Source organism: Megalops cyprinoides, chromosome 1, assembly GCF_013368585.1.
Source record: "Megalops cyprinoides isolate fMegCyp1 chromosome 1, fMegCyp1.pri, whole genome shotgun sequence".
In the NCBI taxonomy this organism is placed as follows: Eukaryota; Metazoa; Chordata; class Actinopteri; order Elopiformes; family Megalopidae; genus Megalops; species Megalops cyprinoides.
In genome coordinates this window covers 40,157,635-40,229,723 of record NC_050583.1, presented here as the reverse complement: position 1 = coordinate 40,229,723, position 72,089 = coordinate 40,157,635, and the positions used below count along the sequence as shown (strand labels likewise).

Here is a 72,089-nt window from a genome sequence, read left to right as displayed (position 1 = left end):
GCGAAAGCTTACATGATGGTGACATGAAAGAGATTGACATGAAAATAATTTTTCAAACAAGGAAATAGAATACACATTTAGCTTGCTATCCACCCTTAATTATCGTGTGTCATGGAATTAGCAACATTGTTGCAAGCTATGGTTAGCTATTTGTGTGAATAAATTTTGTTAAAATAGCTAGCTAGCTACAATACCTCTCATGCTGCCTACATAGCAAATCACCAAGATGAGAAGATGAGCGATGTTAGTGTCTATGAAAAAAAAAAAAAAACTAAAGAGTGGCTCTTGTTATAGCTAGCTAGGTAATATAATGGAATGTCACACCGCTGGTTATCTTTCTTATTCTTGCTGTTTTATTGTAATATGAGCAACTAAAAATGGCTTCCAAATGCATTTTTACCCTAAAGAATTATTGAATTTAACTACCAAAAATGGAAACATGGATAGTATTCTTTCCTCTCTTCAGTGTTTGTTTATTGATTTGGAATTCTGATGAAATAAAATTCAGTTGTATGTCTAGCCATAGTTAATTATTGGCGCTGTTGAAATCATGACTAACCAGTATTGAATTACAGTGACCTGTGCTTCTCGCTTACTAATAGCTAATGTGGTATTTGGTGAAACCTTTCCAGACATGCGTGCACACACACATACACGCATACATGCACACACCATCACAGTAGTCCCCAATGAAGTTAAGTTAAACATAAGAAATCTTGTCTATGCTGATTTGGTTAAAAAATGTAATGTAATGTAATGTGGGCCTCTCTCTCTCTCTCTCTGTATTTTTTATTTATCTGTGATACATACATATAGATATGTATGCATGTACATATGTACATGTCTGTATATACATACATTTTACTTTGTAAGCTAAAACTTAAGATAATGGTCAAGACTTGTCAACCTCATCAACGAAGGCATAGTATTTGTGCTTGGGTTGATGATGTGGGAAGAACTGGACTGGTAAGCTCTGGTTTCACTAGACGGCATAGTGTTTGTATACCTGCAGTGTGGCTGGGTGTGCTTCTGTGCCCCCCTGACCTGCTGTGCCCTGCAGGATAAAGGATGCTGGTGGGCCACAGCAGGAGACAGAGTGGGCTGAACAGCACTGCCATCACAGAAAGGACAGGGAAATGGTATGTGGTAGTGGGAGGGTGGGGAAAGGGAGGGGGGCTCTAACAATGCATATTTTGGAGGATTGGTGTGAGGGATGTAGCTCTGCAGGAGAGCTGGCTGGTAGTGAGGATTCACATGACAAGGGGCAGGAGTTCAATCAGTCAACAGGGCTTTAGGTAGAGGAAGTGATTATTCAATGGGGAGACAAATGTGACAAGCTTTAAATAATTTGGGAATCCATTTTCCTCTTCACGCTGGCAGGCTGACCTGAGTCCTGTGAGTGCAATGCCACCTGCTGGTGAATTACAACATGCTCACTGTGCTCAGTTACCTAGTGTGGATTACCAAGCTTTCACAGCCGACCTGCCCCCTTTCCCTTACATTCACACGAAGGCTGAAAGAGTGGGCTCACATGAGGAAATGAGGAGGGAACATGGACATTTCTCTGTCAAGAAAAAATAAGATTTCAGTGATAAATTCTTCGACATTGCTTGGCTAATATTATCAAGAAATTCCTCTCTCCCTCCATTGCAATTGTACTTTCTGTCCATCAGCATGTGTCTGGAACAGTGTGGAGACATTGTTCATGGCTGGAGGGTACAGTGACTAACAATATGAGCCTTATTTGTTCCTTCCTCTCCCCCAAGGGTACAAGTAGCCAAGCCCAGAACTTGCAACAAGCCCCAGTAGGCTCCCTTGTCTCTGAGAAGCAGGCCAGTTTTCCCCTAGGCATGGCAAGAGAGGAGCCACCACTTCAGGAGAGGTCAGGGGTCATCGCCCAGCCGACGTGTTACATTTTTTCTGGCGCCTTGGAGGGCTGGAGAAGGGCTGGTGGGCTCATAAACACATAAAAGTGTCTTTTGTCTTTTAAGCTGCTGTTCAGAGATGGAACTGGCGGGGGTTGTGGTGGTGGTGGGGGGGGGGGGGGGGGTCGGTGACCCTTTGCTTCTCCCAGCTGTCTGAGACCCCCGCCCACCCATTATGAGGAGCAAATGGCTGCAGAGGACAAATTCAGGGATGATTCTCTGGCCAATTAGCAAGCAGCACAAGTCATGCAGGGGAGGACACAGCTGGGTAAACCAGGTGACGCCTTCACCGGTCGGGACAGACAAATGGGTTGCTGATAACCACACAAGCTGTCACCAGAAGTACCAGTTTCATAGCAAAAAAGAAACACGTTTACTGAGATATTTGGTTTCTTTCAGAAACTAGAAGTATTTACATGTTACTCTCATTTCAATCCAATAAAACAAAAATCCATTATCTCACATTTTCTTAAACTTTGTTATTTAAGCATAATGTTGCATAAAAGCATTCATTATGTAATACTGTGAAGTAAATATTGTAAATAGTCTTGCAGGGTGTCTGAGTCCATTGTAATACCTTCTTTGTCACAAATGCTAGGGTCAATTTGTAGCCTCACCATGGCAATATTCCAGAGAGTTCCCAAATGCATGGTAACTAATTATGTTAGGCATTGCCTTGCAAGGAAAGGCAGAATCATATAGATAATGTCATTAGCCACATTAGTGACTCAGCGTATGCTGCAGGACATCACAGCCCTGCAAAGTGTCCCATTTGAGAAGGTGAGTGCATTCCTAAGATGTGAAGGATCTCCTTTTGCCTGCAGGTTCTCACTTCAAATGGGTACTTAGGCACCTAGTTCAACATAATTAACATTTTAAATGACCTAATTTAACTTCCTGGCTAATTTAACTTCAGGCTGTATTAAAGAGGGTTGGATCACTCTTGATGAGGATGTAAGGTCTATTGCTCATGTTGCCTGTTAGTGGGGCGGTAAGTGGTGGTAACTTACCCTCTGGTAGGTGGTCAGATGGGTTCTGAGTTGGACGCAAGCGCTGACCCTCATTGAAGAACTAAGACATGTAGTTCCTCACTCTGTGGATGTGGAACTCGATCACAGCATACATACATGCGCACTCAAGCCAGTGCTATAAGTCCTATTTCTAAATAGAATGGAATGATTATAGTTTCTCTCCACATTACGTTACAGCTGTGGCAAGCATAACAAATGTTGTGTGATAAAGACCACATAATTTGTAAATGATCTGACATTCAATGTTATTTGCAATATTTTTGTCCTTTTGTATTTCATTGTTATAGAACCTTGGTCCTGGAGGGCTGTGGAAACAGTCAATCTTTGGTCTTGATGGAACAAATTTAGCTTTCTTTTCTCCATTCTGAGACCACTTGTGGATTAAAGACAGCTGGAAAGCCTCAGCACCTCCCAGGCCAACAAATGAGTAGAAATGTACAAGAAGACCACTTTGGCTGTCTTTGTGATCCTATCCTGTACCCATAGATGGTGGGCAAACAGAAAAAAATTCAAAAACCTGTAAAGCTTTAATACAAAATGTAGCATATTCCAATATGTTCAAATTTCAGTTTTGGTCCAAAATTTTGTATGAAACCAGTTTGCATGTTTTTATACAAAAATACTTATTTTTTGAGTAGTCTTGAGACATAATATGAACACATCAACCCTGAGAATAAGAATTAGAATAGCCTCAAGTGTGAAAAGATTCAGTGTTGCTGTTTGAGGAAAACATGGGAGTTGATGACTGCTGTATCTAAACTACAGTGCATATTTTACCAATTGTTAAAGACTACTAAGTATACAAGCAATACTTTATTTATACAAGGTGTCTAGTGTAAGGTTCATATTCATATGTCTTTTTCAAAATGTAGTACTGTATGCTTTATCAGTCAGAGTCTGGCTCCCTTCTGAGCCTTATGTGAGACACCCATGCTGTCCAGCTGAGATCCTATCCTGTCTGGGCTGCCTCTCTCCTATGCCCACCAGTGGTGGAGGAGCTTAAGGACATTTGCTTGGGTTTCTTTGGGGTAACATGCTTTTGTAAATGGGGTCTACACTGGGTTCTCCTGGGCCTCTTCTCCCATCCCCGCACACTGATCTTGCTCAGGTCCTTGAAGGGGCGGATCTTCGGGAAGTAGATATGCCAGGCAGGGAATGACTTCTTGATGAGGGGACGAGTTGCAGTGGTCTCCCTCTCTGCAGTTCCTCCAGCCCTCAGTGATGAGGAGGAGACTGGGCCACTAGCCTCCATGTTTCCCTGTCCCTGACACTCCCTGCCTGCAGTGGGCTGGACAAAACTCTCGCATGGAGCAGGAATCAGAGGCTTCACCTTCCTCAAGATCATTCTGAGGGAGGTGGGCTCAGTGGGGGCAGTGGGGCACAGTGTAGACTCCCACAGGCTATGGTCCAGTCTGTTCAGCTGTAGGGGTTAAGGAAATATAGAAATTGCATCCTGCAAAACAACCATTGCATAAACTTCTGTGATCTTCTTGTGATGTCTGCATGCTTTGCAAGTACATAAGAGTAAGGCTATTTGCCAAATTAAAAAGGCATCAGTAACTATCAGTAACTCACACGCAATAACTATGTTAGTGGTTTGGTTTGGAGTGTATGTGTGTTTTCACCTGTTCCGACCTCTCCCTGTCGCCAGAAAGCTGGACAGCGCTCTCAGACGAAGCAGGAACAGCAGGCTTCACTCTCAGGATCATTCTTAGGGCAGGTGGGTGGCTCGGGTCAGAGGGACACAGGATGGACTCCCATGTGATATGGTCCACTTTCTATAACGTAATTGTTCACGAAGTGCATGACATTATTGCTCCATTGTGTAGTGCTCTTGGTGTTCTCAGAGTCACAGATATGGTTTATTTAACCACTTGGCTGTATATTTGATATAAACTGTCATTACATTATGACAGTGATATTGTAGCGATCAATTTATTTATTTAAAGAATCAGCAAAGACTGTAAATAAGCCTTCAACCTTTTCCATATTTTCGGGACGTTCCATGTTTAATACAAGTATAAGAAGAAAGTGCAAGTACAAGAAGGTAAGTTAGATGGTGCTCTTGACTTTTCAGCTCATGGTAAAACTGATCATTTAAAAGTTCATGTTGCTTAGTTACCAGATATTCTAGAACGTATGCTGATAAATAAGATGGCAGTGGAACAAGTGTTGAGTATATTATTACATCATAAAACAAATAACAGTGATTCCAGGGATATATTTGCATTAACATTTTGTTGATTTACAGTCACTCTTATCCAGAGTGGCATTCAAAATAATATAACATGAGTAAATATATATTTACATTGTTGATGCTCTCATCCACAAGTCAAAGGGCATCCAGCAAAACAAGACAAAACATTGCACAAACAAGGAAACCATACCAACAACAGGAGGTGTCAAGAAATCAAGACAACAAATGCACACCAGGCCCTACACACAAGTGCCACATAATATACCTGACAAGAGTGTACCATTCCAGTACAATACAAACATATCCCCAGGGCTTCCTGGTTACTTCCCCAATGGCCTCCTCAGATGGACTTCCACAGTTACACTCCTTTGTCTTTGTACTACCTAGTCTTTGTGCGACAAGGCTGAGAAGAAAGGGAGCCGCTTCATTGCAGACACACCCAATAAATACCTTGCTCAGATAATGAGCAGGTGAGCTGCCAGTTAAGGGGTGGAAACAAATTTACTGACATAGTGACATTTTGAAATATCATGTCAAAAATTTGAGGACTTTGTGCCAAAATGTAAGGGCTATATATTATCAGAGTAAAGGAAAGTGAGTGACCTTTTTAGAGTCCATGCGCTCTGACATTTCTGTGAATTTTGTTCTTGTCTGTCACTCTAAATGCTACTTTGGCCCATTCAAAGAAAATACTGAGAAAGAAGTTTGTCTTTCTGAGTATGCTTAAAAGGCCCACTAGAAAATCTGTCCAATCAGTGTTGATATCACTTTGTTCCTCAATACAGCATTGTACACCTGTTATCTGGACATACTAAGGAATAACATACACACTCTATTTTCATGACAGAACAGACATTCCTCCTCTGTTGATGTCTCCAGATGTTCCATATGTTTCCTCCCCAGGTGTGGAGCCGATGGCTTATTGCAGAGGGGCGAGGACCTGTAGCGGGTCCTTATACAGCCTATTATAGGCTATATGGAGGTGCAACACAGATCCAAGAGGAAACTTATGAGGATGGAAGGGTGGAACAGAAAGAAATGTGGATTACAATGAGGTGTGTTATTTCAGCACACCTCATTGCATGAGACTATTTTTAAATACCATAGCTCTATCAGCAGTGACGGCGATGGGAAATAAAACAAGACAGCCGGCGACCTCCTAGTTCCTACTTTGGGACTCGAAGAGAGGGCGTAATTTTTCTGTTTGTACACTTAAACAAGGATACTGGACAGCGAATAAAGTTTTCTGTAATTCTATTGTGTCTCTGCTCATTTAAAATAAATATTGCGGCAAGAAACTTAGCTAGGGATTGGTTGAAACTATTACGCCCTCAGTCTGACTATTTATTTTTTGCCGCAATCAAGAGTCACAAACACACTTTACACTTTACAAAATATTCAACTAAACAACAAAAATGCATGTTCAGTCAGTCAGATTGGGCCCAAGATGGGCCCCTTTGTAACTGGAAGAACCGTGGGCCTGGGGCAGCCACACCCTGTGAGTGGAGAGTGATGTGACCAGGGGACAATGCCAGGGGACCTCATCCATATTAAATTAAGAGAGAATAAGTTTATATGGTCCTCTCACTTGCTCTCTAAATTACTCTAAACACAGGAAGGAAATACTCTGTGTGGTCTTTGGAAAAATGACCAAGGTAACAAAGAGATGAAATTGTTAACTATGTGCAAGTATGAATTCACTCTAGGAGGGTTTTGGTTACTGAGCCAAAAGAAAGCACTTTAGGAAGAGAGAAAGGGTGTGCCATTGACCTGAAACCTGGCTATTAAAAGAATACTGCCACTGACTTGTCACACATATGCACACTTGCACATGCACACACAGACCCATATACAGCCACACCCCCCCCCCCCCCCCCCCACACACACACACACAAACACATACAAAGACACGCTTACAAAAGAACTTTTCTGCAAAATGACTTGGAAATCAGAGCCCTGATTGTGTCACAATGCAAACAAGTCAGAAAGAAAGAGACACTACTGGGATTGTTCACTCGCTTTTTATTGTCCCAGCTGTCCTGCACGGGCAGTATGTGTGCCTTTGTAGCTCAGCCTCTTTTTAATTACACTGTGAACTTCCTACAAGAAGCAGGGCTTCCACATAAGCAATCGCCATTTCTGTACAAGGAGCTTTTCCTCCCTGCCTTCTGCTCTTCATCTCATCCGTCTGGAAGATACACCATCCTGACTCTTTGCCGCTGTAAGTTTGCTGGGGATTTTAATGATCTCTTGCTTGGTGGGCTACATCAGCCTCTCCTACATAAGAATACTGTGTTTGTCTTGGGTACGTGTGACATTACAGGTATCCCAGATGCTATCTGGCCCTGTGTATGCATGTGTGTGTGTTGCACAGAAGCAGTATGGTGTAGTTAAAAGTGGTTTATATATATGAACTGTTTCATCGACGAGGTCTTTTTCTCAACACATTCACGGCTCGTCAAACAGATAAAAGGACTGTGGCTGAAAGTGGAGTGCAAGAATGAAAGTACAAATGAAATGGTAAAATGATTTCTAAGATGACACACATTATTTAAATACTGGCCAAACCTTTGAAGGATATGCACATCTTTCTGCATGAATAGTGACATTAACTGCGACTGGTCTTAAAGTACACCTTCTGCACTGACATCCACATAAACCTAATAGTTGTACTTACCTCAGTTCCCACTCTCCCCAAAGCTGTCTTCTGAAAGGAATATCTTTGATAGGGTGTGCCTAACAAAAGGTGCAGGACAATTACTGTCATGGCAACCCCAACGGTGACATCATATTAAGTCTACTAAACATCTTCTTGTCTGGGAATAAAATGGAAGGGTGGGTGGTTTTCAAGAGTCAAACATACTTGGCTGAAGGTTCCCACAATCTGCTTTTATTAAGATAAATGCATTATTTGCCCTATACTGAATTGCTGGTGTCTAATTTGTTTTTTTGCTCTTACAACCCCCGCAAAAACAGTTCATTCAACTCTGCCCTTTGTATCCTCAGAACCAAGAAGTGGTCCCATTGCAGATGATGTCTGTTGGATCCACTGTTAATAAACCTTGATAAATTTACACCTAGGATGTAGATACATATGGCCATATGATCGCTACAGCGCTTAAATATTCACAGCTTTCACTGTGATCATGCTTTCATACCCATGCGTCTTTGTGTTCGATGTGTGCGATGCCCTGTGGGATGCTGTGTATGTTGGCTGTGTTGAGTAGAATGGGAGCACAACAGAACAACAAAGACTCCTCTTTCTTTCACGTGACAGCAGTGGCGTGCTCCAGGAATGAATACACTGGCATCATGCAACACTGAAACTCTTTCATAGGACGGAAAAATCCACTGTGCAAACTCTTCCTATACCTACTTTCCTATTGGTCACTTGCCGATGGCTGTCACTTGCCCTGAATTGTCCCCAGGACCCCTTCTACAATTGCTATCATTGTTAGTCTTTAGTTATCAAGTCAAATGTCCAACGCAGAACGTTTGAACAAAGTTTTAATTTACATAGCTCATAGTTGTCCAACGGACAAGCCAAAATGCTTTTAGACAGCAGACAGGAGATGTTTTCATCCCTGCAGAAAAAGTCAACTGTTCTAGGGTGATGTGTAACTGTACGTGACCTGGACTCCCCTCTTTCAACCCATCCCCCCTAACCTCCAAAGTGCCACCACTCATGTCCTTTCACCTGCGTCAGACTGGGCCCTGGAGGCACCGGGCACCTGCCACACTGGAGGAGGCACCTTTCTTCCTTCTGCCACCTCGAAACGCTGCTGTCCACCCTGGGGACAGCGCCACATTCTATGTCAAGGTGAGGGACTGGGGCCAAGGTGGGGAAGGGTGGTGGGGGTTTGGAGCTTAGTGCAGAGGGTACAATGTGCTCTAGGGAGGGTATTGAAAGAGTACAAAAGGGGGGGGGATTAACATAATATCCACTCATTGCCCGTGTGGACACATCAGGCTGAAACCAAGTCTCACAGTCATCCATTTTCTTTATGAGGGGTGTAGTACTCTGTGCTGTAAGTGTGTGCCTACCACCCACTGATTCGTACATACATGGCCAGGAATATCCCCTGAAATGTGAGCCGCCTCACCTCAATGTCACTGCTGGGGGTCAGAGAGGGGGGAAAGAGCACTGTAGTGATGTACACTGCAGGCTGTGAGAAAAGTGTGGCTCTGAGCTCTGACTGGTCTTGATGAATGACATTAAATCACCAGTCCGGTTTATGGTCGGGTAACAACCCTGGTGACAGCCTGGAAACTGCCTGCGCTAGCTGAGCATTTAGAGCTGTATCAGTAGTAAGAACAGCAGTGTCAAGCCCATGTCTAACAAGTGGAAATGAAATCACCTTCTAATTCTCTTTAAATGAATGGTGTGATGCAGACAGATTCTTGAGCCAATTGCTTACTTAATGCTCTGATCTCCTGTTGTCAAGAAAAACCATGCTGTGTAAGAAGAAAAAATCCCTTTTGCAGTCTGTCTTTAGTTTACTTTTAGTTCACCTCTAATTGACACCAAACTAAAATTAGAAGTGTGCCCCACTTTGCAGTTTCCGTAATCAGGCAGAGGTGTGAATGTAAGCAACTTTCTGACTTCCCTTTAGATGTGCATTCCTCAGCTGAGTTCAGCAGATGGCGCCCATCTCTTTATTGGTTTGGTGCTGCAGCGCTCTCCCCAGCTACGCTCTGAGAGCTGTCTGTGTAAAAAATACACATGTAGCACAGCCAGCATATGAACAGGTTGTCCTCTGTTGGCAGAGTGTCTTATTTGCACATGTATACCCCTGTAAGAGATACTTGGAAAAAAATCAATGCAAAAATATAACTGGCAAAGAGTTAGGTTGGAGATAGTAAGTGTTTATATATCAGCACAGTCAAGAGCACTGATAGGGCCATTGACTCTCAGCTATACACATTCCTGAGAGTTCATTTTCACTTACAAATTGACCTTTCCCAGAAAGCAACTTTATAAAGGAATCAGTATGTTCTCTTTAAAAAAAATGTGCTCTTACTGGAATGAATGTGCGCAGGATGACGATACACCAAACAACTGGTCAGATACATCAGCCACTATTGTCCTTGGTGTTTTTTTTCACACACTGAAAAAAATATTTTTTGTTAACTGTAAAGTAAATTTAATGAAATATGTGAGCTTTTTAAAGACTGTCCTCCCTAGCATGTCTCCTGGATGCTTGAAACCACAACTTTCTGGTCACAGGTGGAGGGTTACGTCCTCTTTTCTGTTGACCCCTGCTGACATCTGTTTTTTGGCTGCAGGTGCAAGGTCACCCTGAACCAACAGTGGTCTTCTCCGTCATGGGGGAGCCTGTGCCCCACAATGCCCAGTTCTGCTTCCGTCAGCTGGGCAGAGGTATCCACATCTTCACCGTCACCAGTGTTGGTCTCACCGATGTGGGGCGCTACATGTGCGAGGTCACCAACTGTGCTGGCCGCGTAGAAGCTAGCTTCCACCTGCAGCTAAAGGGTGAGCAGGAAAGCTGGTCTGGGGCTGCAGGGAAGGTCGGAGGGTACTGAGGCTCACAGAAGAGGGTAAGACGGGAATTGTTATAGACCTAGAGTGGCAAATAAAGACGAGTGATGATCTCATAAAGGCCAGTTTACATCAAGCCAGTGAGTCCCCACTAATGGAATCCCAGCAGTCTGCCAATTCTTCAACACAAATAGGCATTTTTAAATGTATTTCAGGTCACATAGTCTTGTCCAGAGTGGCTCACTTGGCAGGGCACACATCTTGAGTGCAGACTAAGTCCTGACCCAGGTTCAAAGTCAAGCATGCCATTTGTCAACGACAGGGAGTCCACAGTGGCAAATGGCTTTCATTTTGCCAGTGATGGTAGTGGGTAAATCAGCCAGGGTTTCCTAGGCTCACTGCTCTCTGGTACCCTACGATATATCAGGCACTTTCTGGTTGCCGAGATGATGTCAGTGGAGCAGCAGCTGTGGTGAACCACTTGTCCTTCATGAAAAATAGCCACTTCACTGAGAGCTAAGGTTGTTGCAGTGAGACAAGACTAATATACAATTGGAGATCCCAGAACAGGATTGCGTAAAGGACCCAGGCAAAGTGATTATATATTGAGAATATATTTTTTGTTTTCGTCTTCTTCTTCAATAAGTTCACCTATCTATCATTTGTCAGTTCTATCATCAATCACCTCCCTGTTAGACCAGGTAATTGGTCTCTTGTATCTCTGATTGGCTCAGGAGTGCCCAATGACTCATTAAGGATCTCATGAAGATGAATATCATAGTCTCCAAAAATTTCCAGTTTACACCTGACTACACTTGCACATCAAATGCACAGGTCCCAAAGAGTTCTTTCAGCTAGATGTAAACTGGCCCGAACGACTGATAATTAAATCAATTAAGATCATGCTGATTAATCATAATATGAATAACTGAGTGTGCAAAATTATGATCAGTACTGATCCATTCTTAATTTTAGATCTAGAAAGAAAACCATCCATACTACGAGTCCTGAGGTGGGTAAGAACATTTATTATGTCTCAATTTTTATTTTAATTTCTCACAATCACATTTCTTAATACCATCAAGTTGTCGTGGAGTTAAAATGTTCCTCAGTTGTGCTCCCCAGTCTAAATCTTCATATAACAGGAAATGTGTCCACATTCCACTCTAATTATGCCAAAACAAATCCGATAATTAGAAATGCGTACAAATACACAAGTATACCATTTCCAGGAAACCACTGCAGGGGAAACATTCTCAGATTATTATTTGTAAAATCTACACTTTCCTGCAGAAAAAGAAGCTACAATCCCATAACGTCACATTCTTACTATTCTATACTCAAGATGCCCTGGAAGTTTTTGTTTGTTTGTTTTTGATGAAGCAGAAGCATTTTTTTGTTTTGCCATTCATACTGTTGCTATGCAATCATCAAGCCAGCCAAGCTGCAATTGATTTTAAAAGTGCCAGGTATGGACCTCTCTTAGCTAATAATATACTTTGAACTGATTGATGTACTGACAGTGTACTACAATTTTTTTATGGTACGCAACAAGAAAAATGTATAATGTCATTTGCCAATTACTACCAAATTAAGAATGTGTGGAATGAACCTCCTATGGAGGTTATGACAGAGGAATCAATGGCCATATTCTGACACAGACTGAAGACCCACCTCTTCAGACTGCATCTCGGGCCCACCTCAATCCCCGCCCCTTAACACCTGCTACCCCTAGTATTTTATATTTATTTTATGTGTAGTATTGTGATGTATTTTGGATTCTCTGTTCTAGTTGCCTAGTCAGATTGCTCATGTTAACTTGTGGTAGGGCTTGAATGGAGTGTTCTTAGCCTGGTCTGACACTGTTGCTATTCGAATGGATACACTTATGTTCTATTTTGAAGGAAGTTGTTCTGGATAGGTGTGTCTACTAAATGCCTGTAATGTGCATCCTATGCTGTGTTAGTCTACAAGATACAGACATGTTGGGTGGTCTAGCTGGTTACAGTAATTTTACATATTGTTTGGAATAGTGCAGGCAATTATTACAAGCAGTATGCTTTTACTGTATAATGAAACAGTATCAATTTACCTATATATGAATGTTGACATGGAGAACATTTAGATGTTAAAATAACAATTATGCATGTCAAAAGACTTATACATGTAAATGTTCCATTAAAATTTTTATAAGAAATAAAAACGTACTCTTCTTTCAGATCCATGCAAAGGAATCAACAATTACAGTTATAAAAATCTATGCAATATAAGCTTTTGTGAAGCCCCTTAGCAGTAAGTTGTCATGGTGAACCGAATTCAACATAAACAGGAATGCACAACATCCTATAATTGGATGAACAAGAGATGTGAACGATTTTGTCCTGTAACAAGGATGAAAATTTCAATCATTTTGTTCCTTTTCATTCATTCTCTCTCTCTCTCTCTCTCTCTCCCTCCCTCCCTCAGGAGAGTTCACAGTTGGGGAGAGAGTCATCCTCGCTTTGTTTCTAAGCCCTATTCTGTAACGGTGAAGGAGGGAGACCGGGTGGAGTTTCGAGCCCGTGTCACAGGCAGGCCACCTCCATCCGTCACCTGGCTAAAGGTATACAGTTAACCCAAGTAATAGTGAGTGACAGAATCTGATCTGGCTGCTATGTTTCCAACTATACTGTGTGTTTTGGTAGGGAGACATGCTGTTCACACAACCCCATTCTGCAAGTGTCAACTTGAGGTTGCACACCAGTGCAAAGAACTGGGTTTTGTGGCATTTTGTGGCATTTGAGTGCAGTGCAGTGTGGCACTAACAGGTATAATCAACCCTGCATCCTGGGCACCTCTTTCACTGTGCTACTTATTGCAGGCCAGCCAGTCCCTGCTTTATAGGTCCTGTTGTGTTTACAGGACAGTGCAGTTGTAGACTCACTGTCTCGCCGTCCTTGAAGCTTCATGCCTCTGTGATTTAGTCCTTTGGATTGATAGGAAGCTATCACATTTTCCAGTGGTCTAGTGGCAGTGTAATTGTGTGTTATCACATTTTCTAGTGCCCTAGTTTCTTTTTTATTCTCCAGAAAATTGTAAGTAATTAAGTAGTAGCCCCTGAGGCAAAGTTCGTTCTGAATACAGCTCTGTTCTAGGGTATGGGAATGTAGTATAATTAACTGTGTTCTTTGGAATCGCCCCGTCAAAATAAGTCATCTTTCTAGTTCTGGCATGATTAGGCTGTTTTCCTGTTTTGAAATTCTGTCCAACTGCTTAGAGCTCTGTGAAGTTTCATACAGATAAAGAAGGGAAGTGTAATTTGTGTCCTAGAACAAGGGTTAAAAATGCAGATCAAGCCAACTGTTTTGGCAGTTCTGTACTTATGAGTCTCAGAACAATACACAATACATGTATTCACAGGCTGCCCAAATGATTTGAGAGAACCATTGTGGAATATTAAGCTCTTTGTATTGAAGCATCCAGCAGGTCAGTATTGATCCAGAGTAACAGTGGGTCAGTGTTATTCATCCAAAGGCTGGTATGCTTTAGAACATCCATCACTGGGTGCCAATGCAGCAGAGCGAAGTGTTAAAGTATCTTATCAGTGTTGAGTGCAGGACAGCCTGACCCTCTCTGTCTCTTTCTGTTAGGACTTTGCCCCACTGCCCTGCGGGTCTGCAGCCCACTGCTCCTCCTCTGCTGGCTTCCACCTGCTGGAGCTTCAGGCAGCACACAGGGAGGACCAGGGCCTGTACACCTGTCACCTGCACAGTCCAGCAGGGGAAACCAGCGCATCAGCACAGCTAACAGTCACAGGTACCTTATGTACACCTTACTAATACTGTCTGAGAGACCTGAGAAAGATCAGATTCTGAGGGCCTCACAACACTGGACAGGGGATGAGAAGGAATGGTGTGACATTAATGTTAACCTGAAGGGCCAGGAGCTTTTCAGCTTCAAACTTCAAGGAGCAAGTGAAAGTCTCAGCTAGGATCAATAAGTAATTACAGCACAATGGGGTTTTGCTAAATACACTGCATATGTCAGGGCTCAGGCAGGGACTCAGGCGCAGACAGCAGAATAGGGTGCACAAAGCGTGTAGTTTATTTAAGCCGACACAGGGAATCCAGAAAACATAGTCAAAACAGGCGAAGTCAGAAAACCAGGAAAACACGGCTAACAATACCAAAAAACCAGATCCAAAAACGTGGTCAAGAAAACAGGCAAGAGAACAGTAAAACAGCAGGCAGAATAGGGGAAAAACAGCTTATAGCGACACAGACAAACTGAGAGGAACTAGTGATGAGACATGAAACAAACGGGGAATATAAGGCAAGGCTGATGACAAGATGGGGTTCAGGTGTGCAGGTAGGCGGGTGGAGCCAGTCAGGTGACCAGGTGGGCGGAGACAGGGCGGAGAGCAGGGCAGGGCTGGAACACAGGGAAAAACAAAAGCACATGGACAGGGAAAACAAAAACAAAAACAAAAACAAACCCGGCTAAAGAACCGCAGTCCTGACAGCATAATATAATGTAATGAATAAATAGTTAAGCATTTACTGGTGTCTTTTGACCAGTTTATTTCATGCTTATCAGCATCACATCAATAGCTCTAAATGTTTTATTTATAACCAGACCCTTGTCAAGCACAAGGCTTGTCTTGAGTATCACATTTTTCCTGACAAACAACAAGCTTCCTAGTGTGGACAGACTTATGGTGTTTTATTTCTTTATTTATTTGTTGGCCAAATACATAACTTACTGACCTAACTTCTGCTTTTTCTGGAAACATTTTGATCTAACTTCTGCTTTTTCTGGAAACATTTTAAAAAATATATTTTTTCACTTTTTCAGCTAGTACACTGCAAAGCACATTTTGCTTTTGCATGCATATAACAAACTCCCACCTTGGTTAAATTGCCATTGACAGTTAGAGTTACATATATTCTACTTTGCGCTGTAAAATAATTCATACTAATATGGAGCAGTGCAAAAATATGTAATTTGCTGATAGCTTTGTGTATAAGATTTTGAAAACAGTGTTCATGTTTAACCTGAAAAATGGAATGTTTAGATGTCCAAAGGTACAACCTGGGAGATGACTGGATACCCCAGGGGAGCATATACCCCTGTCTGAGGTCCACAGATTCAGTGAAATGTTCTGAGTGCTAAGAACAACAATGAGCAGCTTTCTGCATCCAAGGAGCCCTTAACAGATTGTTCAAGTCTGAAGAAAAACAGAATAATTATAACCAGGATCAGTGTCTCTTTGAGAAACTTTTTTATTCAGGTGAGTTCTCCTCTTTTCTTTCCAGATCTGTGTCTTTGCTCCAGCCCCGTCCTCAACTGCGCCAGGAAGGAGTAAGTGCATTAGTTTTAGAGGGGGACCCTGGATGTATAATATGTACAGAGCAGCTCGACCGTGTGTTAATCACATTATTCCTGCCTTTTGGTATTGTGCAGTCCTTTGCAGTGTGTATTGATGCCAGGTTACAGCTTTGGACAATTACAACTGGAAACTCAACTTTGTTGCCAACTATTATTACTTCTTATTCTTTGATAAACTGCTTTCATCAACATGATTTTGAAAGCACACAAGTACCTAAGATTCTTTGTAAAAATATTCTAAAGGGCTGGCCATTACAGGAATTGGAAATTTTGTAGCAGGATTATGTAGTTATCCTGTAGTGTCTCAAGTCATATCTGCAGTCTCCCAGTCATGGGTAAATCCATGGAATAATGGAAGCCCAGTAGGTTGAGTGACATTGGGTGAGGATGTTTTAGGTTTTGTAACCCATATCTCTGGTGAAAAGCAGAAAGGGCCTCAGATGATGAGCAGACTCGCTTTATCGCTTTCCTGGACTTTGTCACTACCTCAATATCCACCATTCCAGATAACTTTCTTGGAGTTAAAAGCGATGTAGAGATAGTCGTGTTTATCTCCAGAGAGGTACAGGAATGCAGAGAATATGTTTTTAGGGCCGTGTCTGTGGCGATTCAGTCAGACAAAAGGGCACTCTGTCAGGTTAGAGGACCGGTTGTGAAATCTATTCATCCTCTTTGATCCCTTAATTCCCTCAGGGTGAGTGTGAGGAAAACACAGAGGCCTCAGCTCCCACAGACAAGCATACTCATCTCTCTCTCTGTTAACAGTGGCATCCACATGGGCTTATGACACAGGGCAAGAAAACCTGTCATAACGTGGCTAAATAATACAGGGGCATCTGCTTGAAAACACAGTTAAAGGTAATCCTACAAAACCCCAAGACAATGTCAGGGAAAATGTGGTGAAACAGATCCTTGTAATATTGGTAGACTTTCTACAGTTTTTGAGGCAGCTTACAGCATGTGCAGCTGGAACGGCATGCCCCTATGCTGATTGTTATGTGTTGTGGTTCTAAATAGCATGCTGACCATTTCTATCCTGGAGGAGTGTTTTCCCACATAACATTGGTGTGTTCAGCAAAACACCTGCAGAGAGGCCTTCAAACCTTTGTACACTTATGAGGAAAGTAAACCGAACACCTTACAGCCCAGCACCCATTACAGGGACCAATAGCTCAGCCTGGTCATGCGTCCAGTGTGTTTCATTTCAAATGTCCACAACTGAGTATCCGCTGCTGCACACAGCACATCAGAGACCATGACATCAGTGTAGCTAATGACATGGAACATAAAGCAGAAATTAAAGTTTTTATTCCCATGAGATGCAATTTCAGAGCCAAGGGACAGGGAGGAACACACTGCCTTGGGACAGTAGAAGTGAAGCCAGGGGGGATCAGGTGCTAACAGCTAAAACTAACATCTCTCTCATGCCATTAATGCTAATAAAGACTCACCATCTTTTATTATGACAAGATTTACAAGATATGACAAGATTGTTGCTACAACAATAATCAATATTTGCAGGGTTAAAAAAACACACAGATTGGATTCCTTTGCAGTCAGTAGTGTCTTGTACGCCACGCTCACTGTCACCACTTGAATTTTTCCCTGTTGTGTGATCCCGCACATTGTTCTTGTTGCTGGTCGATTTCTTTCCTAAATCCATCTAGTAGCCTTGGGAACCCACAGGCTTTCCTTGAAATCACAACTACTTGTGTGGAAGCACAAGGCGACAAATGTGATTCATTAATTAATTGTCAAAGAAAAACCTTAGTTTGGGAGACATGGAATAAGTCATCAGCAGAACCCAGAGTGACACAAACGCTCTACCGGTTGTGATAGGGTCACTGGGTCAGGGGGCCCTGAGCTCACATCTAGTGCTGTTACTCCTTCAGATGAGATCATTTTTCTTAATTCCTGTGATGCATGAATAAATGTACTTTAGCTGTATAAGTAGAAGTTCTGTTGATATTTACATTCAATCAAATCCTATATTCACAATGCCTTTTGAGAACCTCAGTTGACTGAATTATTGAACAGAATTATTATTTAACAGAAAATCTTGTAAATGTTCTGAATTCTTGCATGGTGCAAAGTGGAAGGCGGTGACACCTGGGGCATACCTGTGAGGATGTTAACACCACTACAGCACACATCACAATCACCTCTAGGTAGTCTGACCAGTCATGTGAGTTGCGGTATCACCAGAAAGGTTCCAGGAGACTGTGCCTCTTGAGAGTTGGAGGGGGCCTCCGAGTCTCATTGTTTACTCAATATAGATATGGGGGGGAGGACTGCTGTTGCTGTTTCAGCCAGGGCTCTGGGGTATATGATACCTCTGCTGTTTCCAGGGCCGCTTTCCCCAAGCGTGAGGGCAGGTAGTCAAGTGGTCCCAGTTCACAGCAGGAAACACACCTCAGGGTCACTAACCTGGCCCCACCTAGGCAACAACTGAAGGATGAAGCAGAGAGAAATTAAACACCAGGCTCTAACCCATGGTAACCCCCCTCCCACAACCTGCCTCATCAATGTCCCAGGGATGATATCATACTGTGATGTACCAAGAAGTGTTTCATTCCTTAAATCTGTAGATCTTGAGTATAGCTCATGTACAAAGCTGTTCTGCTGGATCTCTCAGATTCCTGTTGCCACTGTTGTGACGCGCCTCCACAAAGAGCACAATCAAGCTGGCGTCAGTGACACATTCATCACTCTGTTAAAGAATGCCCAGCCCTAAATGCCTGAATTATGACAGTAATGTAATGTTATGTCAGGCAACCTTATGGCAATGTTAATATAGCGAAGATAATTTAGTTCAGTGATAAGTGCTCACATTGCATATGTATAAAATCAAGAATTCATGAAGGTCTTCAATATTTGATTGCAAGGAAATCAATACAGGACATATGATCAATACAGGACATATGATATTAGTTGTTTTTTTTCATAGTGACATTTGTAGCACTGTTTTGCTGCAGGCATTGTTGGCAGTGCGTGGCTGTGGTGATTTTGCTGAAGGATCAATAGTATGCAACAGGTTCCCCCAGCCTTTCTGAGTCTCTCTCTCTCTCTCTCTCTCTCTCTCTCTCTCTCTCTCTCTCTCTCTCTCGCTTTCTCTCGCTCTCGCTCTTGCTCTCGCTCTCTCTTGCTCTCTCTCGCTCTCTCACACTGTCTCTTGCTCTCTGGTTGCTGTTCACACAGTGCCTGTGCTGTCGTGTGGCGTCTGAACTGATAAAGCATGTGGTTTCCTGTATGGAGGACGAGAGCAGTCTGGGGCAGAGATAGTCTGAGAGAGCTGCTGTGCATACCCTAGAACGTGAGGGGAGTTCGTGGGAGGAGAGGGAGAGAAAGAGAGAGAGAGAGAGAGAGAGAGAGAGAGAGAGAGATATTAACTGGGAGCAGAGTGAAGACAGAGAAATAGAGAGAGTGAGCACAGACAGATAGTCAAGAGTTTTGATAAAGGGGCTGGAAATGACTGCTTAACTTTTTATTCCCCATTGCATCAAGAGATTCAGTCCTTTCCTACAAAAGGATATGAGCTGCAACGAGCCAAAACAGACTTATGTGTCCACTTTTAGGATACAGCTCACACCTCACAAACAGCTTCGGGGGAACAGCCCTGGACTGCGGGAGCTGGAAAATGGTCCAGCTGCTGGGACCACCTCATTGAACACCAGAATGGACAGGGTATCTACCACAGGTAAGGACCATCCTTCTTCATAGTGTAGTTTTAGAAACACCTTCCTTTCAATGGTAGCTGTAATAATGGATGGCTGCAGTGCCCTGAGCTGTTTCATGTTTAATATGACTCTGATATGTTAGCAATTACATGGGTGCCTTTGGGCTACTTTGAGACACATGTACATTGTGTAGAAAAAATATTTAGTTTCTCTTTCAGCATATAGTTATGTTTGGTCTGCATAACTCCCAAGCTAGTAATGACAGTAACAATGCCTGTGTTCTGAATTTTATCATTCATTGATTCATTATTTTATTATATCTATATTAGATGTTCAGAATTTTTCATGGCTTAGTTGTGGATTTAATGACAAACATATAAATGGGACACAGACACATCTTTGTATTTTTCATTGGTTCTTGGGTCAGATTTATTGAACTTTTTGAACAATTTCATATTTAAAATAAGTGTTATTGGGCAAAATTGAAAAGATTATTTTTTAAATCATATTAGTATTGATTCAGATAAAACAATGCTTCAGATAAAACAATGAGAAAGTCCTTTTAGTTAACTAGCTGTGTCTCTTCACCGAGATTGTAAAATTCACACAAGACAATTTAGGAATAGAGAATTTCCTTCCCTGTAGCCAGCATGCTTTTTTTTCCGCCATTCACTATTAGATATTTGCTGGTCTCTCCACTGCTAATGCTGTGGCATATGGGAATTCATAACACCATGTGAAGAAATAGTACCCTTTAAGGCTGTTCTTCAATCAGTGACAGCTTGCTGGAGTAGTACAGTAATACAGTAGAATACTGTCAGAAAAGCTTCCAGGCTCATCTATTTTGCCTGCTTTTGGTTTCATCTGTATTCACATCTAACAGGAAATGCCCAATTACAGCCCAGGGATTTTTGTCAAAACTTGTTTTTCAATGCTGTTTGCCCTCAGATGTACAACTCTTGGAATTCCTTAAAGACATATCTATTCTGTCAATGGTTGAAGCCAAATGCCTGGTGTGTGTGAGGAGAAAAACAAAAAGACACAGTCGAGGAACTGGACTTTATAGACAGCAGGCTATAAAAAGGTATCAACCTGAAAATAAGGAAAGGAAAATTCTGCTTGGGCACTGACAACAATGCTTTCATGTTTTCTGCGATTTTGTGCATGACACTATCTGATGTGAGTATTAGGGGAATAAGGTCTGGTCTGAAAAATTTCAGCATGATTGAGAAAACACACTAGAGAACAGTTAAGACTTGCCTAGAGCCGTGTTTCCCAACCCTGCTCCTGGAGGCACACTGTCCTGCATATCTTCTATGTATCCTTCCTGCTTGACTAAATCAGGTGTGCTCAGCTAATCAAAAGCGCCACTGATGAGTTCAGTCAGGTAGGTAGAGCAGGGATAGATAGAAGATATGCAGGACGGTGTGCCTTCAGGAGCAGGGTTGGGAAACGCTGCCCTAGAGCATTTGGCAGAAGTGCTAAGGATTATGTGTGGATATAAACAACTGGTTCTGAGGAAAAGTCAAAGGGGTATGTATGCTAGAAGTATGGGAATCCCCTCCCATGATGTTTGCTTACTTAACAGCAGTTCAAAGGGTCGTTCCAGTTCTCTGGTGATGTAGGACTGTCTGTAGCCTTGGCAGAAGAGTTGACCTCATAGGATTGGTGGTCCATGGCGCTGTCCAGAAGGAGAAAGCTTGTTTATTTGTGGTGTTTGTCTGTAGATATATAGAGGCTACATGCAGTTATCCACAGATGCGGTTGGCATCAACACTTTGCTCCTTTCATCCTTTTGTGAGGAACCTGGCCTTATGAATCCTGTTTCCCGGTTGCCACATAGTTTGAACAGGAAGGACCATTATCAATTAATAGTATTCATATTATTTAAGATTATTTGATATATGGTCTGTTTTATTATCATCTCATGTTCTCAGAACATGTTCTTTTTATTTGGTGGGGGGGGGGGGTCTGAATTTTGGATGAAGACACTTAGGAATGTGGGAAAACACAAGAGTAAATATCTTAAGCTTTGTATGTATGCACAGTTTTTCCCCTTTCCCTTAGTTTCTCTACACTACCACATCTCTGGTCTTAATTATTTAATTGGAGCCATTCATTGGTTGGAGATATAAATCTCAAAAATGGCTCAAAATCTTCACTGAATTCCTCAGGTCCTTGGGTCTTCAGGACCATGACCGAACACCACCAGTTAAGGTAAACATAAACACTAAAGCAGCTTGTAAGTACATAGTAGGAATACCAACCCATTACACACTGGAGAGTGAGCTCTGCTTGTCTGTGGACAGTTGCCAAACTGCTATATTTGTAAAGAACAAGTCAAAACGAAAATATATTGATTAATCAATAAAGTCAGCTTCATATTGATGCTAGAAACTCAGAAAGCCATTGGTGTGTAATTGAATGAGTATTCATCTGATGATATGAAACTTTTGTAATTTGATCCTCATCAGCCTCCATAGGATGACTTCATGAGAAAGTCTGCGCTGGAGATGTATTTCATTGGAACTTGCTGGCATCCTTTTATTGAAATATCCATGCCTGCAACAGTAATCACTGGTTGTATATTGCCAGTTCTCAAGCCAGACTTGACAAGTGGTCCCGCAGCTCAGTCAAAATGTGCCAGGAACAAGTGTATGCATGTGTAGAATGCTCTCTTTACACTGATCACTTATCCATCATCTTTTATAATTCTCAGGATCATCATCACCACCATTATTATTATTATTAGTAGTAGTAGTAGTAGTAGTAGTAGAAGTAGTAGTAGCAGTAGTACATAATGTAATGAATTTGACCTCAGTACATTATGCTTCAAAAGTGGGGTGCTGCAGGCAGACTGTTGAATTACCCCCCTCTTTAATTTTCAGCTGCAATGTGTTCTTCCTTTGTGAGCTATGCAGTATGTGAAAGGATGTTTATGTGTTTATGTACCATTCACCTCAATATCCATTTAGAGTTTCTGATTATATGTTTTTCAGCTATTTGAAAGTAATGCATAAACATCCTGCTGAGGTGGATGACTGGAAGTTTGTTCATGTTCAGATGTGTCACGGTGACCTGTGTCCTGTAAAGCTTCCTCTCTTTCAGCTTTTTGTTGCACTATGGCCTCACTTTGTTCTATCCAGATAGTGCACAAACATCCCTTATGCGTAATCTGATAAGGATCATAAGTACGTCAAGATATGTCTGTTCTTTTTCAGATCCCTGCTGCTGGTAGAGGTTTTTTTTTTTTTTTTACCCACGCAGCATTTCACATGATAGAAGTCCACATAATCCCCCACATTATTATAATTTATAATTTATAATATAATAAAATTATGTTGTAAAATTATTATGACATTATTCACATTAATCAAATTGTCTCAACATCACAGCAGTATTTGCATAAGATGATGAAAAAGAAGTCTTTCACCATGAGAAAATACACTGTACAACTTGTAAATATACTGTAATAAATTAGATTTTCACTCTGTAAATTTTCATAAATTGGTGTTTATGATCACATTCATTTTTCCGCAAGGTAACCTAAGATTACAATGTAATGGCTAATGGTCTGGTAAAGGTTATGCTACATGGAGGTGACAGATCTTATTAAAACTGACAGCTCAACACATTGAGATAACATGTTTGCACATGTATTGTACAACAGAACACGTGATTTTCTTTAAAGTTTTAACTGTCTGCCTGGAATTTGATACCATTTTCCTGTTAGTCTCTCAGCTGTCGTAGATTTTTTTTCCTGGAAAGATGGAAAGATGTAAGTAAAGGGAAGATGGAGTTGGCCAACAGGGCAAACAGAGATGTGAAGTTTACAGAAGAGTCATATAAGAGCCTGATTGCTTGTGTCTTGTAGTGTGTAGGATGGTACACATGAGGTAATTTTTCTACATTGGGAACAATAGTGCTTTACCCTACTTGTTGTTAAACTGAAAATGCTCAAGATCGCTGTAAGTTTCTGTCATTCATGCCATTCCCTGAACATGATTTTGATACATGATGATGTTCACCTATCAGGTATGATTTAATCTGATCTTTGTTGGAGTTTATATGTTGTTTAACTTACAGTTTGAAATAGGTGTGGTCATGTATCTTTAGAGGTCATAACTAAAGGTAATCTGGCTTAGCTCCATCTAAAACAGACAGACCTGAAAACTAGTTATTGTGTTCTTGTACAACGCTGGCATGCCGTGGGTACAGAACTGCAACGTTTTTGCATTGTCTGCATTAATGAACATTTACATTTACAATTACGTTTACATAGCGTTTTGGTTACATCCTCCATCCTTTGCATACATCCTCCTATACTGTACATCTATTTACAGTAACAGCTTTATTCTGTAGAGGGCCTTGGTGAGTCAGAAGTGACCTAGGTAACCACAGGGCATCAGCTAGAATATGCATACACAAAGGTCAATGCAAGGACTCCAGTTAACCTAGAGGGCGTCCCTCTTTTGAAAACATCAGTCATTTCATACAATTATGTTAGGCATGAATGGCATACAGCAGTGTATCAACTCTCAAATGTACACCATTTGCCCAGACATTTTTTTACAATGTAGGGTGTGCTTCCTCATTGCAAAAGGACTAGGAGGTAAAATCAGTTTACTTTCACTATCCCCAAAGTCAACATGTCAGCCCATGCACACCCACCCACACACATATGCAATGACATAGTTTAAGGCGACTAGAGAGTGAGAGACCAGATGATCCACCCAGAATGCCATGCCAGTCATTGCTGAATATATGAAAGCCAGAACTGTCTCTCCCATTTTCATGCATTGTTGTCAAAGTGCATGTGAAGCTTGACTTAAATGTGTTTTTATACACCGAATTATGAAGATTACAGGAAAGATAAGTGATTCACCATATGCCCGAATGTTTATTTTGTTCTTGCTGCACCCACTCAGAGCAAATCCAAGAGGTCAATGAGTACTGGGGTCTACAAACCCAGTCTGTTTTTGTGAGGAAAGTCTGATTATGAAGTAATACCCTTTACAATAGAATTAAGCTACACAGAGAGATGTGTGTATTGCCTATTATCCAAACCTTTAGAAGTAGGCCTAAGCTATTTTTCACACTACAAGTCAGACAGCATACTACAGTGGAGTAGGGCACTCACTGGAGGATGATTCAAGCAACTTGCAGGCCCCTGAGAAATCACAGGGTGCCTGGCAAGTAGTGCCACAAAGGACCCCCCCCCCCCCAATCCTGGGATAATGAAGCCAATTTGTCTGTTGTGGAACCCAGACAGTGTCTGTAAAAGACATGGCTGGTTTTGAACCCAGCCATAAGGCTCAGCCTACACTCAAAGTGAGCAAACATGCCACCTTGATTGTTGTACAACGTCCCACAGATAGTCTCTTTAATGTATGCATACTGAATTCATCATCGATGACACACAAAAGGAAAAAACATGAAGACACGGCTTGTATATGAGTACAACTGTGGCCATGTATGTGACTCTCAAGGCAAGTGCATGTGAGTTCTGTTCCTTGGACACAGGGGGAGTATCCTTGTCTTGGTAATAGTGTTCATGGGAACAAACACACAACACTGAATTTGATAGGCACATATGAGCTTTGGTCACCTGGGAGATATAAATCATTAAATATGATTCCCATGTAACCATTCCTTATGATGTTCCCTCATCAATTCCTCCAATCATAATAATAGTAGTAATAACCTGAGCAAAGGCCACAAACTGTGGACACCTAATGTTAATACAAAGTAAAATACAAGGAAACGGTCTCAAGCTTTATAAATTTGCCCCATACGATCAATTCATAAATCTGCTTCATAAGGTCCATTTTCTCATTGCGTATTTGTTAGATTCAGCAAAACATTTTCCTGAGCTTTCATTTTCAAACAATTATTGCATTTTTCTTCAAATATAAAAAAATATTTTTAAAGCTTCAATGGGATATACATGTTAAATAACCATACAACCATAGAGCGCTGATAAGATTTTGGATATCACATTCAACAAAGAAAAAATGGTAATCAGTGGCTAATGGTTTGCAGTTAGCCACTGATTACCAAGCCACCTAGCTAGCTAGCTAGGGGAAAGATATGAAATGATTGAGAAAAGTTGGTTTTGTGTCATTGTTATTTTAGCATGCCACAGTAAACTGTTGTCTTACATATTTGGCTCATGGTTACACATATAGAGTGAATGGGAAAGGGAAAGAACAATGGAAAGAAAACACAGGTGTCAGCAAAGATGTTATGCCTGAAAATCTACAGCCATCAAAATATTGAAGTGTGCAGCAAATATCTTATCAATATGTTCATCTAATGTTTGCGGTTTTGTAGTGTTGCTGCAATTTTCCTGGGTTAACCAAGTACTAGTGTTGCTGGGTACCCCTCTCAGAAGCAAGCTAGCTATTTTAATACCCTCCATTTGTAATGTTATGTTGTAAGATGGTAACGGTTCTACAGTTTTCCAAAGTCATTCTCTTGCAGGGCACAAGTAGTAGCACAAGGTGTGAGACCTCAGTGTGAATAAAAGGAAGACACTTCATATATTTAGATCTTTCTTTCAATATTGTAACAATAAAACTTTTTTCCAGTTTTACATTGGATCATGTTCAGTTCATTATTCATTCACTTCTCAGGCATGCTGGTGTAGGTAGGAAGTTAGCTAGCTGCTAGCATGTACATTGTACATGACCATAGGCTGACTGCCTGACCACCATAATTTAGCAAGAACACTCATCGTCTTTGCTTTGCTTCTCAGTTTGCTTTCCTTCCTGCTTTTCAATAGCTGAAATATAAAAAGTAAATTAGTTGCCTTGTCTGAATACCTATGTGATTCAGAGAGGCTGATAATTGATTGACATGACATCTAACAGCTATTGTGATTAGACGGTAGCTCTGAGTACTTTCTATCCTTGTCAAGACATGTAAGGTCAGCTTGTCCAGACCTAATCCTATTCCCAATCATTTAGCACAAAATTATGTTTCTCATCCAGGATCAGTTCCGTTGGGCAGAAAGTGTCTTCCTCACTAGTTAGCTAACGCCTTCTCATCTGCTGTGTAGAAAAATTCTCCAACATATTCATGTATTTTGTATTATGGAGATATGTGGTGGATTTTAAATCTGACAAAGTTTTGGATATATGTTTCAAGATCATTAAGAATGGTTGCAAGTATACTTCCTGTGAGATCAAGGAAACTATGAATACCAATACCATGTTCCTGCAGTGACTCTGGGCTGGGCCACGGTTTGGTCCAAGAGTATCAAAGGGATTTTTACCCTAGCAGGACTGAGAAGAAATTATATATTTATGTAACAGATTTGACCCAAGCCGGGTGAATGTGTATCAGGAAGAAAGTTAGGGCAGTGTGGGAGGCACAATTGACTATAATGGAATGCAACTTTATCAATTTTTTGCAACAGGCAAAAATTGTTGTACGCTGGTTGTGCAGAGTTTCACATTTTCCAGTTCAACTGTGTCACTAACAGCTTACACCCATCTCAACAGGCAGAAGCCTGTGTTATAATCCCACAGCAGATGTGTATTAAGCACAGGCAGCTCAGTCCTGAGATGCAGCTGGGCTCTAGCAAAGCTGTATGTGTCTTGGTGGTGGGACATGTGTGCTGACACCCTACAACTCATACAATAACTCTGAAACTGTATTTTAAGAAATGAAACCTGTGGTGAGCTTGAGGTTCTAAAGAGGAACAAATGCAGTCTAGAAAGGTCTCTTCAGTCAAAGCTGCAGCAAATATCATATGTTTTTCATCCACAGCAACATTTCATAGTCACGTGAGATGTTATTCATTCATAGCATGTTTCGTATTTCCTAGTAAAACGCAACGGGGTCTATTCTTGGCAATTGGTGGCTACCCTTGTCCATTGAGGCCCTGAAGGCTGTCCCTCAGATCTGAATAACTGGTACAGAACTGAAGCCATTGTTTGAACAGGAAGTTCAACAGAGGGCTGCATCCAGTCTAAACAAAGGATGTTTATTATAAAAATGCAGAAATATAGCCATTGTGGGCCAAGGGCCTCCATAACTGCTTTACTCATTAAATTGGGAAATTGCTTTGAAGCCTTACTTAGTTGTGTTTGTTAACTTCTGCTGGCATGGATTAGCAATGGTATGGGCACATTTTTTGCTACATAAGCTAAGTGGGAACTTAAACGGGTCAGTGTGCTGATCATGTGCAATAAAGGTCTAACCATGCTTGGTCTGCCCACCCTCTGCAGAGGACAAGCCAGTCTCTGTCAGGCTACTGGAGGCACCAAAGTTCACAAAACCACTGGTGGACTACTCGGTGGAGGAGGGTGGTGACATCACACTGCGAGGTGTTATCACAGGAAGTCTGCCCCTTAAGGTTTCCTGGCTGCACAATGGTGAGAGAGTAGCCGTCTCTTGGTGACAGCAGCTCTTTTCTCTTTCCCTGTCTCCTCTGCCAACAAAGACACACACGTGATTAACGCTCACATTCTCTCATACTTTGACCAATGAAAGATTTCCTGGAAACTCTGTTAGCCTGTAGCATATCTGTCACAGCATGTCTCCAAAACTGTGTAATGACTTTCAGGAACAGCCTCAGAGCTAGCTGTGCTATTGTGACTTCATGACTGCTTCAATCAAAATAAAATCTTCATAAAGTTATATCCTTAATATGCACAATTGGGAATTACATATTTTTATCCTAGGAACATGTAACTGTTAAAAACTCTCCTGTCACTGTATTGTGTAAAAACTGTTTTGATATGTCGTTTGGATATTCTGTCTAAAGTTCTCGTTCAGATGTGTTCGGATTCTCTGGCCTGCAGGTGATCCTGTACGCTTTGGGAAATCCAGTTTCGATGACACTGTGGCAACCATGGTGGTGCGTGAGTGCTTGCCCGAGGATGCAGGCACCTACACTTGTGTGGCAGAGAATAACAGGGGCAAGGCCTCCAGCAGTGCGGCTGTGTGTGTCAGAGGTATGACTTGAAGGAGTGCCAGAGAGCATCAGAAGAGCACCACGCCCAAGCTCTCAGACAGGTGTACAAAGCATAAATAACATCGAGCTTTATGGTGAATTCTTAATGATGAATAATGATATAGCGACAACCAAAGTCCCTCAGAGGTTTAATGCACGCAATCATGATATTGAAATAGGAGGAACACAGGGTTTTGATTCAATTTGCATGTCATGGATTCATTGTATGGCAAGACTGGACTGCAAAATGCTTTGAAATATCTTTCATCAGTGTGTCAGTGTGGACTCTCTCATGGGATATGAAACTGGCTGTCCTTCTCATTTCTCTGTTCCACATTATCAACACAAATTAGACTTAGAGTCAATCTGTGGGATCAACGAAAAGAAGTCCACTACTCCTCCCAGCTGCGACCTTGAGAAAAAAAACAATCTTACTGTACAAAACAACAGCCTCCACAAGGAAAAGAAGACCCCAGAGATAGTGCAGACACAGAGTCCTACACCCTGGAAAGGTAAGGCTCCCACCTCTTCTTGACCAGCTAGCAAACTACAGCTTGCAAGAAGTCACCGTGAGTTACATGTTTGAGAGAAGTCTCCTTGCTGGGTCAAAACAAAAGTTTTTAACAAGTGATATCATTCTGGAGGAGATTATGATCAATGCGTGCGTGTGTTTAAGATTTGTACACTTTGAGAGCTTCTAGCCTATACTAGTAGGTAACTAGGCATTGCTGTGTATTCTCTGCATCTGCAGTTCTTCCTACAGTATTGCTTACCAAACTTGCCCTGATCACAGTCTCAAACTGTTTTATGCCGCTATTAATTTCATATGTAATCATCACCATCTGAGAATTTGTGGCACAGTTTTTTATGGACTCTGCTTTTATTTCAGAGGTGACCAAAGCTTCTACAAAGCTATTTGGATGCTTGAATAAATGTATATTGAATTAGTGAAACTGATCATTTATGCAGTGTCCATGGTGTTCCATAAGTCGAAGAAGCCTAGATAAGAAAAGTGGTTCTGCACAGCACCATTATTCTTAGGGTAGAATTAAATTATTTGCATTCTAACATCTTTCTGCTTGATCACAGGCATCAGTTCAGAGCAGGTGTTGTGCAGATCCACTGAGTTTATATAATCTGCATTATCTGATGATAGACACAGACATCAAGATCAGTGCATTCATCTAATATATCTGAATAACACCAGCTCTTAACTTAGCAATGTTGTGTGAAGCGGTGACACACCAGTCTCAGTGAACAGGATGAGACTTCAAAGACTATTTAAAAGTCATTGAAGCAAAAGGCATTTCTGTGAACAAGCAGAGTGTTTGCCCCCCTCTTCAGTACTCACACGGGGCAATCTCTCACTTTACCCCAGCTGTTCCCAATTTAGAAAACCCTGCGACTGGGACCCAAATCCACAAAGATTAATCCCTTCAGTGGTTAATCAACCAATCAGAGCCCCACATTCCAAGCCAATTAGAGCTCCAGCAGGGGAAATGGTTGTCACACCTGTAGGTCTCACTAAGAAACAGAAAGAATCTGGCCAGAGTGTTATGTTCAACCAAAACATATTGCATGTAGAGGAATCAACGGATTAAACAATAACCTGCATTGAGACTATATAGTGCAAAGTAGCACCAGTCACAGTCACGCCTTCAACCCTTATCATAAACAGTAATCCCTATCTCTCATTTGACTGCCACAAAGCTCCACCCCTCTGTTATCTGTCTAAAGCGTCTTTTTCCCTGCTTCATTTTCCCTCAGAGATCACTCCAAAGAGAAGAAAATCTTCAGGAGCAGGTAAGAGCCAGCGGCCTTGAGGCCCCCTCTCTACATTAGTGTGTTAGAGTGAGAGAAGATTTGGTTTTTTCAAGCCAAACTAGGTGACTTATTTCATTTTACGTTGAGCTTTAGAGCTGAACGATAGATGTCTTTTGAGTGTCTTCCATGTGACTTGTTTTTATTTCTTTCATTGACTGTAAATGAGACATTTGCATGTGTACCTGTGGGGCTCATAAATGGTTTGATCATTTTTCTAGATCTTTCACTTGTCCACGTCTTTAGCATCTATCTTATGCCAAATGATTGTTCTGCTCTGTTTCAGTTGCTCTCCAATAACATGATTCTGCCTTGACCCAGAACACATTTACTTGGAAGTCATTCTTATTCTTATTGATCTTTGGTTTGCTTTGCTTCTGATATTGTGTTTTGTTGTGGGCAGGCTCTCCCCTTTGACACCTAAAATGTCTCACCAGTATAGTTTCAGTACATTGTGTCCAGCACTTCTACTGCAAAGTGTTAACATCATACAATTCGCTGTGGTGCACAAGGGCAGCTACCAAAGAGAAAAAATATGCAAAGAATGATAATTGCATTAGTGTTCATTCATCTCATGCTAACATTTTTTGTCACATTTGCAATTTGCAATGGTATAATATTGCATGACTATGGTTAGAAATACATATTAACAGTGAAATCGACATGATATTGGCAAAATGGTAGCTTACGTCTGTTCTAGAGACTTACCATAACACATCTGAATCAAAACTGAGCTTCTGCCACACAGATGGACCCATTTTTATAAAGAGTTGATGATGCTCCAATGATGTGTTAGGACCAAGTTTTGATTTATGCAAACGCTTGGTAACAGGAGGAGTTTATCACACATCAGAAGAAGCCATTGAAGAAATGTTTTGTGCAATAGGACATTATTCTAAATGAACATCTACTGAATCATCTCCTTTCACAAACTCCTGCTTCATTTTTCCATCTTTCAATGAAATATGACAGAACGCACTTCATTGATTATGGTTTTCCCACTCAACAGAATGGGTCATATTTCAAAAGATATCAGATATCCCTCTCTGAAAATTGATGTGCTCATTTTGTATAGTCTGTAAAATACCAATATCTCATCAATATATCTAAAATTAAAACAAATTGCATGAAGTATCATCCATTTCACATGAAATGACTCATTTATCAGCAGTGAAAACCTTTGTTTACTGCTCTGTAAGATTACCAATTTGCATGGTACATGTCCATGATAAAACCATGAAGCATAGTTTAGTCGCATTGTGCTGAATAAAAGTAATGAGGACTGTTTAGCTGTAATGTTTGGTGTAACATTTGGCTCACCACAGTTCCAACAGGATTTCATCTTGTATCTGAATAATTATCTCTATGCAACCCTGCTATCAGAAGTTATCCTGTCTTAACACAGAATATAAGGGCCTCAAGATGGCAAGCATTAGCAATCTGAATGGAAATTTTGCTCACTGTAAAGCTGTAAAATAGTTTGTGTCTTGTTTGGGGAAAGCCATCATAAGGTACTGTAGAGGGTCAGTGAGGTTCTGCTGCACTTGTTAAAAGGCATCATGTCTTTGCACTGGGATATTGGCAGGTGATGTCCTGTAAAAAAAGAACTGAGAGCTTGGAATACCTTTTTGTAATTCATAGCAGTTTGTTCCTTGCCCTGTGATTTAAGGACAGTGGCCCTTACAAAAAAGGTACCGATAAAATGCACAAATCAATGCAGCTCAATGTATGTAAATCCAGTTAAACAAGGATTTCATTCTGGAAATGCCAGCAGCTACGGATGACTTGCACTCAATAAAAGGCTTACTAGAGTTGTTTGCTTTCATGCAAATCACTAAAATAAAAACAACAGTGTGAATGTGGCTGTTTTTGAAATGCTACCTGGTCGTTCTTAGGTGTCTGTGGTTTTCCCAGTGGCCAGATATAGGTTCAGTGTTCCAAAGTGAACAAATTTGACTGAACAGCAGCACAAGACCCCAGTATTAACAATCAGGTCTGAGCTCTGAAATGGTTATATAATGATGACTATCATTATTTGATTATTTATCTGAGGAAAAAAAATAGTTTGTCAGAACGTCGCTGATTTTGGCACATCTGCTGCGTGCAGCACTTATACCTGAATCTGTACCTTGCTGCTTTTTACTGTGTCTTCACCCCTATATTGGGGAATGAAAAATTGTATTATGGAGTTTTTGGTCACTATTCATGGTTCCTGATCGGATCTCATCAGCATGGTTCTCATGAGCTGGTGCTGTGGTCAGACAGCAGAAATACAAATCTTGGCCTCTTTCAGACCCCCCGGTCCAGTTTGAGGAGCTCCCGGAGTTCGTGGAGGTGCGAGTGGGAGAGCAAGCCCTACTGCAGTGTTCTTTTGGCAGCAGCTTCCCTGTGGCCTCCTGCTGGATCCACAACAAGGCACAGGTACCAGTTTTACCCATGGAGGGACCTGCATGAGGGACAGTGTACAATCTTCTGCATTTTTCTCTCACTGTGACTGTAATAATCATATCCCTATACCCTTCCCAGTCTCCTTGATCTGACAAGAACTATACTACCCATCCCATACCCTTCCCCTAGCCCCTACCTCCTACCTTTTTACATCCGTGTGGGAGTTTTCAATATTTAAAGGTATCCCAGGGTTTAACAAGTAAATTCTAGTAAGTGTGTAATGACTTTTTGGACCCTTGAAAATCCACTATGAGCACACCTATACCTCAGCATGCTAAAAAGTGATTAACATCCTACAATGCTTTGTGAGACATAGGTGAACAGGAGATTTATAGTTTGAGGTCTGTATTTAAACAACATTATAAAAGCAGTTTCATAATGAAAATAGTGTAACAAAGTTGTACTAATTATGAAAGTTTAATTATATCATATTTATATTTCATGTGGAGTCTTATCACGTGTGTGAACTTCTTGCATATAATAACTATGCTTATGCGAGTTTGCTTTACACATCTTTAAGACAGAAATTGTGAGACATTGAAGTTCCATACATTGTCATAACATTATGGTGTAGCAAGTGTAATGCTTTTAGTGGTTCTGTTTTAATAATTCTGTTACCTGTTACTCACTTCTCACACCTCTGGATGCACATATCATTGAACAGATTCAAATGGAGAATATACCAAATGGGGAAGTGTGTCGATCTTCTTTAGACCTAAAGCCTAAATGCCTCAGCAGCCATGTCAGCAGCACATGACAGAGATGGCCACTTGGCGATTAGGGGCTGAACTGGGATGTAGCCTCTCTCTCTCTCTTTCTTCCTCTCTCTCACTCTCCTTCTCTTTGCAGGTAGTAGACAGCCCTCAAACTCATGTGGAGAGCAGTGATCAGGGCAGCAGGCTGGTGATCTCGGAGGTCTCTCCTGAGGACGCGGGCAGCTACACCATTGTGGCGCGGAACCGAAGGGGCTCTGCTCAGCACAGTGTCATACTCCGTGTCCTAGGTGAGCCATACTCCACCTTACTGCTCCACAATCCCTCTCATTTACATTTTGGCTTCTGTCCTCAGATACTGATCCTGGATCAACACTGACCTTTTACATGTTAAGGGACTTATCCAGGGGTGGATCAGTTGATCCTGGAGATGTTATTGTTGGCAGAAAGTAGCTTGGCAGAAAGTAACTCTTTCAGTGGCTGCGGTCAGGCAGATGCCTCCGCAACCTCAAGGCCAACACTGAGAGGCTCCGTAGGAGTTTCTTCCCCCAGGCCATCAGAATCCTGAACGCAGCCCATACTGGAGTCTAACTTTGTTTTGCACATGTTTCTACTTTGTTTTATGTCTTCCTTAAGTTATTTCTTTATATTTTTTTCTATTGTGAGTTTTGCACAGTCTGCCCTGCTGCTCCCTGTATCTTGGCATGTGACAAATGAAAAAACTTTGACTTTGAGTCCTATCTGTCAATGTCAGCAACATGAGGATATCTCTCAAGCTAAAGGTCAATGATGGAAGTGCAGGCCATTTACATTCAAATATTTACTGAAATAGGTGATATGCCATGTATGCCTGTAGAGTGTGTGCAACCCTCCGATATGTACAGTAGAAGAGAATTGTTATTCGTAAAGCGGCACATTTGCAAAACCTGGAACTTGCAGGGTTAACATTTATGTAAGGGACAGGAAGAGCTGTGTTTCACTAGTGTGTTCCTGCCCCTCCTATAGATTGCCCCCAGCCTCCTGCATCCTGTCCCGTCATTTCCCAGCTCTCCTTGAGCTCCTTGGTCCTCTCCTGGTCGGGACCTTGCTACGACGGGGGCAGTGCTGTCACTGGCTACGTGGTGGAGGTGAGGAAAGAAGGCCCTGGGGAGCCTGGGGACTGGAGTGAAGTGACCGGACAGTGCAGGAGCACCTCGTATCGGGTTCGTTCTGGCTTGGAGCCCCTGGGGGAGTACCGTTTCCGAGTGAGGGCGTACAACACCGTTGGAGTCAGTGAACCCAGCCTGGTGTCAGACATCATCAAGATGGACACAGAAGGTAATTGTCTGGCATTGAGTTGTTCTCATTTGTGCTGTACTGGTGGGCAAGCATCATAGAGTAGTTTGGAAGGTTTATTCTCAGTGTGCAAGTATGTGTTAAGTGTGTTGTGGTATGCACATGCCTTCATTTTCCTTCCGTTATATATCTCAGAAATGACATCCGATTAAAGCACTCAGCTGAAGATAAATATTCTCACCTTTTTCTTTGTCACAGAAAAGTTGTAAAATGTTGCACCAGCTACATTTGTCTTGGGTGTCTGTTTGCTTGTGATGACATGTTGTTCTGTGCATGCACTTTTGAGGAGAGACTCCAGAAGACCCACAGACCTATGTAGATGTCACCATCAACACCACCAACAAAGTGAGGGACCACTACGATGTGCACGAGAAGCTTGGAGTGTGAGTGTTTCGTCTGCTTAGAGCAGCAGGTCACTTTCTGAGGTGCATTGGCCTAATGCAGCATAATGAGCACAGAGGGGCAGCTCATGTGACATATTGCAGAAGGGGAGAATTGGCTGACTCACAGAGGTGAAGATATTTCGTCATGCAACAAAAAAATAAATAAAATGACTCCCAAAAATGCCCCTTTTTGTACAATGTTACAAAACATTTTTATGGATGAGAATTGATGTGTTTGCACAGCCCACATGACAAACTCAGGCCCTCACAGTTGTCTCTGGCCTGCAGAGAAGCCCCTAGGTCCTGATGTTCAGCTGTTCCTTATTAGTGTTTTACATGTGAAGAGAACATTAATACTGGGAGCTGTATTCAAGCTGTAGCTTGTCTATATGATGGTAAGCAAAATAATCTGGCTTGGCACTTTTTGTTCAAACTTGTCCAACAAGAATGTGACTGACATTTTATACTGTGTTTACTCAACAGTTGAACTTTAGGGAGGTCAAATACAGTAAGAAATCGGACGATTTCAGTTTTACTTTTTTCAGTTTCAGTTTTCACTCTGATTACTTACAGTATTTTCCAAATGTGTTCCTATCATGAAGTTCAAGTACAGACCCAACTACACAGCAGAATGTCCAGAGTAACTGAGGTAAAGAGTAGAAAAGTGCAACAGTAGGAAGACACCAGGGGACATTGTGTATGAAAGAATTCTTCTAAATGGCATATAAAATAATCAGTCCTTCAATGCATCCGAGCACACTGAGAACATGCATCGGTTGTCCTTGTAGAGGGAAGTTCGGGCAGGTGTTCCGGATGACACACAAGCAGACTGGCAGGGTGTGTGCTGGGAAATTCTACAAGGCCCGTGGATCCAAGGACAAGGCGGCAGCACGCAGAGAGATTGAGCTGATGAACTACCTCCACCACCCCAAGCTGGTGCAGTGCCTGGCAGCCTATGACTGCCGCTCTGAGATCGTCATGGTGATGGAGTAGTGAGTAGCAGCCCCATCTCTGCTTCTATAGGAACATTACAAGACAGAGACATTGAGCTATTCATGGAAAGAACTACTCGTAATGCTCTTCTTATACAGTACTTCTGAAAGAACAGACAGGCTCAAAGTCTGTGTGCATGTCTTTTAAAGCAGAAAAATATAAAATAGATAAAGCTTTTAGGAGGGTGCGTTTTAAAACATACTTCTCTGATAAACCTGTTTATACACAATTATTTTATGTACACTTATGCTTATTGTGCATCCGTGTCTACAAATGCAGTTGTATCAGCTGACAATAGCACCCCTACCTGGTTAGAATGAACTGAGGACAGTGTGGTCTAGATTATTTTGTAAAATGGGCTTTTCATAGTGTGGGGTAAACCAACCGCCTGAAGGCATGTCATTATTCTTATCCACAGCATTGCGGGCGGGGAGCTGTTTGAGCGCATCGTGGACGATAATTTTGAGCACACAGAGCCCACTAGTGTGCGGTACATGCAGCAGATCCTGGAGGGAGTCCAGTACATGCACCAGCAGAGCATCGTGCACCTGGACCTCAAACCTGAGAACATTGTGTGCGTCAATACCACCGGCACCCATATCAAGATCATTGACTTTGGTCTGGCCAGCAGACTGGGTGAGTGTGCGGCTGGGAGAAAAGGGCACTGACCTGGCCAGAGTAGCTGGCTGGGTGATGCTGGGGAAGAGGCCTATACCCCGTTCACACTTGTAAATTGAACACAGAATAGTACATTAGGAGACAGTAGACAGGTGTAGGTGTGAAAGTAAAAGTAACTGACATATGGCTTTTGTTATTTTTCAGTACCACTAGACTACTAGGGCATCTCTTCTCTCTTTTACTGTTCTCTCAAAAGGCATGATGGGGCATACCTGGGAGCAGTTGCAAACACTGATGAAAATACTTTAGTAGCCATCAGTTTTAGCAGTTTTGTCACTTTCTGGGTTGTGGCATTTTAGGAAAGCATATTACCCTAGATTCTCACTGTATAAAGTGAGAAAGATGCTCTTTGGTGTTGCTGGGTGAAAGTCGCCTCCCCCCTACAAGATCTGCAGATGCATATCTTGACATTTACACTCCAAAATGAACAGAGCATGTTGGAAAAGTTCTGAAAGTTCTGAGATTGGAGTGGCATAAAGTTTCAGCCTGAGCTCCATCTTGTGCAGTCATCCAGTTTGTCTGATTTAGCCTACACGTAAAAGACTGTTCTCTGGAATGTAAACAGGAATGGGCAGGCCACACTGTCCTGCTCTGATTATTAACAGAGCATAGAGTAAAAATGCCTCCAGTGACAGGTCACACCCTCAATAGAGAACCCCATGGCTTACTGTCCCTCCTCACTGGACCATCCCATGTGAGTGGGACTTCTGGCCACGTAAGAAAGAACACTTGTGTCTGTGCCCATTGGAATTCAACAAGCAAAATTTAAAATTATAATGCAAATTATTGCAAATAAGCTTCATTTAACATTGATGCCCATTTTAATTCACTTTAAATAATGTTTTTAATGTATATAAAGTTAGGAAAAATAATTTGTATAGTTTACATGTAGCTACTTTTAACAACAAAGGTGTGTTTTTTTTTTTTTTTTTGTTGTAAAGTAAATTTTGTATCTTAAAATCTGGGACTTCTAATTCTCACAGTCTCCCTTTTGCTCAAGAGATTCCAGTAATGGAATGAATAAAACCATTTGGGACAACAAAATGAATGGGTAGAATCCACAGTCAGAGCAGGTGTGTTTGGTTTTGTTCAGTCCCAATGTGACTATGTCCCTACTTGCTCTCTGTTGTATAGACCCAAATACTCCCCTTAAGGTGATGCAGGGGACTCCAGAATTCGTGGCCCCAGAGGTCATCAGCTTTGAGCCAGTGGGTCTAGCATCAGACATGTGGAGCATTGGAGTCATCTGCTACATCCTGTAAGTGCCCAGTTTGCCTCCCTCCCCTAGGTCTGTGAGTAACTTCATCTTTTAAAGCCTTGATGTTAGACACTGAGTCACAGGAGCTCTTACTACCACCTACTGGGGCTTTTTTGTCATTGCACCTTGGTCTTCACACATTTTTAGATGGAGAGATGATAATCAAGTGTTTAACATTCCAAACCCTAAATGGACTTGTGACATTAATCTAGTCCTAATATCATAATGATGTCTCCAAATAGTGTGTGCACAATAGGCTTTAGGTGCCTATGATCATTGCTCCATCTCTACCCTCTGCCGAAAGACATTGTCTTTCGTTTAGACAGAAGTCATTTTGTAGGCAGGAAAGTGCTTTGTCTAACTGTCCTTGTCTCTCTCTGTTAGCCTGAGTGGTGAGTCACCCTTCCAGGGTGACAACGATGATGAGACTCTGGCGCTGGTGACTGCAGCACAGTGGGAGTTTGATGAGGAGAGCTTTGAGGAGATCACTGACCAGGCAAAGGACTTCATCAGCGGTCTGCTCAAGAAAAATATGAGGTGAGACCATATACTCTCCCTGGTTCTTTACATTGTCTGGCCTTTACTATGACTAACTCACTGTCACCACCCAAATTTTCATCCTACACAGATGCAGGCTGTCTTGTGAAGGTGCGCTGGCTCACCCTTGGATGGCGACTTTTGTTACAGCAGACCCCCGTGCCACCAAGTGTCTGTCCAAGGAGAAGATGAAGAAGTTCCTGGCAAGGCAGAAGTGGAAGGTATGGGAATTTCAACAACTCATTTCTGGTCCAGCTGAGTGTTTGGGGAAAATTCCCACATTGAAGTTTTGGTTTGAGGTACCCCAGAGATGGGTGAAGCACAGTGTGAGGGACCCCAGAGATGGGTGAAGCACCAGTGAGTGGGGCATCCTGGGATGGGAGAAGTATGGCAGGGTCATGAATGAGGAACGCCTCGGTGCGTGAAGCGCATGAGCGTGCTTCCCGAAGGGGAGGGCAATGTGACAGAGTGCTGTCACTACAGTTGAGTATGCGTTCTGACTGCCATACCAGCGAGCCTGGCTCTTTGGCGTCGCAGTCAAAGTCACATGTTTGGTACCCTGTAGACCCGGGTTCGAGGCCGGGTGGGGTGACTGCTCTTGCCCTTCGCTGCACCTTCCCATATTCTCCTCTCCCTGTGTCCTTGTCTCTGCCTCCTGTCAGAAAACAGGGAAGGCTCTGTTGGCACTCAAGAGGATGGCTCTTCTGTCCAACAAATCTGATGGGTTTGACTCCCCCACCAGCCCTGGAGAGGGTAAGGCCTGTACCCCTCTTCACACTCGCCCACTGTGTGTCTGCTGATATCTCAGGGTCTCTGTTATCATTTCACCTCCATGTCACCCATATGCTCCCTTCATCTCCCCGTCTCCTGTGCTCACGCCCTACCCTGCTCCTCCAGACTCACCCTTGAGCCCAGAGGCCGAGCATGCTCTGAAGTCCCTAGAGAAGCAGCTGCAGAGTGAGCCATGCTTCTCTCAGATCCTGAAGGACCTGACCCAGCCCGAGGGTGCGACTGTCCACCTTACCTGCAACATACAGGGTGCGGCGTTTTCCCATTCCGTGCCACTCACTTCAGCCTCTCCAGAGAGCACTTCCCCATTCTACAATTTTCTCTGCTGTTTCCAAGCCTGCATTTCCGCTTCACTGTGGCAATAGAAACTCAAGGAAACTGAGGCTAAAAAAAGAGGCTTCTGTTAAAAGAGGCTTCTGTCACCATAGACAGGTTTAGGATCATACGGGTTTTAAATCCGCTGATGCTTTTGAGTAATTATGCTGTTAGTTGGTGTTCACTTTATCCGTAGAATTGGTGAGGGATAAGAGATCTTTTTTTGCATAAAAGCTGAGTTTTCTCTCCACCCCCACTTCCCCCTCACCCTTTCCAAACAGGGTACCCTGACCCGGAGGTCGTGTGGCAGAAGGGGGAAGAGCCTGTGGAGGAGTCGCCCCGCGTGCAGATTGAGTACGAAGAGGATGGCCGCTGCACCTTAGTGTTGTCCAGTGTGAGACAGGAAGACTCTGGGATATATACCTGCAGGGCCACCAACAGGCTGGGGGAGGCACTGTGCTCATGCAAACTCACAGTAGAAATGTAGACAAGCTGGGTTGTTTTAGAAATGAGGGTGCAGGTACACAGTCAGGTGCGCTCACAGCTATGCTAATTATTACCACACATATTTCAAGCATTCTAGTGTAGCTCAACTCATCTTTTATTTTTACACAAATAAAAGAGGATGGTAACACATGGTCATTGTTGCACAACCAGCCATTTGATTTCCTAGCATTCTTTTCTTCAAAACTCTGTCCATGGGGTGGAGTTCATTCCACCACAGGAGCTACAACAAAGTGCAATTTAGCAAACTCTAGTCTCTCATTGTTTTGTCAGTATCATTTGCTAAATAGGAATGTCTTAAATTGTGAACAGTGGGGTCCTCCATCAAACTGAGACACAGAGTACTCACAGGTTATCACAGGTCACATTTACTTGGTGTTTAAGAAGCACTGGAGTTATTCGTTTGGCCTTATAAATGCCATTAAAAAATATTCATCACATTTATCTTATGGGAATGGATTCACTTTCACATTCAATTTTCCCTGTTGGAGACCTACAGTGCACGTTTACAAGCATATTTACATAGCTCTTTATTTTTCACCCTCTGTTGACATAAGATCTGATGCAAGACTTCTTTTCTAGCAGGCTCTATGTGTTATAAAATATTAAATATTTGATAAGTAACTTATGAAAATGATAATTAAAAATGTATTAAGTGTAATGTGCAGTTTTTACATACAGTACAAAATGCTCCACAGGCAGGAAAAAATAAAATAAACTGAATTCAAACCTCACTGGCTAGTTGATTGTTTGAGGGAAATGGTGATGGATGCAGCATCACTAAAACATTTAACAGAAGCTCCTGTCCAGAGCAATTTGCAAAACCACATTCAAAAAGGTTAGCTTGACAGCAGAGATGATACCAGATTATCAGTGTCACAACCAATAGTAGGAGTCATAATTTATACAATCTGCCAAGCATGATAGTAGGTGTAAAAGGGAGTTAAAGGACATAGTGCTTGTAGCTAACAAACATTTGAGGATATAGTATGAATGATCAGATAGCAGGGTTAGATGAACCAAAACGCAGTCTGAACAGATGAGATTTTGGTCTGCAACGGAAGATGGACAGTTACTGTTCAGACAGCTGTCCTGACCATGAAATTAAATGCTCAAGCTTGGAGCTGTCCTGGCTGCAGTCTTGTGATGGTGAAGGTTTAAGTGTTTGCTATGTTCTCTGGTCTTATTTTAGCTCAGGGTCATGAAAAAGTCAAAAGGAAGGAGGGTTCAGCAAAGGCAATGAACTGGTAAGGCATCTGATGGATAGGGAACACAGTCTGCTTTCCCTCACATCCAGAATAGCTAAACAGTCCCCTCCTTTCCAGCAGGGTCACAGTTTGCTTATAGGATTTTGGTCTCATTTTTTCCGGGATGGCATTTAACATCATGATGAGTCTGGAATGGTATTTCAATATTACCACATTGATTCAACACTGTGGTGTTGAGAGAGTGTTATGTTTTTGCTAGGTACTTTATAAAGTGGATTCAGTGTCATGAAGGTTCATGTGTCTTTTTTCAGAACATTACAGCAACACTTTGATCACTTTTCTTGTTTAGAAGCCTGATGGATTTAAGCTCCCAATAGTAATCAAAGAGTTGCAATCTCCTAGCCTAATAATTCACTGCCAGCAAGGGATCAAGGGAATAATTACATTTTCTTGTAATTTCCAAATATGTTGTATTTGAAACAAATGAAGTACTGTTAAACTTATCCCTTGCACTTTGTCAATAGTTACATTTACTACTTGTTTAATACAATTAGGAATCATTGCAATTCACATAAATAAGACATCCCTGAAAATTTGCAGAGTAAATATCAGTTTTTATACATGTATATCCAGAATACTGACCACCATAATACATGTCTATGAAGACAAATTTCTTAATTGCATACATGGCAACTCAGGGGCAGTGCTTAAAAAAATCTAACTTAAAGGGAGTTTAGATATTAGACAAGGTGGTGATATTCTGGTTCATCGGCCTTTGAAACCTGGCCTCTGTCCAGACACGTGTATGACACAATACAGGAACTTGTAATTCCTAAGATGCGGGTCAATGACTGTAAGCCTGTCTGCTTGTAGTATTTAAGGTCAAGAGCCTTGGAGGGTGACAGAGGGAATGTCATGATGTTGGCCTAGGTATGATTGCAGGTATCTATACCCACAACACTCCACCAGACTGTGCATCACTGAAGCCAGCATATCAATTTCACACACATCAAGCTCCACTAACAGAAATAGCACCAGTTTCTTATTAGCATTGCTCACTGAATGTCTGTCATTAATGTGTTTTTAGTAGCACTGCAGGAGCACTACAGGAGGGTGCAAGAAACATTTCAGACATCCAGAGTTGCTAATCATGCAAGCCTCCTGTAACATGTAACCTGAATGGATACATTTATGATGTTCTATTGTGCTGGAAGTCACTTCCGCTAAATGCATGTAATGTGTAACTGTGTAATGTAATGAGCTTTGTGTAATCATTGGAAAGAGCATCCGATTTTAATACAACAGTCTTCAGAATGATTTAGATGAGCTCCTAAAAGGAGGCACATGTAAGCAGTGCAGAAGCCCTCAATCTCTTCCTCCATGGTGACCACTCAAATACACAGCTGTCAGAATCTCTTGCTCCAAAAGAAATTCTGTCTACAACTCTGGCAAGACAGAATATTGCAATACACATAGAAAGATTGGTTATATATAAAAGATACTATAAACTGCCATATGTATGAGGAAATGAAAATTGTACTTTTCACTTTTTCCCACATTATCAATAGACTATCCTAAGTGTTTGTGCTTGGCCCACAGGTACTGAGGCAGTGAGCGTCATGTCATTTGGCTGATGAATAGTGTTTGTAGTTGTATTCTTTGGCAAGGTCACAACTCATGCATTCTCTTACGTGTCTGATATAAGGTCAACCAGCTGTGCATGTGTTGACACCAATGTCTGGTGTGTTTTTGGAGTTAAAGCAGAGTGCCCCAGTCCTCAGTGTTTAGGCCTTCCTGACCAATCAGACAAACTGAGCCCAAAGCATTCAGAGAGAACATTTTGTGTGTTGTGACCTGTCAGATGATTTAAAAGGGTTTTATAAGGATTTTTCATGAAATATGTTTCTTAAAATATAATTTCCTGTAATGAGAAATTATATTGTTGATATTAAAGCCAGTACTGAAACAGGTTCTCACCAGGTTCCACATAGAAAAACAGTTCAACATGTTAAACATTGCATGACTCTAAAAACCTTTTCCTTTTTCAGCAGTTTTTTTTTTAGTGGGTGCTAGTATTCCAGTCTGTTCAACTGTCCTGTCTCTTCCATGATTCACCATAAAATCAACAGCCATGTCAATCTGTGATTTGAGTAAATATTTGTTACCACTTAAAACAAAAACATATGAATCTGTTTTACTGTCATGTTGGCATTCCATTTGTATTACACACTGACAGCTTTTACTAAAAGTGTTACTACCTCTGAATGTCAGGATATAATGAGGTGAAGTCAGGATGCTAGTTCATTCCATGTGATGAATATTCTATGAAGTAATTATGATGGTCTTCTTATCAAATCCATTAAGTCATTCACTGGTCTACAGATGTGCATGACAGTGGAGACAGAAAACAGACACTATTTGAGGAGACTATATTGTCTGCATTCTATGCCAAGTATGGCAATTTCAAATCCAAGAAATGCAAAAACTGATTTATCAAACATTTGAATCTCAGGATAGCCAAAGACATTTCCTGTTAAAGGGGCTTACAACGTTACCAAGTTTCCTACACCACCAGTGAACTTGTGGAAAAATTCCTTCGGGAAGACTGCCCAAAGTTCTGAAAACAGCTGCATATGCCCGTAGCCCCCTAGAGTTCTCTGTGTATTCTACTCTTACATAATAGCCTGTCATGTGAATTTCTGGGAACAAAGCCTTGTGTACAGTGAGAACTCAACAAATCTGCTGGAAGTCTGACAAGGTAGAAAATATGCTCCCAAGGTATTGATCCAGAGTGGTAAAAAAAAAATTGGTTCAAGTGTTCCACCGAATCTTGGCATTGTGTACTCCTCTCTGAAGAAAAGGCAAAGTTCCTCAAATGTTCAGAACCCCTGCGGCTGGATGCTTAAAACTGGTAAACAGCAATCTGAAACCTTTTCCTTTTTTAATAATCTCTGTGCCACGGTTCATTTAAACTTACCCATCCACCCACTTTGTTTTCCCTACTATAATTAATTTCCTATGCCTTTTTTGGCATAGTTTTGGCATTCAAAAGCTGTTTGAAATTGAAGTTTCACAGTAAGAGCAATGGAGCTCGGCCATGAAAACAAGCCAAGAAACAAGTCTGAAAAAATAAATCAGATTTATGTTTTCAGTTAATACCTATAAAGGTATACACTTACACTGTCTGGCAAAGCAACATCTAATACAAGGTTTGGTTGCACCTCCAAACAGTTTAAATAAAAACATGTACATTTAAGTTAATAATCTAAGTCCCCACTGAAATAAATAAATTCTGCCCTCAAAGTGTATGAAATGAGCAGCAATTAAAGTCCCACAGAAAACGTGGAAAAGTTCAACATTGAAGAACCAGTCTTCATATATAGCACCATGCTAGACATGGCTCATGAGGGTGTTCCCAACGGAGACGAGTCTTGTCAATCGCGTCCATTAAACACTGCAGTCGTCCTCACTGGGTAGTCTTGGGTCCGTACAACCTGTCCGCCCGCTTTTCAAATGCGTTCACCATCTGCTTGACCACCTCATCGAAGAACACCACTGCCAACTGCGTGTGCAGCATGGACTTAAACTCAAAACACACCTGGAAATAAATGCATTGCTTTAGATGTTTGCACATGTGCTACTCCGTGTTAATGATCTCATTAACATCCCCTTACATAACCTCCCTCTTCATCATACTTCTACATATTTTCATTCACTGCAATACTTTGAGCAAGTCATGCTAAGAGGTACATTGTGCTTAACATTAATCTCCATTGGCATCATCCAACATTTCCTAAATTGCCACCACTTTCTGGATTGAATCCATCACTCCCCTCCCAGGTAATCCTGGTTAATATTTGGGTCACAATGTCCTGGCCAGTGGCGCCATACTAACATGACTTCGGATCAGTCTGCAATTCCAGGGGCTCAGGACTTAACCTGTTGCAGCTAAAAATAGACCCAGACTGGATGCGAGACACTGAAGAGCTGCAAAGCCGGTTAGAGGAAGTAGGAAGAGGGCTGGTGATTGGCTCCTCATTTGCCAGGCTCCAGGCCTGGTCTTTTCATAAAAATTAGTTTCTGTGTGAAATATTTTTTATTTGTAATTTGACAGCTATAAATGGCAAAAATGTTTAAAAAAAAAGTTTTGATTTTGCTTGTGTTTTATATTATTTCTTTGTAATTTTAGTTTTTAGTAATGTTGCTCATCTTGTGCTATGCATACCGAATGAAACAGATATACAACAGAAGGTAGCATGTGATCATACAGTATCAGAGTAAGGTAAAAAATTGTGCATAGTGAAAACAATTAAACTACTTACATAGAACTCCACGTTGCATGAGTTGGGTTGGTTTGGAGCTCCGCCAAACCTCCACACTGTCTCCAAGTGACTGAAGAGGGAGCTGTCTGTACACACAGCCTGATAACAGACCAAAATAGCATTACTGCCAGCTCCAGACAGTCCTTGCCAAGACAAGCTTGATATGTCTAGGTTATAGATAATGTGTTGCTGATCCTGGCACTGAGGGTGCCTAATATCTGGAGCTTATAGTCCAAGTTCAAAAATAGCTATCAAACACAAACGTACAGACTCAGCTTGCCAGGTATAAATAAACTGCATCTATTCTCCAGATAATACTACCTTCCTGAATTAATAATTCTAGAGCTGAGGAGAGCGCTTACCCTGACTTGGTGGTTTGGCACAACAGCGACATCAGAGGTATAGCGCTCCACAATGGGAGGGAAGCCAATCTCCAACTGGGCCTTCACGTCCCCGCTCTGCCCCCTCATCACCTTGGATTTCTTGCACCAGGGCACAAACTGGTGGTACTTGTCTACACTGACCACCAGATTGTACATCTGCTCTGGAGAGTATCTGGAGAAGAGACGGCACAATACCATATTAATTTAACCAGCTGCCCCGCCACAACCGCACACCTTGAGAACACTCTGAACATGTTACACCCTGCAGAAAATGATAGGCACATTTCCCATGCACTAGACTCTCTGCTCTAACTACAATTTCAGGACTTCTCCACAAGTAGGGCTCCATTTATGTTTTAAACTCTGTTGAACAAATTTCCACTATGGATGTTAAGAAAGGATTGTTTCTGCAATAATTCACTGACATAAATCTGACTCCTTCCTTCAGAAAATTGCACCAGGCAGGTTTGCTGCAGGGTCAACAACCAGGCCTGCAAGAGGAAAGGATGGTGACAGACTTACCTGAGGTTCCGGCTCTCTGAGTACTCCATCCTGCGGTTCACGAGAGGAACAGCAAGGCTGACGAAGCTGCAGCTCGGTGGGCACACTAAGGTGCCAACGGCGGGGCTGACCGGTAGGCTGGCACAGCGGGTGGCAAGAATGCCACAAGAACTCATGTATCTGGGCACACAAAGGGAAACTCCACTTTTAGTATGGAGCAACATCGACTGCCAATTTCATTACAATTGAATGAACTGCTTTTTTGTCATGATTAGGACAATAAGTGTTGCCCCCCTCCACCTATCGTTCTAACTTCTGATCCACATTTTATGGTGATGACATGACTAACACTGAGTAGGAGCAGTCTCTGACATGTATAATGCTGTATGAGTCGGGCAAGCACAAAGCTGGGAGGATGGCTGATGTTGGACAAAGGACAGAATGCATACAGTGCCAACGGTCATGGTCTCCTCACTATGTACCCACAGAGTCTGGAGTTGGAACGCGTTATTCAGACTAGACTGATATTTTTTCAAGAGTGAGTTTTCTCAAGAAAAACTGGCTCATTTCTCTCTTTGTTCCATGTGCATACACGCACACACACTGTATGGGATCAACAACTATTCATAATAATGTGATATGACCCCTGTTTCAACAACGCTTTTGATTATGCGCCCACATAGCTTTGCATGCAAGTGATAGGTTAAGGCGAATATTGAAACAAACTATCAATAAACTCAGACAGTACTGTACTAATAAACAAATATGAACAATGAGTGACAACTGTTTTAAAAGGCTATTTGAAGAGTTATAGACTGTCACTGAAATCACCGCTATTGATGTCAGTTTTCACCGAAAAAAAAATCTAGATTAAAAATTAAAATTCACCTGGCATACCACACCTACTCAATTTACAAAATGCGCGAGTTGAGCATTTCCATGTAGTTCCGGAAGCGCCAGATGGGCCTTATTGTCTTGTACGCTTATCTCGTGATAACACTTAAAGGGGAACAATAGTAACGTTTGCGATTCCAGTTACTTGCGTTAACATTTGAATAATTTTGTACTCTGAAAACAACTGTAACCAGAGAAAAATATTGTTGATGTCAATGTAAACCAGTACAACAATAATGTAAAACAAATATCAAGAAGTGTCGTTGCTTTAGGCGAAAACCGCATTTGAAATCCTTACTTAAAAATTAGCGAGCACTTAAGGACATATTCAATTGCAACCCAAAATGATTCACACGCACGCCCTGCAGTAATATTGTGCCTTTTACGGCGAAGGCGGTGAATTATCTACTTTGATAAATGCGTATGCATAAATTTGTTCTTACCTGATATTATTTCTGCCAGAGCTTCCTTTCAATAATTTGAAAGAGTGTAACTCTGTAATATCAATAAGTGCTTTGAGAAGCAGAGGTGCTGTTTTGTTTGCCATTTTCTGGTCTGCGGCCGGAATAGGTACAGCTTTTGCAAGTACTTATATCTCGCTGACACTACTTACTCCCTTTGTACCGTTGTAGACTCTAGTTCAGCTCTGTCATGTGCAGCACCTTTTACCGAACAAGGGTAGAGCCTCGCAGAGTGACGTATACGATTATTCGTCCTGGAGGGGAATGTGGGCGTTCACAGTAACCAAGGAGGTTTGCGGACCTCCGCCGTCCAATGATTGAAAGACTCTGGGCACCTTAAAAAGGATGTCTGACGGTGTTAATCGTTCTTGTGAGAGCTCACAGTAGCCTGCGGACAGAAAATAGACATATGGTAAGTACTGATTACCCCCAACACTTGCGTGGAATTTCCGAAGGCTCTCAAAAATGCGCGGTAGATTCGTGTGAGGTTCAAATGACTTGATTTTACAGATAGTGTTCGCAACTGTGACTGCTGTGTGCAGCACCGGCATGCGACTCAGGAGAGCAAAAATGGATGTCCACGGAGTTTCGTAATATTGTCAATCACAATACACAGTGTAACAATTCCCCTTAAATTTTCTTTCGTTTCAGCGATATTTGATGTCCTACCATATCTATGGCAGAAATCAAAATTTGCATGGAAGGGCTTAAATGCATTAGACATAAATGCAGTAAAGAATTCACTGCCATTGCAAAAATAAAACCCTAGTCCTTATCAGTGGCATATTCTCCAAAAGGTGGACTTGCCCAAAGTCCAAACTCAAGCATGACATTCGTTTCAGAAGTGTTAACACCTGTGAAGAAAACAATTCTCTATAAAACCCAAGTCGTCCTTTCTTTTATAGTATTAAGGACCAGTAGCATTTAAGGTGTCCATTTTCTATCCCCTGTGTTTATAATCCCGCCTAGTCATCACACATTCACATCATTCATTTCATCATCATGACTGGAATGTTGTTCATATAGATCTTGAGAACCACGGAAACACTTGAATCCATACTTCAGCGTCAGTTGTTTCATGTGCATTTCGTTTAATGTTCTGGAAAACTTGTGTGTACGAAGATGCCACCCAATGGATGAAGTACAGAATTACAAGAGGATACGTTAAATGAAACTGAACGAACAATACGTTTTGCAGTGCCAGTCACTGAAATACAGAACATACTGATCGTCGTTTTCTTGATTTTTTTTTATTACATTAGTTTCTTTTTGAATTAATGTGTCCCAAATTTAGTATAACAACTGTTGCCTAATTGACTCCAAATCTTAAACAAGGGAAAAAAAAACGTACAATCCACATGTTGATCCATTTATTTGTTTAAAATACTAATATTTACATATTTGTCTTTACCAGATATTACAAACAATGTCTTAAGTTCTACTGATCAGTCTTTACAGTTCAATGCTCTTAAAAATAAGCTATCCAAGAAATAAGGTACAGTAAGAGCAACATTATTAAAATACAATCAGAGTTCCAGCAAAACACAAATGGAAAAACTTTTAGCCTGTAGAGTATGAATTGTCTGGCCACGTGTTAGTCTCACTTCCACTATTTTCTCACAGCAATAGTGTCATTCATAAATAATGAAAATGAAGAAAAATATTCAGCTGTTGTGAAGTTTCACATTACAGGCACATTGTAGTGTCAGTTATTACTTCTCAAACAGGCCCAGCTATGGTTCAAAGTCAGCCTTGCATCTTTGAGGCCGATATTACTCACTGTATCACAATCAAAGCTCTGAGCCACTCCTATACAGCCACAGAGTTAGATTGGTGGCTTATTTGCTTGTCACCACTGAGGTGACACATGACAAGTACCGGGACCAATCAGGTCATGTTCTGGTTGCACATAGCTTTTTAATGGCTCAGGCTATTCAAGACAGAGGGCTGTTGTTCTCCTGTCTCTTGCGAATCCGCTCTTGCAGGAGGTTCCATGCCTTTAGGACCTATGAACAGAAAACCACAAGGAGCAGAAAGGGTCAGAATGGCATCCAATATGTATGACTGACATCACACCTGCAGCAATCCTCTGCAAAACATACTGACATTTACAGTATTACAGTTCACAGGAGGATGTTCTTCTTCCTTTTGGGGTGTGGAAAAGGGTGCTGCAAGTAACACAGGTGTTACTCACACACTGGATTTTACTGTATTAAATCCACCCTACTCCCTGCCACAAACCTTTCAGGATGTGTTGGGAAATATCATTTGGCAAGTGAAAAGTGTTCAACAGCTCCCATAACAAATGTCATTTTTTTCCATTTTTTATTGCAGTTCATTGTAATTAATGTGTTTTTACACACCACCTCATGTTTTCTCCCTGCTATGTAAACACCCAGCTTGATTCCTTTAGTTGCATTGCTCATCATGTTACACACTTCCATCACTAACGATGAACCATTCCTCAGACCCATCCCAAAATCAATTCTGGAATGGACACACAATGCATAAATGACCACTACCACACAGAAATGGTTGCAGATGAACTCTGGTCTGGGAGCTGTGCAGCTCTAGCAGGAAATACTGTCACCATGCTGTTGTAATGCTAAGCAGCGATGTCACTAAATGTTCCATACCGGCGGGACTCTGACCTGTCTCTGGGTGACGTCAGGCTCCCACAGGGTGCACAGCACCACGTTGGCGTGCTCCACCTGCCGGGCGTTGGACCACTGGCTCTGTAGCCTCCTCCGTGCATCTTCTTCACTCACCCCGTCCCGTGCTGTGATCCGCAAAACTGCCTATTCGGTCACCAGGGCAACACCGGGGGGGGGGGGGGGGGGAGAACAGCAGCCTGACATGAGTTGTTGCATCCCAGTTTCCACTGTTTGGTGACTTCGTAAAACAATTTCTTGCAATGTGCCATTTTGAAGATTGTCTTTGACCTTTTCCAAATTAAGTAAGAGAGAATTTAAAACAAACAAACAAAAAGACATAGCTTGTAGATCAAGAGATGAAGGTACCTCTTCCTCTGGGATGATAGTGACCCACACCTCATGTACCATGTCCGTCCAGCCAGCCTCTAGCAGCACAGCCGCATCCACCACACAGACCTGCTTACCTGAGGGAGTCAAGGACATGAATCAGCCTCAGGCACGCACGCACGCACACACACACACACACACACACACACACACACACACACACACACACACACCCTGACGTGCATGCTTACATAAGGCACACATGCACATACACACACACACACAATGTACCAGTGTTTTTTCATACCTTCCTCTCTGGCCTGCTGGATCTTGTTCTTGACAAGAAGCGCTATCTCAGGCCACACAATGTCAGTGAGGGACTTCAATCTCTCCTGTAATGTCGTAAACCTCGGTCAACCCAGAATGTTATTAATATATTTCCAGAACATGATGTGCAGTGATTTATGCCAAACTGTACCTTGTTTCCAAAGACTTTCCTGCCAAGGGACCGTCTGTTGATTGTTTTGTCCTCATTCAAAACCTCTAAAATGGAGTAATAAATGATGTACAGGGGAGTAATATACTACAATTATATATGATATTCTCCATGTAAGATGCCTAAACTGTGGAGAATACTTGGTTTTGATAATACCAACATGCATGAGCAACATGCTAAATGACAACATATAGTTATCTGCAATAAGAACTCCTTTTGCTCCTTGCTTTTCAGTCCACCACTATCACTCTGAACTTAGAAGTTCTTAGCTGAATTGTGCTACTTAAACCTAGAGCTAAAACCCGTAAACTAAGCTAAAGGTTTGATCAAACAGCAGAACAAAAGGGGCTCCCACACCTTCCCCAAACTCCTCCACCACCCTCTCATAGGCAGCTGCCCCAGGGCTGTAGGTCTCGTGCCCCAGCTGGTCACTGTCGATGCGGACTGCTCCTAGCGCTTCCAGGCGACGGGCGATCGAGCTCTTCCCACTGCCGCTGCCCCCTGACAGCCCGATGATGTACGGAAAGGGTGGCAAGTGGGGTTTTTCCTGCAAGGGGAATAAGAAAGAGGAGAGAGTAAGCCCATCCAAACACAGAAATCAGAGGTCCAAATTACAGTGCTTGGAGGACTGCAGTGCATATAAAGATTCTTGATCCAACAATTCAGTTTTACTTCATTTGCCACATTCGCCTGGTCACTTCGACTGAGCCCTCAACTCTCTCAAGGTACTCAATTTTTATTAAACACCGATAAAATAATTTGACTTGGAAATGGAAAAATCATGTGACACGAAACCAGTATGCAACAGCGGTCCTCGAGGGCAGCGATCAGAAAGTGCCCTTGTCACCTGACTTATCCTGAAACATGCAATGCCTCTGATACCGAGGCTTTACTTTACTTAGTCATCACATTCTCCTTCTACTTGCAACACTCAGCTGTATGCAGGTGGCCTTGGCATTTCATGGAACAGGAAGGATCACAGTGTCCTTTCAAACAGCAGGAGTGGGTGAGGAGTAATCTCCACATGAGAAACAGGGAGGAGGTGAATGAAAAAACAGTGAGGCAACACAGTGCTTTGTTTTGCAAGCAAAATTGAACTGTTTTACTACTAGAACAGCAGAACGGGAATGACTTCATCATAACAGCACAAGGCAGAAAACCACATGAGTGGGAAACCATGTGCAGAGGTTAACGTCAGTAAGCTCTGTGTCAGGGGCAAAAACAGAAAACAAAGCATTCCGCCTGACATTTTTTCTTTATTATTAAATGTAAAGAAAAACTGAAGCGAAGTCCTGCTGTTTTTCAAAGGCAAATGAATAACTTCTTGGGAAGAGAAATGCCTACTGTCAACATTAAAGAGGGCACTTTACCTTACCTTAGCCACATTACCTTAGCTTCATGGATGCTCTTATCCAGAGCAACTTACAATGTTTACATTTTTTATGCTGTCCATTTATACAGTTGGATATTTACTCAGGCAATTCTGGTTAAGCACCTTGCCAAAGGGTATAACAGTAGTTGCCAATCTTGGAAACAAACCTTTGTGTTACAAGCCCTTACCACTACAACACACTGCCGCCACACTATGTCAGTCAAAGGAAAAAAGGGGTAACAGAAAGGCATCAAAGACACAAAGAAGCAAGGCACACTTACACAACGTGTCCATGCTCCTTTTTTTTTACTGTGTGAATTACTGCACATTGCAAAGAAACAGAGGTGCACCAGGAAAACAAAGCAAGATCTTTTTATAACTCGAGATCTCTATCTACCCTCTCACACCCAAAGAGCATTCTGACCTAAATTACAAGTGAAGCACATAATGTTTTTGTGCCTGAGACCCTTGCAAAACATTAGCACGCTCCTAGTTAAGGCTGTGAAAAACATGCACTTTGCACCAGCTATTAGCATTCCATAACTAAACATAGATGACCTTCACTCTCAGTGACTGTGCATCCTTGATGTCACAGCAATCTATGAATGGGAAAAAACTGGTTTAAAAAAATTATTGTTGCACAACAAGAGATGACATACTGTCCACTGCACATTTGCCAACAAGGTCTTAAAATACACTTTCTGCCCTGATTTCTTCTTGCTTCCTCTCACTTTCTTCACATTTAGTCTGGTGTGGCCTTTAAACTCATTCCTTTAAATATACATAGTTATTATTTATATCCTTAAGAATGATTCCATTTGTTTTTCATTGATGATGAATGATCAATTTACAGCAGTCATGCCCTTCATAAACCCATTAAACAATAGTGAAAACACTTCATGAAAGAAAAGCACATTAAATACACTACATGACTGCTTTTGTTATTCAACAGTTTTAGGTAGCCAAAAAACTGAATACTAATGGCATCACAAGGTAATTTGATAGTCTAAGAACCATACATACACAACCAACTAAAGGAAAGAGTACTTGTGTCGTCAGCCACGCATTAGCCATGTTAGTTAAATAATTCAGATACCCTACTATAACCTTATTATTTTCAATGTGTGAATGGCATGTAGTAATGCCCGCTGTGTAATGATTTACAAAGTAACTAGACACAATGGAATGAATGAAAAGGTCTAGCACTTTCCTTCTCCGAGTTTCATGAGCTCGCTTGAATGAAAAAAAATGAATGAAGAAAAAAAAATGAAAATGAAATGAATTTTTTTTTGAATGAAAAAAAAAATCATGAGAGAATATTCCCGTGACTATGGGGTAATTCTGCTGCATTGCCATTTTTAAAGAAATCATCCTGATATCTACTGCATAAATTCAGGTTAATGTTAATATTAATATAGGTTGCCAAAACTAAATGAATGAAAAACATTTTAATATGTACAGAGAGGAGGCAAATATTTGCAAGATATAGCTGTATTTGATTGTTTAGCTACCAGCCAGGTAATATATCTGATTTTGTGCCTGTCGGGCGAGCAACCCACAGTGCTGTGATTTTCACTCTCTCAGTGTGTTTTGAGGCGGGGGTTTGGGTACCTTGGGTGGTGTGAGAAGAGTCCCCAGCAGACGGGAGCGAAAACTGGATGAGCTGATCTTCTCCTCCTCAATTTCACTGTGGTGGGCGTCTTTGATCAGCTGGATCTCATGCAGCACCAACCCTGGGAGGCCCTGAAACAATGACCACACACACTCAGAACTGCAGTCAGTCAGTCTCCCACATAAACACACTGTAGTCAAGACATGTCTTCTGTGTACAACTCTCAAACATAAGACCTCAGTCAGACAGCATTACACTACCATACAAACAAATCACACTCACACACTGAGAAATGACATCACAATAATCAGACAACACTGACAAGCACTATCCTTTGCGCCACAAGCCTTCTACTTCCACTGTGAGTGGCATCAGCTGATTGATCTGATCAGGACCACTGTATAATGGAAAATGTCAATTACACAAAAGTACTACCTAGGCTGCTTCTAGAACTATTAGCACACACTGTACCCACTCAACTCAGACCTCCATTCAGACCAGGCAGAAATGCAGAGGGTATGACGCACTAAAGACCGATCCTTTTTTTAGATGCCATTCAGAGGAGCACAGACGCTTACGTTTTCCAGGCGCTTCTTGTTGACGGCCTCACCTCCCCTCCTGGTCTCCTCGCTGACCACGATGCACTGCAGGTCGGAGTCAGTGATGGAGGGGCCAAAGGGGTCGGAGAGGGGCACGATCTCGTACTGCAGTGAGGGCTTGACATCCTGGAGGAACTCCTGGAGTTTCTCAACCCGGAGGGCGTAGGGCTCGATAAGCTCCTTCAGAACCTTGTCTGGGATGAGAGGGGCAAACACTTGGTGAGGTGGCTGGAGTCCTCCAGCCATGTGCATTATGGGAAAGAGAACAAATCAGGAATAAGCAGAGCTGGGATGGAAATGAGGTCATTTAATTCAATGTTCTCTTATGTGCCAATAGCACACCACTTTCTAATTACATCTTGACATTTCTCGATTTTTAAATTATATTCTTTTTAAGTAAGATACAGTTAACACTCTGCAAATATAGATGTCACTTTCAGACTCTGAACGTAGTGATTATGGACTCAAATTCCTAATCCCAAAAACTACTGTTGTACCCTCAATAGTTGCAGTGAAACTGGGCTATATAAATGGACACAGAATTACAAAATGCATAATTAAATAAGTGAATTGATGAACAATGAAGTAAGCTTCAAACAACTTTAAATTACCTCATGTTACATTATCTCTTATCCATTTCTTTAGAAGAGTACTTTATACAGGACAATTATACCAGACATTATATATCTTACATTTTTATAAACAGCCACTTCTAGATCTGTTTATGTAAGCAGTAAACTTGTTCAAGACTATATCACCAGTGCCTTAGAATTTGAACCTGTGACCTTGTGTGTCCTTCACCTGCACTTCCACTCACTTTTCAGCAGGTCTTCATCACAAACCCCAATCAGGAACCTCTTGTTAGCCAGCAAGCAGGAGATGTTGAGCAGCGTCTTGTGCGCTCCATGAAGTCGGTCAAAGGTGCCACCCACCACCACATCGTTGTATGTCTGCAGGGGCTCGGGTCGAGCTGTCCCACCCCCCTCCAGCTCCAGCTCCTGCTCCGCTTCCTCCTTCTCCAAAGTCTTCAGCTGGGGGTGTAGCAGCACAGGGGCCAGCCCCGGGGTGCAAGCGTAGCAGTGGCCCGCATACCTCTGCAGGCACTGTGCCACCAGTGAAGACTGGCCTGGGTCCTGTAGTGGGAAGTCGGTCAGCACCACCTCTGGGGAGTGGGACAAGGTTTGCGGGGATGGGAAAGGGTTACTAGCTCCCCCTGCCCCTGTCAAGCCCTGCTGGGCCCGGATGTTCGTCAGCAGCACCCGCACGTCCAGGTGACCACATATGTCGGCTGCATTGCTGTAGAGACGGGAGATGAGGCTGGAGAAATCCGCTACTGGAGGGATGTAGACTGGCCGGGCCTGGCCCGCACTGCCCAGGTTGAGCCCTGGGTGCAGGTGTACGTAGAGGGTACGCTCAACCACCTGGGCGGCAGAGCTGAGGACAGGCGCGATGCGTAGTGGAAGGGTGTGCAGAGGTGAAGTGAGCACCAGGATACCAGTGCTGAACATAGACATGTTGGCCAGCTGTTGACAGACATGCACTGCAAGGTGGCTGTCTGAAGGTCAGGAAAAATGGACAGGCATAACTTCAGATGAATCAGTCAAAGACCAAATTTATTGCAGTACCCTGCACAGTCCAGAGTCTGTCTAACACAATAATGTTCATCCTCACAAACTCATGCTTAAAAATGTGTGTATGCAACACCACAATAATTTATATAATTAAGGTTAAAACCAAGGGCAATGTGAAGTCATGAAATAATTCCTGTAACTCTCTTACAAAGAAAGTCACAGCATAGAAATCACCTCAGAAACTTCTCTTACACACGCGTACACACACAGTTACGTGTAAACAGTCCTTTAACGAGGTAAGGGGCAATGCAGACAGTTCAAACACATACGAGTTCTTGCAGCCCCGTTGTTTTCACAAAATGCCCAATTAAAGTTTTTAAAAGCTACTGCAGCGCAAACGGCGACTTGACAGCTTGCAAACCAACTTATTTCATTTGAACTAAAACTTTCAGCTTCACACCAGGAAAACCTGGAGAGGCAATGCCCACCCCTGTAAGCTAGAACCATTTGTTCTAATAACAAGTACTCTATGTTTCGAGTGGAATTGTCAGGCTGTTTTTTTTCAAATACAAGAGCAAAGTAGCTATCCAGGAAACTAGCCGACGTTATAAATTTAGCCAGCTAGTTAGCTATACTCGCTACCTAACCTGCTACAATGCTATACTGCTAGCTAGCTAGTTAGCAAACCACAAGGAACGCCAGCTATACGACATAACTAAGAAAAGGAAGTGTTTGGTGTGCAAAGATCCATATGTTGTATTACCGTACCGTAATGTAAATAGAGGCCAGGTTAAAAGGATGTTACAATTAGCATGTTTTAAATACAATCACTTCATTACATATCAATTTCCACGGGTCGTGTTATTCTTCCGATACGAGACCCTTCGTCTGCATTTGACCTACCAGTTGAACATCCATCTGACAAGATACTGGCTATTCATTGGTACACAGGGAGGGTCACATGAGCAGCTACCCCTTATAGAGATTTCTGGGAAATGTTGTCAGTTTTACTCGCTTTGACCAGTGAATTTGGGCGATTGATCTAATGTAATTCTACGATGCCCCTTAGTGGAAACACTTACTCTGTTAATTCCCTCAATTTATCAATTCGTGGCCACTGTTTATTTCTTAATTCATACCCGCAATTTAACAATACGTGCACACGATTTAGAAATTCGTGCCCTCAATTACTGGAAGAGACTTCAAAGCAAACGTCAAATTGATAGAATACTAAAAAGTAAGCTGTCACGCATCGAGGTATTGCATGGAGGTTAAATATATTAGAAGAGAAATCTTGACACCGTCATAGATTCAATCGTAGTTAATCTCTTGTGCAGGGTATGTTGTCTCCATTAAATGCGAGTTGGTGCAAATTCTTCGTATCTAACAGAGTTGCATGGATATTTTAAGCTGCGAATAGCCCTATCAACATCTGTTTCTGGTAATGACGATGACCTTTTTTTTTTAAAAGGTTTTGGTGAAAAGTACAAAACATGCTCAGATTAGTTTGAATTAGTTTATAATCTGGTAGTTGGTATATTTTAAAAATGACAATTAAAAATATACATGCAGCCACATTATAGTTACTGACATTCGGTTTAAAATGAACATGAAACATCTGCAATGTAATGGAAGGAGTAGCCTACCTTAGTTATTTACGTGAGGTATTTTTCAATATATTTTTTTTTCAAAATTCATAATATTAAATTCAATATGAAATATACGGGCTACATATTTTACATTTACTGTCAGACACATTATCATAAACTATAACAACACAAACAATTCTCACAGTATATTAAAATAGCATTCTGTGGCTTCCCTTCCCCTCCCTCCCCGAACTTGCCACAGTATACAAGACACATCGATCTACCTTCCAGTCGACCTATAAAAGACACAACACGAGTGTGCATCTCTGTCCACGCAATCCTGACTCTAGTTGCCTGAGCTGAAGAGAAGAACAGGTAAGATATGGGTGAAGAGAAAATATCTCAGAGGAAAATAAATTCAATGACATGTCCATTACCACAGGATATTTTTGTAAGGGCATTCTACTAAAGTTATAAATGCGTGGATTATGATATTCTGTATTATATGTGGATATGCTTTTCATTTTATGGTAAATATTTTTGCATACCAAATTGTAATGGTGAGTAGTCGGCTAATTGAGTATTTTCACTCCTGAAAGACAGCTTTCAAGGTAATCTACTTTGAACCGGTAGTCTACTTTGATGAAGGTATATGGTATTATGTTTGTGGTAAGGACAAATGACAAATGATAATGAAAACGCTCCAACTTACGGCAGAAAAAATGTTACTAGTTGTGTTGCTAACGTTTATTTTATGTCTTTCTTTAAGTCGCATATAGCAATCTTTTAGTGCTCACTCTAATGATTGCCAGGTCCATTTATTCATTTAGCAGACGCTTTTATCCAAAACGACTTACATAGGTTACAGTTCTTTACAATGTTATCCATTTATACAGCTGGATATTTACTGAGGCAACTGTGGGTTAAGTACCTTGCCCAAGGGTACAGCAGCAATGTCCCAGCAGGGATTGAACTGGCAACCTTTCAGTTATGAATCTTGCTCCTTAACCATTATGCTACACTGCCAACATACATTATATGCCATATACTGCAATTTCAACAGCAGACAACAACAGACTCATCATTTGCCCATTCTCTGCCCTGTGTGTGCTGGTCAGTACCAGAAGCTGTCTAGTATGAAGCTATCAACTGTGGCTATGTTTGTGTTCTGTATTGGCTACATGCTGGAGGGATTTCAATGCCAGCCCAGTCCAGAGAAGAAACTCTGGACACTAGACCAACCCAGGAACCGGGAACTGGTGAGTCTAAGATTCTGCGCTGCAGCATAAGTACAGCACCTTGAAGTTCATTGAAATTAACTGCTCCAACACAAATACTGTCTTCATTGGGCATATAACAGGCATCAGAGGATTTACAAGAAAAAGGCACTACAAATGGATAACACTTTGTCTGGATGAAGGATGATGATAATGATGACTATTATTTTGTATTATTATTATTATTATTATTAATAATAATAATAATAATAATAATAATAATGATGATGATGATGACGATGATAATAATAATAATAATAATAATAATAATAATAATAATAATATTTTTATTGTGAATTGCTTCATCTACACACCAGGTGCCAAGCACTGGTGTAATGTCAGACTACTGTGTACTTGGAGTTGCAATGTCATTTCTCTTGTTATCACTTCTTCCCTTTGTGCTATCCTTGCACAGTTCCTGAGTGTCTTGCAGTCCTATTTCAGTAACAGAGGACTACATGTTGACCGGAATGCTCCAGCATTCTCCACCTTTCCAGCCAAGAGCATGCAGACCAGGCAGACACTGCTGCTCAGTGAGAATGGTGACATTGGGGGACATTACTGGAATTAATGGTCGAGGTATGCCACAGGTAAGATGCAGCTTGGCCACATTCATGAAATCAGTTTATTTCACAGGTCCACCATGTCTGTCAATCCAAACACTGGCATACATTTAATTTACAGCTAGTCTAAGTGGATCCGGGACAGACATTCGAAATGTATATATTAATTTAATTTGTAAAAATTTATACTTCATGATTACAAGACCAAATGTACCCAAATCTACACTGACAATCTTAATTGAAACATACTACCCCCCCCCCCCCCAAAAAATGGTAACATACTAAACATACATATTTGGTGTATCCAGCCAATCACTTCCCAATGGCTTTATTTTCCTTTACTTACTGTTTCAGACAAAGTTATCACTTTTTGAAAAGTTGTCCCTAAATATGTTGTCCATCTCTGTTATTATATACTAAATTGTTACACCTCCTTGTAATCTTAGTCTTATTTCCCTAGTCATGTGACAGCATTTGAAACAAGTCTTTTTTTTTTCTTTACTGCAGATTTTTCCTCAGAAGAATCCTAGTCTGTGCATCTTGTGAAGTCTGCGTCTGCTAAATAAATAAATGTAAATGTGATGTGGGCTTATATTTAAGGTTTATTGTGAAACATTGAGACAGTTACCCATTTTCAAAGCTGACAGATAAGTAGGGATTGTTTATATTTATGTGTATTAAAATAATTAATTGAAATTAAATGACATCAAGATGGAATGCTAAATGTTTCTATAAACAATATACAATTCAATATCACATGTTGTCTGTAATGTTTTTTTTAAAAGAACACTATATGATAAGATGCAATCTGTTCAAAGGTCAGATTTCTACCTTCTCTATTTCAAGATCATGAGCTGCTACTGCTGGATATTGTGTATGTTATACTGCACCAGCTTCACTACTTCACCAGCATAAAACATCATCTCCTTTCCAGTCCCCAAATTCTGCCTGTCATCAGTTGTCAGGTGTGAATTCTGTTGGTGTGGCTGCTGTATGCAGTGCCCAGAATTTTGATGGTTTTGCCTTGTGAGGTTTTGAAATTGACCGATCCATTCCACCTCATCACTACACACTGTCAGCAAACACTGGTCAATGCCACTCCACACAGAATATCTTGTTAAGTGAATATTATTTACAACTACCTGGATCTGAAGCAATTTCACAGATTAATTAAGCCACTGCTTAATTCAAGCTTCCTCTTCATATTGGCTTCAGACTTGGGTTTTGCTTATGATGGTTGTACACATGCTCACAATATACTTCTGCTGAAAAGATACTGAGGTAGAGATCATAAATTCAGCCTTCTGTCTTTTTTGCCCAAATATAAAAATGGCCAAAAGTTGCCTATTATGCATGGCCTTCAAGATTTACTTAGCTATGAATGTGGATAGTGAACCACTTTGGTACAAAAAGCCTATCAACAACAATAGCATTCATGCAATTGTGATGTACAGTGTACTGTACCCTCAGTCCCATTTGTTCTTTTCATACTTCATACTAGTTCCATTTTGGCTAAGCTAATCATAGCATAACTCTTAAACAGCAAGAACATGATTATCCTGCATCCTGTTATACATTTGGTGTGTGTGTAAAACTACTTGGTGATTACTGTTAAACATTAAGATATACTTCTGTTGTGCTTTCATCAGTATTACTGTCTTATTGTTCTTATTATACACATAGAACCTTTGAATTAACATTAGTCATTGCACAGTACAAGCAAACGTTACAACAGATACCGCTTTTGCCTGCTATGTTATGAATGATTATAAATCAAAGTATTCATTTATTGTTGTTGCATGGAAATGTGTTATATGTTTTTATTCACTCCTGGCTGTAAAGCAATACCCCTCATGATATTTAAGATTTACTGTACTCTATAATTATTTGGACTGCGTATGAAATTGTGTCACAACTTAGAATGAGGATTTTTTTAAATAAGCCACATAAAAATGGCGTGACTTGCACAGTCTCCTTATTTTTTAACCTCTGACACAGTTTCACCCATCCTTGCAGGTTCTGAAGGGATCAGAGGCCAAGTCTATAGCTAAGCTAAGCCTTGGCCAGAGTAGCACCTTGAGACCAGCAGTCTGTTGTGCTCTGTCCATTTTACGACAGGGCACAACGTACCAAATGAGAGGTGAGGAAATAACTGCACTCAGGACACAAGATATTTTCATAATCAGACTCTACAACTTAAAGGTTTCACACTTATTTTATATTTTATACCAGGTATTGTAACTGCAACAGGTGTACTTATGGCAAAGACACTGGCCAGTATCACAGTCCCTCTAATTAGAGAAAGGAAAAAGACCAAAAAACAAAGATGAAATATCCCTGCCCCCTTACTCCTGTAGTTTATTTATACCTTTCTAGAAGGGGTTATACAGGTATTTCCTTATACTTGTTTGAAAAAGTGGGGAGAGTATTGTCTTGCATTGCACTTTCACCTTTGCAAATGTATGCTTTATCACTCCCACTCACATCATTTCTACATCTAAAAATGTAATTGATCCACATCTATGATACCTGTTTCTTTGTTTATGGTAATAATAGCCCCATGGTGTTACATAAAGGTTGAAAATTTTTTTTTCTTCATGGTGAAAGGCATAGTGCGTCATTTGGGCCATTCAGGAAAGACGTCCTCCACATCACTCAAGTAGTGCCAATATCCATCTCCTGTGATAACACACAACTTAACTGCATTTGATGGCAGAGAGCTACAGACCACTTCTTCATTAATCGATACCACACAAACATAATGGAGGTGATTCATAAAACACACCATCATTTTTCCCAAAAAACACAGACTGACACCATCTCAATGTGCTTTTTTCTCATTCATAAACATAGTTTACCGGTGTGCTTATGTTAGGGTATTAATGGTACAGAGCTCTCTGTATTTATTCATATCTTGATTAAACAGGCACATAAAAACATGATACTACAGCACACATACTGCAAGCTGCGAATAAATGAGATTCTAAATGGAATGATTTGTGAATGAACTTTTCTCTGTGTAATGCTAATAAGATTACAACATAGATTAAACGTTAGAAACAGTTTAAGGAGGAAAAAAAAAATCCAATACATATATTGTTTATGGTGTATATTTTTTGTTCCTATTCAGTCAGGGGTATGAACAAATCTGGAGGGCAATGTACATGAGTCAATGTGTCATGTTAGTAGTAGTCCAGGACAGAGTGATGACAGACTGTGCAGAGAGGTGTTCTTGTCCTCATGGCTAGGGAATGATGTTCTGTGAAAAATGATAGTGGTGAGTGAGAACACAGTCCCTGTCACTGTTCATAGTCACTAGCCAGGCTGGAATCTAGGCACTTAATGCAAAACATCTTTAAGAACAACACATTCATTAAGGTCCTGCTTACACAGGCTCGTTTTTAAGAATCCTATGGTGCAACAAGCCCCATGGAATCAAACTCTATTCTTTGAGAGGAACCATTTACAGTGGCAGTTCATTGAATGCAAGTCTATGTATAAAGCCCCAATTTTACATTTTTAAGCTTGATGCCATTTACTATAACTTAGGTGGTACCAATGCTGTTGCTGTCCTTGATGCTTCTGTGATATATGTTGATATATGTATGTGACTGTATGTATTTAAGGCATAATGCCATATTAGTTTTCCAAGAGAATTTGGAGAACGGCATCTGCCAAATAAAATAAAATAACCAGAGCACTTCTGTCTTATGGGGTCATTTCAATAACTATGGGACTGAGCTCTGTAGTCAGTCAATCATGCACACTAGTGCAGAGAATAAATAATTAACATTACATTCCACTGATCAAGATGCCTTCGCCCAGCAGTGTTCAAAAAGATAGAATCTAAAATATGATTTTAATGACATGTGCCTGTGATTACATTAACTTTACTGTTAATGTAGTGCATATTGTTTCATTCATAATTTTTCAGACATATCCATAAGTAAACAGATGAATGCTCAACAGTCAAAACCTTGAGACAAAAATAATTTTATTACAAAATTGTGCTAGCATGGAGAGAGAGAGGGTGTTTATTTCAAAGGTAAACCCATACTTCAAACTCCAACACTGAGAAAATGGCAAAATGATTTTACGTAACAAAATACAAAAATAGCATTCATTACAAATTTTTGTTATTCTTATACTTCCTATTCATACTGAAATGTAAAGTTGTTACTGTGTGCTAAAACCCAGCATTGTTTCTTGTACTTTCAGTAGCACAATAACATTTTCTAGACTACGACAGGAATGGAGACAATTGCACTGGTTTAAGGCTTAGGCAGAGTCAATCCCTGATCAAACCAGCAGCACTTATCGGACATGAAACATGGTATGTGGCAGCCCTTAGTGCCCTTGTCCAGTTTTTAAAGAGACATTAATGTCCATTTTCCCTTAAAATGACCATTTTACACGCATAAGTGCCCACAAATGACACAAGGACCACCCACTTGATCTTGGTTATGCTATTTTTTTGTTCCCACTTAGCTGTTCAACACACTGTGGCCTCATTTGAGATGACAACCATGAACATTTAATTGTTCTACGTCTCCTCCAGTGGCTCAGCGTAGACCTGTCCCGCAGGAACAACTAATTGATGGATTAAATAACAGCAGTTTTGAAATTAAATGAGCATGGAGGGAATTTTATTGAATGCATGGATCTAATTGGATTTGCTCTCACGCCTTATCATTTACAAATACAAAGTACATATCTGTGTATGGAAGCAACCTGGTAGACTGACCCTCAGTGTTTAAGTGATTTGGACACCAAACACCAATTAACTGCCCTGTGGATACTGGCAAAACAGTCATATTTTAAGTCAGCACCTACTTTTCTATGTGAAAAAATACTGTTGTGCTAAGATGAAAACTGTTAGATTGACCTCGTACATATTGCTATGCAAGTTTTTCTAAAGTAGGTGAGTATTTCATCTCACATTAACCAACAAATAATTTAACAACCATTATTGTTAGTCACCATTTTTATATGCGCTTGTTGACTCATCAGTACTGCTACACATCAACTCAACCTTAGTTGTGTACTGTAACTAGATAACCTTACTCTTGTGTTTCCAACATAACAATTCACAATATTATGCTGGTTTGTGAAGCACACAACAGAGGAAAATTTCATAAATCCAAATGCTCAATGTCTTTGACGCCGTCCTGGTGATTAGTTTTGAAAAATGTTACAGGATGACAATCTCAGCATTCACTGTTCATTACAATTCTCTATCAAAGTGCAGGGACGTTCTAATTTCATCCAAAACTGAAATACATGAGTAATTTGTTTAAGAGATCCTTAAGAACCAAATAAACATAAGATGACTGGCCCTGTCGAATGTCCACGTATGAAAACAGAGAAGTAATTTTAAATAATAAATGATGCTTTTGCTTTCCCACACCATAAACACACAAATTTCTCCCTCAGAATCCTCTGTTGCATCTGATCCATTTTAACAGTAAAGCCATAGTTGTCCTATCTGCATATACACAAGCAAGTTCAGTGCCAATGATCCCACAGCACAAGCTAAAATGGCATGATTTACAACAGGGAGCATCATAGGATTGGGATTACATAAATGATAGGAAAGAACACTGTATGATTTCAGCAGGCACTAAAGGTTTGTGCAGTGCAGTAAATGGAAACTTCATCCTAGCTCTGAGAGGCATATATGATTTTTTTGCTGCCGTATCAAAAAAGATGCAGGGCTCTCTCCAAGCATTCTATTTTCTTGCCCTACCAAGACATGTTCTTGTATGTCATCATACCAAATATTTTCACAGATATTTAAACAATTCAAAATACATGAAATGATTAAATTGTTTGTGTTCGATAGCCAAGAGAAGAGTGGACAGCTTGCTAAACTTTCATGGACAATGTAACAGCAGGGGCGTCAGTCATGCCTTTCAGATTCATGTGAGCTCTGTATTTGGTAACTAGCCCGCAAGTCGCACATCAGTCCAAATTCTTGTAGAGTAAAAAAGAAGCAGAGTAATACCAGCCTCTGTATCAGAAGAAAGGAAGGAGTACAGCTGTTGAAGACAGACATGTTTTCTCTACTTTCTATAACTAATCCTTATTGGAATGTATTCACTCAATAGTAAGAATAAAAATGGTATTCAAAGGTACAGCTCCATCTTCAAAAGAACATGCTCCAGTATGATGTGAGATAACATATAAACCTTTGAAGCCTCGCAAAGTAAAGTTAATGTGATACAGCACCAGAAATGATACATGAAAAGCTTATTCATAGAAATATTTTCAAATATGCGCAACAGTGTAACTACTACACTAAGTGGCCACTCTGCAGTTCATACTGAAAATACCATATCTCAATTTCCTTTTCTATTTGCAATTTTGGTATCTACATAATTGGACTCGGTTCCAAAACCCACAAAATACATAGAGGTTGCTGTTGCTAGATCAATTTATCAATCAGGATACACTTTATAATATCTTTATAATAACAAATTAATCTTTCATATGCCACAAATATTCATAAATAAGGAAATGTCACGCTGAAAGGCAAATGAAGAGAAATTTTTCCTTTTTGTTCACTTCATTATTTTCAATATGATTTCTTATTATTAGAGTTCAATATGTTTGTCTCCCATAAAAGTTTAATGTCTCAAGTAACAAAAACCACCACATTAGATAAAATTATCATTAACAGTAACAGCTTTGTAGTGAATAAAATGAAATATTCTACCACAAATATTCTACTTTGTTTTGATTAATGATAATGAAAATGTCATAAATAGGCCTCTACTGACCCTTTAATATACTCAACATGCTAAAAGCTCTATTTGTTTCTCCTTTTGGATGAATGGCCCTAGAACTAATGTCTTCCACAGAATCTGTAAAGTATAAAAAGAAGCCTACAAAAAGCCTTTCTCCACCTCATTAATTAAAAATGGAATAGCACTTGAACAGATGGGCACTAGGCAGATGAACCATTGTCTATCTTATTTATTAAAGCTAGACTGCTGATTCACCTGCATCAATAATAAGTGGCTACTTTAAGACTTAACATTATTTTTTGCAAATTTTCTGCACTGAAATACCAAGGGAAAATTATGCATTAGTGCCTTTGTACTTTTTTGTTTGCAGTGGTTAGTCTTGAAAAAGTAACTGAAGACTCACAGTTTTTCCATTATTAAAGCATCATAACATGATATTAATTTTTAGAGAAGAACATATTGCTTAGCCATTCACTATTTTATCTATACTCTGAGGCAGCATGGCAGGCAGCTGACTAGTGTTGTTTGTTCGATGCAAAGAAAATTACTATTAATTTCAACATTTGAACATCATATGCCTTCTTAATATCATAGAAAACTGGAGGGAGGCTGTGGTATATACGCACATCACTCTTATTAAGTGTCAAGTAATTAAATGAACAAGGCTGATAAATACTATCTAGGGAAATGTCACACATCTGAAACTTTCCACATGATACTAGCCCACCACAGTCACTTGACAACACAAAAAACGTAAACTATTTTACGTATTCTCTGGTTTCACAGTGACACTACCCTTATAAATGGGACAAACAGATGAAACAGCACAACATTCATCCAATGAAAATATTCACGATGTGCGACAAAACAAAATAAAAAACATTTCTACAGTGCGGTCTTTCTCTACATCATCTGAATTTGATTTCCTGACCCGATTTATCCGACCAGGAAGACAGAAGCGAACACATTCTTTTTGCTGCAGTAAGGAATTGTCAAAGTCAAAGCTCAGTGTAGCCTTTTCAAGGCCTGTGGATAGTATTTCAGGAAGATTCTGTTGGCAATGTCATAGGTGTCACCTTGGGGTTTGGAGGGGTACTTCCTCTGATTGAAGACAAAGCCTTGCTCCACCTGAAAGACGGCCTGGTTGAAGGTATCCTTCTTGAAGGGTCGCCCCCTGTCCAAACACTCCACCAGAGTCTTGACAAATAAGCTCCAGCGCTGAGAGTAATAGTCCTTCATCAGTCCACCCCATTCCTTGCTGGCATAATCCAGGATGTTGCCCACTGGACCCCACAGTGTGATCTGGTTCCTGGCATTGAGGTCATACAGTTGGACCTCCTGCTCAGTCAAGGCCAGTGAATGTGCTCGCTCCAGCCACACCCCCAGCAGGAAATGGCTTTCACTGGACAGGAGACGGTCCAGCTCTGGCAGGAGGTCATACACCAGCACCCCACCAGCTGTCAGCAGTTCCGGCATCTTCTGGTTCACAAAGGAATCCCTGATCTCCTGGTAGAACTCTGTGGTCAGCAGCTGCAAGGCCTGCCGTGTGACATCAACCAGGTCATGTCTGAAGGTCTCGACATTCATGAGGGGCTGGGCCACCTCATACAGGAGCCTCCAGGCCTCAAACAAGTCTGCACGGTCATACCACACGTCTGTGGACATTTGCAATGAGGGCCTGTGGACAAGGGGGCTGTGGTTGTGGTTCTTATAGTGTGGAACAGTGCAATTGTAGACACTGCGAAAAAGCAGCTTCCAAGCTGCGGTCAGGTTCTCGTTGGTGCAACCGTATCGACGGGCAGCGTACAGTGAAACCCACTTCCCCAGATTAACGGGCTCCTTGCGCCAGGCCAGCTCGCTCATCAACTCGTACACCACAGGGTTCTGCTCAATGCCCTCCGGTGCCATGCCAAGCCCTACCAGGGTGGAATTAGGGTACTGCAGAGCCTCAAACGGACCCATGTTGATGCTCTCCACTGTGCCAAAAAGACCACTGTTGCCCCCAAAGTTGTGCAGCATGCACCATATAAAGGGCTGTCCATAGAACGACTGGGTGGAGGAGAAAGCTGGTGTGGACTCAGCAAACAAGTCCAGCACTATCATTCTGCCAATGGGTACACCATGCAGAAGAGCCTGGATCTGGGCTGGCTTCCAGAAGGCCACGTCATGAACAAAAAGCCAACCCTGCATCAGCCAAATCGCCTGAGGGTCAACTGTGGACAAAAAGATATGGGGGAGAGAGACAAGAGCAAGGCTTTCATCATGGTTAGTGACACATTTGGGGGAGCAAACACGTTGTTGTCTGCGGCCCATATAAGACAGACGAGTCAGAACTGGGTTATGAAACTTGGATAATTACAAGCCAAAATTAGTCCAATTATTGCAACTCCACTTGGCTGGGTTGCCATTTTTTACCTGATGTCATGGTGGCGAACACAGAATGGCTCACTGCAGACAGATACGAGGGATCTGAGGAGGCGGGCGTCATCTCATTAAAGGTGTCGGTGTTATAGATGTGGTCTGTCCCAAACTGCTTGACTAGCTGGGACAGGAAGAGAGTACCAATGCGCTGGAACAGGGGGTCACGAGGGTCCAGGATGTGTGCACAGGAATAGCTGCAGTTAAAGTGGCTCCATGGATTCAGCTTGGTCACGTTTGCATTAGGAAACAACCTGGAAAGTTTCAACATGATAAATTATTTGGACCTTGATTCATTAAAAACAGTGATCTGCTAAACTACACAAACATTTCTTTGCAAGAATTTCTAATTCTTGTCATTTTTTATGTGTCACTTTCAGGACGATTATACCCCATTACACTGTGATCCTAAATATTACCTGGTTATGGCTTCAGGCACATTCCCTGAAAAGGCAGGCAAGACCGGCATCATTCCCAATGCTCTCATTCCATCCAGAATTTTGTACTAGAGGATACAGGGAATAGCAAGAAATAAATTCAACGTGCATACTCAAAGGGAAGGAAATGTTACGAAAAGTAATTTGCAGTACTTGTAGGTAGAGCTGCTTGACATGCCAGGACTGAGGCAGCGGGCCTCCCCACTGGAATAGGTTACCCATGCGGTTCCAGGCCAGGAAGGCAGGGCCTGTGAAAAACCGGTCAATGTCCGTCTGGTTCAGGCCAAGCGAGAGGTACACCTGTGCAGGGAAGATAGCTGATATTTGATATGACAACACTCTCAATGGAAGAATTACAGAATAATTTAGCAAATAAACAAGAGGGTAATGCAAATACGTCCTTATCAGCACTGAGGACGTATGACCTGAAAAACTGTAACAAGCTGGAGTATTCACGGTAACTTCAATGTAAATTCAATGTCATGGCACAACACAGCATACTATAAAAGTGTACATCACAGGAATGACATTAAAACTTTGTTTTCAAATTACTCAGAGAACTTATGCAAAAGATATCACAAGAATCATTTCAAAATTTGACATTTTCAGAAGCTATTTATAACACAGCAAGTCCATAACTAATCTTGCAATATGGAAGACACACACATAAATGATCAGCCATTTACAGGGCAAGATAAGATGTCATGGGATAGAATGTACAATGCATTTAAATGGGGATTCTGTTCACAACAGTCTACATTTATAAAAATTTGCATAAAATAATAGATTGATACGTTATCTGACTGAGGTGATAACAGGAACATAGAGTGACGTAGTGCTATCAAAATTCTTTTTACCATTCTAAATATGCTGTACAGTATATCCTTATTGACAGGACAAATAAGGATTGGCAAAGTTTCACTCTTTGATATTACATGATAACAAATACATATTTCAATTATACCCCAGGTCAGTGGACAGAGGTGCGAATCTTCACTGGTCTCATGATTACCATTCAAAGGGTAGCGATTCGATTACAAAAAGATTCTCGTCCTCCATGTTTTTGTTTTTTTTTTATTAATACAAGAATACAAGCCCTCAGATTTGAACTGTTTTTATTTTTTAGCTTTTTGTTTAACAGCTGTTTTCAAAAATATTATCAAGTCATACAACATAAAAATCTTTTTCAAGTAAAATTACCATAAGGTATATGTAAACAGTAACACAAAACATTTTTGTTTTTAGTGCATTGTAAATTAGCGGTTATGGTTATTTGTTTTTCAGCTGTTCAAAGTTCAAGAAAATCCACTGTTTAAAAGACAAGTTTTTTTTCCTCAATGTTTTCACGCGTACGTTCACACCGGTGTGGTTTGCCATTTAGCGCATATGCTAAAACCAGTGCAATCAGAACACTAGATTGGAAAAATTCTAGCTAATTTAAGCTTTGAGGAAACAGCGATTTAACATTAAAAAAATATAGCAAATGCTAACTGAAAACTATGAGAAGCCTAATAACACTAAAAATCAGCAAGAGTTTCCTCTAGTCATTACAATATTAATAATTCATTAATTATATTTTTCCTAAACATGAAATATAGTTAAATGTGCAGGGCGAGACATGGTGAAAAAGGTTTATAACAATATAACGATTAGGAATTACTTGTTTAAGACGGGTATAGCAGAGAACGGGAGAGTTCGCTCTGTAGGTAAGTTTTAATCTTCAGTTTTGCGAAAGTAATAAAGACTTGCCCCCTGAGGTAGGTGCAAACCAGGTAGATTTAAAAATAATTTTTATGTGTGCGCCTAAATTAAAACATGCTTTCACTGGGCGGTATAGTGTGATTACATAAGCTGCTTTTTCCTTTAAATCAGGAGCAAGGAGCTAATATAATAATTAGAATAAACCCATCCTTCATTTTTGCACTCTCTGGCTGACACTCCTTGAAATACACATTCATCAGTTCTATGGTTCAAGTAGATCCCTGGGGAAATCCCCGCAAATAAGTAATAAATATTTATTTTTACATTATAGCAGAGACACTGTAATTATAATGTGTGTGTGGCAGGTCTGTGTCAGGGGGGTTTAAATCACGATGCCGGCTCAACATCGTGATGTCTGTCTGTACTCCCTGGTTCTAATCGCACCGGTTTTAGCATACATACTAAACGGCTAATCACACCGGTGTGACCATATGCGCGAAAGCGTTAATTACAGTTTTTAAGAAT

At 41.2% G+C, this 72,089-nt stretch overlaps 4 protein-coding genes across 4 annotated transcripts in view; 1 reads left to right on the top strand and 3 right to left on the bottom strand.

Moving 5' to 3' along the window:
- Positions 1-19,391: 19,391 nt before the first annotated feature.
- On the top strand, positions 19,392-41,032 carry mylk5 (myosin, light chain kinase 5). Its single transcript, XM_036541469.1, has 17 exons — positions 19,392-19,717; positions 27,932-28,078; positions 28,508-28,660; positions 29,013-29,171; positions 30,427-30,462; positions 32,774-32,901; positions 33,778-33,931; positions 34,647-34,958; positions 35,263-35,359; positions 36,148-36,351; positions 36,771-36,988; positions 38,165-38,288; positions 38,673-38,825; positions 38,917-39,046; positions 39,488-39,578; positions 39,723-39,863; positions 40,211-41,032. Exons 1-17 carry the CDS (start codon positions 19,552-19,554, stop codon positions 40,414-40,416), a joined length of 2,619 nt encoding a protein of 872 aa, XP_036397362.1. The 5' UTR covers positions 19,392-19,551; the 3' UTR covers positions 40,417-41,032.
- Positions 41,033-45,107: 4,075 nt separating this feature from the next.
- Positions 45,108-48,288, bottom strand: LOC118785593 (coenzyme Q-binding protein COQ10 homolog, mitochondrial-like). The gene is made up of 5 exons (XM_036540435.1): positions 48,185-48,288; positions 46,869-47,027; positions 46,326-46,518; positions 45,964-46,062; positions 45,108-45,239 (listed from the first exon to the last, which is right to left on the bottom strand). The coding sequence occupies exons 1-5, from the start codon at positions 48,286-48,288 to the stop codon at positions 45,108-45,110; spliced, it is 687 nt and encodes a 228-aa protein (XP_036396328.1).
- A 1,483-nt stretch (positions 48,289-49,771) lies between these two features.
- coasy (CoA synthase) lies at positions 49,772-57,706 on the bottom strand. Its single transcript, XM_036539193.1, has 10 exons — positions 57,602-57,706; positions 56,080-56,817; positions 55,242-55,456; positions 54,663-54,794; positions 52,037-52,226; positions 51,662-51,726; positions 51,491-51,575; positions 51,223-51,320; positions 50,854-51,000; positions 49,772-50,208 (listed from the first exon to the last, which is right to left on the bottom strand). The coding sequence occupies exons 2-10, from the start codon at positions 56,774-56,776 to the stop codon at positions 50,137-50,139; spliced, it is 1,701 nt and encodes a 566-aa protein (XP_036395086.1). The 5' UTR covers positions 56,777-56,817; positions 57,602-57,706; the 3' UTR covers positions 49,772-50,136.
- Positions 57,707-67,105: 9,399 nt separating this feature from the next.
- The window catches only part of LOC118784272 (alpha-N-acetylglucosaminidase-like), a 7,938-nt gene continuing 2,954 nt past the window's right edge, over positions 67,106-72,089 (bottom strand). The window contains exons 3-6 of the mRNA XM_036538423.1: positions 70,017-70,163; positions 69,846-69,931; positions 69,424-69,680; positions 67,106-69,221 (exon numbers count right to left, since the gene is read on the bottom strand). Of these exons, the coding sequence (XP_036394316.1) occupies positions 68,014-69,221; positions 69,424-69,680; positions 69,846-69,931; positions 70,017-70,163 (1,698 nt within the window). The 3' untranslated portion in view covers positions 67,106-68,013. The remainder of the gene's footprint in view (positions 69,222-69,423; positions 69,681-69,845; positions 69,932-70,016; positions 70,164-72,089) is intronic.

Coding starts and splice junctions, on each gene's coding strand:
- coasy (XM_036539193.1), bottom strand. CDS start 56,776: ATGTCTATGTTCAGCACTGGTATCCTGGTGCTCACTTCACCTCTGCAC. Junction 51,727..52,036: donor GGTGGAGGAGTTTGGGGAAG/GTGTGGGAGCCC, acceptor ACTCCATTTTAG/AGGTTTTGAATGAGGACAAA. Junction 51,576..51,661: donor GGAAAGTCTTTGGAAACAAG/GTACAGTTTGGC, acceptor ACGACATTACAG/GAGAGATTGAAGTCCCTCAC.
- mylk5 (XM_036541469.1), top strand. CDS start 19,552: ATGAGCTGCAACGAGCCAAAACAGACTTATGTGTCCACTTTTAGGATA. Junction 28,661..29,012: donor TGCGGCTGTGTGTGTCAGAG/GTATGACTTGAA, acceptor AACACAAATTAG/ACTTAGAGTCAATCTGTGGG. Junction 29,172..30,426: donor GAGTCCTACACCCTGGAAAG/GTAAGGCTCCCA, acceptor ATTTTCCCTCAG/AGATCACTCCAAAGAGAAGA.
- LOC118785593 (XM_036540435.1), bottom strand. CDS start 48,288: ATGGCAAACAAAACAGCACCTCTGCTTCTCAAAGCACTTATTGATATT. Junction 46,063..46,325: donor TGCCAAACCACCAAGTCAGG/GTAAGCGCTCTC, acceptor GTCTGTTATCAG/GCTGTGTGTACAGACAGCTC. Junction 45,240..45,963: donor CATGCAACGTGGAGTTCTAT/GTAAGTAGTTTA, acceptor ATTTATTTCCAG/GTGTGTTTTGAGTTTAAGTC.